General features: G+C 46.8%; 1 protein-coding gene and 1 non-coding gene across 2 annotated transcripts; both read left to right on the top strand.

Moving 5' to 3' along the window:
- Positions 1 to 21,867: 21,867 nt before the first annotated feature.
- On the top strand, positions 21,868 to 48,192 carry LOC140898216 (uncharacterized). Its single transcript, XR_013634614.1, has 5 exons — positions 21,868 to 22,282; positions 23,346 to 23,518; positions 35,265 to 35,465; positions 43,052 to 43,168; positions 43,491 to 48,192. It is a non-coding gene; the product is annotated as an uncharacterized LOC140898216 (transcript).
- On the top strand, positions 30,844 to 34,941 carry LOC144929420 (uncharacterized). Its single transcript, XM_078848834.1, has one exon. The coding sequence runs from the start codon at positions 31,109 to 31,111 to the stop codon at positions 32,111 to 32,113; it is 1,005 nt and encodes a 334-aa protein (XP_078704960.1). The 5' UTR covers positions 30,844 to 31,108; the 3' UTR covers positions 32,114 to 34,941.
- Positions 48,193 to 63,751: the final 15,559 nt, after the last annotated feature.

Raw genomic sequence — 63,751 nt, 5'->3', positions numbered from 1 at the left:
TTTATCCCAAGGCCAGAATCTCTGGGTCTTCATCTCCAAACTCACCAGTACAGTGTGCCACTTCCTCACCAACCTCTCCCTCCTGGACGTCCTGCTCACCAGCATGGTCATCCCCATGGTGAGCAATCAGGAGACGAGTTCCTTCCCTAGCTACCATGCCCAGGCCTACTTCCACTTCCTGATGGACTGCATGGAGTTCTTCCTCTTTCATATCATGTCCTTCGACTTCCAAATGGCCATCTCATACCTGCTGCAATACCTCACTATCGTGCAATCGGATCTGCCTCTGGCTGGTGGCTGCCTCATGGCGACGGGTAACATTTGCAAAAGCACTTCTGTTCCATTTCCAAAAATGCCTTAGTCACTCAGGCCAGATTTTTAAAGGTATTTAGGTGCGTTGTGAGATTTTCAAAAACATCACTTAACACCCATTGATTTCTATAGGTATTAAGCATGTAGGTTCTTTAGGTAATCCTCCATAGGCACCTAAATACCTTTAAAAATATGGCCGTATTATATGTAGAAGTGCCAAAGTCACTTTTGAAAATAAGACTTAGGTACCTAAATAACTTGGTGGGGGATGATAATTTTACCCAATGGCAGTAAATGGAGGAGAATCTGTGTGCGTGGAAGTGTGTGTGTGTTTATATGAGAAGAAGAGGGAGAATGTCTAGCGAGACAATGTCTAGCCAGGTCTACACTGGAAAAGTTTTGCTGATATAGCAATACAAACAAGCTCTCCTGCTGTAAATGGACTAGTAGTTTTGCTGGTATTGCTTACACTGGTTCTCTGAGAGAAACAAGCCACACCGCAGAAGCATTTGTAAGCTGGCTTAACCATGTTTACATGAGGGGTTTTACCGGTATAGAAATGTTGCCCAAAAAATCACACTTCCAAGCTGACATTGCTCTGATGGTGAAAGTTTCTAGTGTCAATCTGGCTTATGTGTTTCTTTTTGTGAGATTACATTCTAAGTGCAATGTACTGAGACACTGCTTTCAGTGTGTTTTTGCTAGTCAAGTACACTGCTCACATGTGTGTTGTTGTCAGTGTACATTATTGTGAGTGTATACCTGAGTTGAAATCAATGTGCATGTGAGTTTTCTATTCCTGTGTGTGTCCTTGAGAATGTACAATATCATGTGTTTATTACGAAAATATTGTGTCACTTTTGTGTGTGTTGTCAGTGCTTCTTCTGGCATGCAAGTGTGCGTTATTGTTGTGTTTGTGAACACACAGTATTGTGTGTTTATTCGTGAAAAATATTGTGTGTCTACTGTGACAAAGCTCTGTCCTTGCCTCCGTGGGTCCCGCATTTCCTGGCAGATTTCGCTAGCCTCTGAGGCTCACTGTGACCCTCCACGTAACCCTTCTCTCTCTAGAGACAAGGGTTACAGTCTACTGAGCCATTTTCATCATAAGCCAGCGAGGGAGGTGAGGAGAAGTTATCCTTCCTTGCACAATCTCTGTTGTCTCCCAGTCTCAGTGATTAATCAGCGGGCAAAGGGGGCGGGGGAGGGGAAGCCCGGGCCCACCCTCTGCTCCGGGCTCCAGCCCAGGGACCCTAATAGTATCAGCTATGGTAGCTGACCTTTTGAAACATGACATGTACAATTCCCTGGGCTACTTCCCCCACAGCAGCCCTCAATTCCTCAAGCTCCACTTCACCTTTACCTCAGGGCCTCCTTCCTTGTGCCTGATATGGTGTGTACTGCTCAGTCTCTCCAACAGCACAACTTCCTCCCGCAGCTCCTGACATGCACACCCACCTGACTGACTGGGAGGCTTTTAACTAGTTTCAGCCAGCCCCTGATTGGCTTCAGGTGTCCCAATCAACCTAGCCTTCTTCCTGCCTTCTGGAAAGTTCTTAATTGACCCCAGATGTCTTAATTGACCTGGAACAACTGCCATTTCACTTATCCTGGTACCAGGGATTTGTTTAGCCTGGAGCTAATATATCTATCTCCTACTACTTTTCTATAGCCATCTGGCCTTGCCCCATCACACTACATATGTGTTGTGAATGTGGATTATTGTGTGTGTGTTTCTACGTGTACATAATTGTGTGTTTCTGGGCAAATATTATTTTGTGCATGTGTATGTTTGGAAGTGAACATTAATACGGACTTACCACTGAGCCTGGGATAAAAATCTAAAGCTGCAGCTCCTCAGACAGTGAGATTTTAGTCCATTCAAAGGTGATGTCTACAATGCATCATTTCTCACATGCCAAGTCCAGCTCATTTCAGGAGTCCTTCAACGTTTGTATTTGCTGTCTTGTTAATTTTAAAACAAAATTTGCAAGAATTATTTTGAGCCAAAATAATTATTTTCTATAGCCATCTGGCCTTGCCCCATCACACTACATATGTGTTGTGAATATGGATTATTGCGTGTGTGTTTCTATGTGTACATAATTGTGTGTTTCTGGGCAAATATTATTTTGTGCATGTGTATGTTTGGAAGTGAACATTAATATGGACTTACCACTGAGCCTGGGATAAAAATCTAAAGCTGCAGCTCCTCAGACAGTGAGATTTTAGTCCATTCAAAGGTGATGCCTACAATGCATCATTTCTCACATGCCAAGTCCAGCTCATTTCAGGAGTCCTTCAACGTTTGTATTTGCTGTCTTGTTAATTTTAAAACAAAATTTGCAAGAATTATTTTGAGCCAAAATATTATTTTCAAATGTCACTTTTATTCTGCATCCTGAAAGGACTCCAGAATGGTGCAAAAAATTCCATATTTGGGTTTTATTTTCAAGGGAGTCTAAGGAAGTTCCTGCAGTCAATAGGAATTCAGAACTTGTTCCAGACCCAGATCCTCCAAGGTATTATGCACCCAGCTCTCATGGGACTTGGTTTTTGGTTTTGCCACTGATATACTTGGTGGCTCTGGGCAATAGCCAATATGTGGTGCTTCACAGCAGGTGAAAAATAAACTCATCCAGTGCTGAACATGGAATGCAACTTATTCTTTATGCCTGGAGGCCAGCTCAGAAGAACTCAGTTCACACTCAGGTATCAGCCTCATGATAGCCTCAAATGAAAGGAACTGTCATAACTCAACTCTCTAGATAGTCAGGAAAAAAAGTTCCATAATTCACTGCTCTGTCTATCTAAAGTGTCTATATGGCTGCCTTGACCACATTCCATCACAATGTTTTCTAATGTATAAATTGCAGGATTCACCAAACAAAATTTTCACAGAAAGTCTTCTGCAATGCGTGTAAGTGTGAGTGTGTGTGAATCAAGATGGCCCATTTAGACAGTTGACAAGAAGGTGTGAGGATACTTAACATAGGGAAATAGATTTGATATGTGTAATGACCCAGCCACTCCCAGTCTCTATTCAAAACCAAGTTAATGAACTGGAAGTAAAGAGACTGGGAGTGGCTGGGTCATTACACATATCGAATCTATTTCCCTATGTTAAGTATCCTCACACCTTCTTGTCAACTGTCTAAATGGGCCATCTTGATTATCACTACAAAAGTTTTTTTTCTTCTGCTGATAATAGCTCATCTTAATTAATTAGCCTCTTACAGTTTGTATGGCAACATCCACCTTCTCTGTTTGTATGTATCTTCTTACTATATGGTCCATTCTTTGCATGCGATGAAGTGAACTGTAGCCCACGAAAGCTTATGCTCTAATACATTTGTTAGTTTCTAAGGTGCCACAAGTACTCCTGTTTTTTTTTGAGTAATGTTTTAGTAAGGTTATTTCATGTATATAGTTATGAAGCTGAAAATGTATCCTCATGGCTTAAAGCAAGCCCAAGGAAAAACTCTCCAGGAACATAGAGGCAGTTCACACCTCATCACGGCATGGATGGGACAAACCAAGCCCACCTCACAGGAACAATGGATACTGGCTTTGGCAGCAACAAAAGAATCTGTTTAGAACGGGGCAGGCAAACTTTTTGGCCTAAGGGCCACATTGGGTTTTGGAAATTGTATGGAGGGCCGGTTAGGGGATGAGCCCCCACCCCCTATCTGCCCCCCTGCTTTTTGCCCCCTGATGGCCCCCCCGGACTCCTGCCCCATCCAACCCCCCATTTCCTTACAGCCTCCCCGGGACCCCTGCCCAATCCAACCACCCCTTCTCTCTGTCCCCTGCCCATCCATGGAAACCCTGCCCCTGACTGTCTCCCTGCCACCCCATCCAACCCCTCTGGGACTCCTGCCCCATCCAACCACCCCTTCCCCAGTCCCCTGACTGCCCCCCGCCACCCCTCCACCCAACCCCCCCGTCCTTCCTTCCTGCCCCCCTGGGACCCCTTCCCTCATTCAACCCCCCTGTTCCCTGACCCCTATCCACCTTCCCACACCCTGACCACCTCCCCGAACTCCCCTGCCCTCTATCCAACCCACCCTGCTCCCTGATCTTGCTGCCTGGAGGGAACGTCACACCATATAGAATTAAATTTTTAGTAGTAATACCTATAGTTTTAACAGGTATTTCACTGTAATTATTCATGATTCTTTTGCTTAATACATGTGTGGGTGTGTATGTGTTATTGGAAATCTAAAAAAGAGTTCATCTGTACTATTATTTTCTTTTTACTCTGATACTAATTTTGCATATGTAACCCTTCTGCCAGGCCAAGTTGATAGCAGCAAGGGCCGGGTTCAATACACAGGGGTTCCCTCTCATTAAAGCAAATGCAAAACTGGCTCGAGCCCCCACCCAGTGACCTGGGAAAATCTTACACACCCCCTGGGCGCCTCAAGGAGGCAATACTTCCCCTCTCGCAAGCACAGAGTCTTGGTGTAGTAGAGAATCTTTAATAACATGAGGCAAACAACATCAGCATTAAATTGGGGAAACACCACAACTAGTGTTCATTAACCAAACCATGAACACTGACCCACCCCAGAAAATTTGGGCCACATCCTTTCCCTCAGGCTCTTGAGTCCCAGAACCCAAACGTCTCTTGAGTCCAGCAATCCACTAATCGCCCAAAGTCCAAAAAAAGTCCAGCCCCGGAGTTCAAAAGTTCACCTGCAGAGTGTTACTCCCCAATCTGGCTAAAATGTGCCTGGGTGTGGGGGAAAGAGGTAAGGGGCACCTTACGTGTCCTGAAGCTGACTGCCCCACAGGGCTCTGCTCCGCTCCACCACGACCGGCTCCGCTCTGCACAGCTCACCGTCTCACGACCGGCTCCGCTCAGCTCGCCGTCTCACGAACACACCGCTGTCTCACGACCGGCTCCAGACAGCTCGCCGTCTCACGAACACACCGCTGTCTCACGACCGGCTCCGCTCAGCTCGCCGTCTCACGAACACACCGCTGTCTCACGACCGGCTCCGCTCAGCTCGCCGTCTCACAAACACACTGCTGTCTCACGACCGGCTCCGCTCAGCTCGCCGTCTCACGAACACACTGCTGTCTCACGACCGGCTCCACTGCACACTAGAACTTCCGGCTCCCCCCTACTTGACACAGTGCTCAGTGATTTCAGCTCTCAGTGATTTCAGCTCATAGTAGTGGGAGCCTTAGTGCTGGTGCACTATAAGGCTGAAGTGAATTCAGCACAATACCTGTAACAAAACTCTTAATAGACCCAAAATTAGCTCTGACATTCCACAGTGGAGAGAGACAGAGGTGCAATTGGTGCTTCAGGCCCTCACAAAAGGGGCCTACACCACCAGGCACTAATACCTGTCTCAAGTCTCTCTCAATTCACAGAGTTTTGGAACCCATGTCCCTTGCCTAGTGAGTGCTACTCAGTTGATGGTGAGTCCTCCATCATAACAAAAAGGCCAAGTACAGTTCCAAGCACAGTTCCCATAATCAGGGTACTAACAATTTATTCTTCCCGCCCCAATAACAGAGACACTGGGGATCCCACAGCAGCCAAAGTGACGATTTGAGCAGTTATGGCCTCATTCTAGGCAGGGTGGGTGTGCCTATGCAAATGAGATCAGCCCCTGAAGTTCTTTTCCACAACTTGCCACACCTCACCACCAGATGTCAGGGTGGAGCCCACCCTGTCTCTGCTTACACATAAGTCACAAAAGGCTTGAAAGTTTTGAATGTGTAAAGAGAGCTTGGCTGTGAGGCAGTGGCAGGGGTCGAGCATGCTTCGCAGATGGGGGGGCAGATCATTTGGCCTCTGTCCCCAGCAGCAGAGCCCGGGCAGGGAGTGGGCCACTGCTGTCTCCCAGCCAGGCTCTCTCAGGCAGAAGCAGCTCTGTCACACTCTGCACCCGGCTGCCATGGAGAGCGACCGAACATAAGAACAGCCATACTGGGTCAGACCAAAGGTTCATCTAGCCCAGTGTCCTGTCTTCCAGTAGTGTTCAATGCCAGGTGCACAGAGGGAATGAACAGAACAGGTAATCATCAAGTGATCCATCCCCTGTCGCCCATTTCCAGCTTCTGGCAAACACAGGTTAGGAACACCATCCCTGCCCATCCTGGCTAATAGCCATCAATGGACCTATCCTCCATGAATTTATCTAGTTCTTTTTTGAACCCTGTTATAGTTGGCTTTCACAACATCCTCCGGCAAGGAATTCCACAGGTTGACTGTGTGTTAGGTGAAAAAATACTTCCTTTTGTTTGTTTTAAATCTGCTGCCTATTAATTTCATTTGGTGACCTCTAGTTCTTGTGGTATGAGAAATAACACTTCCTTATGTACTTTCTCCACACTAGTCCTGATTGTATAGACCTCTATCGTATCCCCTCCTTAGTCATCTCTTTTCCAAGCTGAAAAGTCCCAGTCTTATTAATCTCTCCTCTTACAGAAGCCGTTCCATACCCCTAATCATGTTTATTGCCATTTTCTGAACCTTTTCCAATTCCAATATATCTTTTTTGAGATGGGGTGAACACATCTGCACACAGTATTCAATATGTGGATGTACCATGGATTAATATAGAGGCAACATATTTTCTGTCCTATTATCTATCCCTTTCTTAATAATTCCCAGCATTCTGTTCACTTTTTTGACTGCCGCTGCACATTCAGTGGATGTTTTCAGAGAACTATCCCCAATGACTCCAAGATCTCTTTCTTGAGCTGTAACAGCTAATTTAGACCCCATCATTTTATAGGTATAGTTAGGATTATGTTTTCCAGTGTGCATTACTTTGCATTTATCAACACTGAATTTCATCTGCTATTTTGTTGCCCAATCACCCAATTTTGAGAGATCCTTTTGTAGCTCTTCGCAGTCTGCCTGGGACTTAACTATCTTAAGTAGTTTTACATCACCTGCAAATTTTGCCACCTCACTGTTTACCCCTTTTTCCAGATCAGTTATGAATATGTTAAATAGGACTGGGCCCAGTACAGACCCCTGGGGGACACCATTATTTACCTCTCTCCATTCTGAAAACTGACCATTTATTCCTACTCTTTGTTTTCTATCTTTTAATCAGTTACCAATCCATAAGAGTACCTTCCCTCTTATCCCATGACTGCTTACTTTCCTTAAGAGCCTTTGGTGAGAGACTTTGCCCTGGTCTACACTAGGAGTTGAGGTCGAATTTAGCAGCGTTAAATCGATTTAACCCTGCACCCGTCCACACGATGAAGCCCTTTTTTTGACTTAAAGGGCTCTTAAAATCAATTTCCTTACTCCACCCCCAACAAGGAGATTAGCGCTTAAATCGGCCTTGCTGGGTCGAATTTGGGGTACTGTGGACGCAATTAGACGGTATTGGCCTCCGGGAGCTATCCCAGAGTGCTCTATTGTGACCGCTCTGGACAGCACTCTCAACTCAGATGCATTGGCCAGGTAGACAGGAAAAGGCCCGCGAACTTTTGAATTTCCATTTCTTGTTTGCATGGTCACCTGCAGCTTGCCACGCTGGCCAGAGCTCATTAGCAGAGGTGACCATGATGGAGTCCCAGAATCGCAAAAGAGCTCCAGCATGGACCGAACGGGAGGTGCAGGATCTGATCGCTGTATGGGGAGAGGAATCCATGCTATCGGAACTCTGTTCCAGTTTTTGAAATGCCAAAACATTTGTCAAAATCTCCCAGGGCATGAAGGACAGGGGCCATAACAGGGACCCGAAGCAGTGCTGCGTGAAACTTAAGGAGCTGAGACAAGCCTACCAGAAAACCAGAGAGGCAAACAGCCGCTCCGGGTCAGAGCCCTAAACATGCCGCTTCTATGATGAGCTGCATGCCATTTTAGGGGGTTCAGCCACCATTACCCCAGCCGTGTTGTTTGACTCCTTCAATGGAGATGGAGGCAACACAGAACCAGGTTTTGGGGACGAGGAAGATGATGTTGATGAAGTTGTAGATAGCTCACAGCAAGCAAGCAGAGAAACCAGTTTTCCCAACAGCCAGGAACTGTTTCTCACCCTGGACCTGGAGCCAGTACCCCCCGAAACCACCCAAGGCTGCCTCCCAGACCTGCCAGGCAGAGAAGGGACCTCTGGTGAGTGTACCTTTTAAAATACTATACATGGTTTAAAAACAAGCATGTTTAATGATTAATTTGCCCTGGAAGTTGCAGCTCTCCTGGATGTACTCCCAAAGCCTTTGCAAAAGGTTTCTGGGGAGGGCAGCCTTATTCCATCCACCATGGTAGGACATTTTACCACTCCAGGCCAGTAGCACTTACTCGGGAATCATTGTAGAACAAAGCATTGCAGTGTAAGTTTGCTGGCATTCAAACAACATCCGTTCTTTATCTCTCTGTGTTATCCTCAGGAGAGTGATATCATTCATGGTCACCTGGTTAAAATAGGGTGCTTTTCTGAAGGAGACATTCAGAGGTGCCCGTTCCTGCTGGGCTGTTTGCCTGTGGCTGAACAGAAATGTTCCCCACTGTTAACCACTGGGAGGGGTAAGGGGTGAGGGGCTAGCCATGTGGTGGTGGGAGGCAAAATGCGACCTTGGAACGAAAGCACGTGCTGTGTATGTAATGTTAACAGCGAGGTTTACCGTGAAAGAGTGTACCCATTGTTCTATAAAATGTGTCTTTTTAAATACCACTGTTCTTTTTCTTTTCTCTACCAGCTGCATGTGTTTCAAGGATCACAGGATCTTCTCCTTCCCAGAGGGTAGCAAAGATTAGAAGGTGAAAAAAACACACTCGTGATGAAATGTTCTGTGAGCTCATGCTGTCCTCCCACACTGACAGAGCACAGACGAATGCGTGGAGGCAGACAATGTCAGAGTGCAGGAAAGCACAAAATGACCAGGAGGAGAGGTGGCGGGCTGAAGAGAGTAAGTGGAGGGTGAAGAGAGGGCTGAAGCTGAAAGGTGGCGACAGCATGATGAGAGGAGGCAGGATTCAATGCTGAGGCTGCTGGAGGATCAAACTAATGCGCTCCAGCGCACAGTTGAGCTGCAGAAAAGGCAGCAGGAGCACAGACCGCCACTACAGCCCCTGTGTAACCAACCACCCTCCTCCCCAAGTTCCATAGCATCCTCACCCAGATGCCCAAGAACGTGGTGGGGGGGGCCTCCGGCCACCCAGCAACTCCACCCCAGAGGATTGCCCAAGCAACAAAAGGCTGGCATTCAATAAGTTTTAAAGTTTTAAACTTTTAAAGTGCTGTGTGGCCTTGTCCTTCCCTCCTCCACCAGCCCTCCCGGTGCTTCTCTCCTCCACCACCCCTCCCAGGCTACCTTGGCAGTTATCCCCCTATTTGTGTGATGAATTAATAAAGAATGCATGAATGTGAAGCAACAATGACTTTATTGCCTCTGCAAGTGGTGATGGAAGGGAGGAGGGAAGGGTGCTTAGCTTACAGGGAAGTAGAGTGAACCAAGGGGCGGGAGGGTTCATCAAGGAGAAACAAACAGAACTTTCACACCATAGCCTAGCCAGTCATGAAACTGGTTTTCAAAGCTTCTCTGATGCGCACCGAGCCTTCCTGTGCTCTTCTAACCGCCCTGGTGCCAGTCTGCACGTAACCAGCAGCCAGGCGATTTGCCTCAAGCTCCCACCCCGCCATAAATGTCTCCCCCTTACTCTCACAGAAAATGTGGAGCGCACAGCAAACAGTAATAACAGTGGGAATATTGGTTTTGCTGAGGTCTAAGCGAGTCAGTAAACTGCGCCAGCGCGCCTTCAAACGTCCAAATGCACATTCTACCACCATTCTGCACTTGCTCAGTCTGTAGCTGAACAGCTCCTGACTACTGTCCAGGCTGCCTGTGTACGGCTTCATGAGCCATGGCATTAAGGGGTAGGCTGGGTCCCCAAGGATAACTATAGGCATTTCAACATCCCCAACAGTTATTTTCTGGTCTGGGAATAAAGTCCCTTCTTGCGGCTTTTGAAACAGACCAGAGTTCCTGAAGATGCGAGTGTCATGTACCTTTCCCGGCCATCCCACGTTGATGTTGATGAAACGTCCCTTGTGATCCACCAGTGCTTGCAGCATTATTGAAAAGTACCCCTTGCGGTTTATGTACTCGGCGGCTTGGTGCTCCGGTGCCAAGATAGGGATATGGGTTCCGTCTATAGCCCCACCACAGTTAGGGAATCCCATTGCAGCAAAGCCATCCACTATGACCTGCACATTTTCCAGGGTCACTACCCTTGATATCAGCAGATCTTTGATTGCGTTGGCTACTTGCATCACAGCAGCCCCCACAGTAGATTTGCCCACTCCAAATTGATTCCTGACTGACCGGTAGCTGTCTGTCGTTGCAAGCTTCCACAGGGCTATTGCCACTCACTTCTCAACTGTGAGGGCTGCTCTCATCTTGGTATTCATGCGCTTCAGGGCAGGGGAAAGCAAGTCACAAAGTTCCATGAAAGTGCCCTTATGCATGCAAAAGTTTCGCAGCCACTGGGAATCGTCCCAGACCTGCAACACCATGCGGTCCCACCAGTCTGTGCTTGTTTCCCAGGCCCAGAATCGGCATTCCACGGCATGAACCTGCCCCATTAGTACCATGATGCCTGCATTGCCAGGGCCCATGCTTTGAGAGAAGTCTGTGTCCATGTCCTCATCACTCTCATCACCATGCTGACGTCGCCTACTTGCCCAGTTTTGCTTTGCCAGGTTCTGGTGCTGCATATACTGCTGGATAATGCATGTGATGTTTAATGTGCTCCTGTCATAAATATAAAAGGAAGGGTAAACACCTTTAAAATCCCTCCTGGCTAGAGGAAAAACCCTTTCACCTATAAAGGGCTAAGAAGCTAGGATAACTTCGCTGGCACCTGACCAAAATGACCAATGAGGAGACAAGCTTTTTTCAAAGCTGGGGGGAGAAACAAAGGTTCTCTCTGTCTGTGTGATGCTTTTGCCGGGGACAGAACAGGCATGGAGTCTTAGAACTTAGTAAGTAATCTAGCTAGATATGCGTTAGATTCTGTTTTCTTTAAATGGCTGATAAAATAAGCTGTGCTGAATGGAATGTATATTCCTGTTTTTCTGTCTTTTTGTAACTTAAGGTTTTGCCTAGAGGGATTCTCTATGTTTTGAATCTGATTGCTCTGTAAGGTATTTACCATCCTGATTTTACAGCGGTGATTCTTTTACTTTTTCTTCCATTAAAATTCTTCCTGTAAGAACCTGATTGTTTTTTGTTCTTAAGATCCAAGGGTTTGGGTCTGTGTTCACCTATGCAAATTGGTGAGGATTTTTATCAAGCCTTCCCCAGGAAAGGGGGTGTAGGGTTTGGGGAGGATTTTGGGGGGAAAGACATTTCCAAGCAGGCTCTTTCCCGATTATATATTTGTTAGATGCTTGGTGGATGCAGCAAAAAAAGTCTAAGGGCAAAAGGTAAAATAGTTTGTACCTTGGGGAAGTTTTAACCTAAGCTGGTAAAAATAAGCTTAGGGGTTTTCATGCAGGTCCCCACATCTGTATCCTTGAGTTCAGAGTGGGGAAGGAACCTTGACAGTTCCTAATTGCCAAAGTGATCTGAGCGGGCTCCGGGCTTGCTGTGGTATGGCGTCTGCACAGAAAAAAGGCGAGGAACGATTGTCTGCCATTGCTCTGATGGAGGGAGGGGCGACTGACGACATGGCTTACAGGGTTGGCTTACAGGGAATTAAAATCAACAAAGGGGGTGGCTTTACATCAAGGAAAAACAAAAACAACTGTCACACAGAATGGCCCCCTCAAGGATTGAACTCAAAACCCTGGGTTTAGCAGGCCAATGCTCAACCCACTAAACTATCCCTCCCTCTGGTATTTCATGCAGGACTGAATCTCCATTAAAGTTTTCAAGGTCCCCCTGACAGACCTCACCAAAACGATTGTCGGCTGTTGATTTCACGGAGGAAGGGAGGAGCAAATGAATACATAACAAATCTGGTCTATTTCTTGTTTTGATCCACTCCATCTATCTTTTACATCTTTGGCTAGCAGCAGACGGTGCAGTAGGACTGCAAGCCATCCACATCTCCTGGCTGCTGGGCAGAAGATGGTGCAATAGGACTGCTAGCCATCTTCATCTCCTGCCTGCTCACCATAACATGGTACAATAGGACTGCCTGCAGGACTAAAGAGAATGACTTGGTTGAGTCACTCCTAATTTAGTCCCTGCGCCCATATCTGCCCAGGCGCTCCTGACCAACCTTACCGAGGTGGCCAGGAGCACCTCGGACATGATGAGGATGGTTTTCAGGCCTATTGCACCGTCTGCTGCCACAAGGCAATGGGTTGCTGCTGCTGTGTAGCAATGCAGTACCGTGTCTGCCAGCACCCAGGAGACATATGGTGACAGTGAGCTGAGCGGGCTCCATGCTTGCCGTGGTATGGCATCTGCACAGGTAACTCAGGAAAAAAGGTGTGAAACGATTGTTTGCTGTTGCTTTCACAGAGGGAGGGAGGGAGGGCCTGATGACATGTACCCAGAACCACCAGCGACAATGTTTTTTGCCCCATCAGATGTTGGGATCTCAACCCAGAATTCCAATGGGCGGCGGAGACTGCGGGAACTGTGAGATAGCTACCCACAGTGCAACACCCCAGAAGTCGACGCTAGCCTCGGTACTGTGGAAGCACTCCGCCGAGTTAATGCACTTAGAGCATTTTGTGTGGGGACACACACAATCGACTATATAAAAACGATTTCTAAAAAACTGACTTCTATACATTCGACCTAATTTCGTAGTGTAGACATACCCTAAGTGCCTTATTCCACTTTATGTCAGTGGGAGTTGGGTGCCTCAATACCTTTGAGGACCTAGGCCCTATTGGCTAAAGATCTCTCTATCAGAACCATTTAACTTCCAGACAGAGGTTTAGAAAAAAGGAAGTGTGATGCTTCCTCCCCTAAGCACTTAGCACAGGATGTTACTGGACACGACAGTGCAACCTGATGCAAGTTTTATTCCAAAACTGTTTATTGTGTCAAAACTGGCCCCGGTGTCCAGGTAGCAAGGAGCTGTAGTATAATGTGCTGGGAAGGCAGTTGCTATTCTTTATTGTCTCTGCTTACTAATTTGGTAATGCATAAGGATGGTTCTACTTACTTACAAAGCAGCATGACAGCAATCAACTGTTCAAGCTTGAGCAGTGCATAATTTACATGCTATGAAGCATTTATAAGCCAAATTGATTTCTCATGAGTATTACACAGAGGTATGTGTCTATGCATTTGGTTGCATTATAAGATGTGTTTTGATTGTGCCTAGTTTGACAAGCGAATCAGATCATGTCACATCTGTGATCTGTTCTCATCATTATTTACCACCCCACTATCATCTGCAAACTTTGTCGGTAATTATTTTATACTTTCTTCCAAGTCACTGAATATTGAAAAATATTGACTAGCATTGGGCCAAGAACCAATCCCTGCAGGATTCCATTGGAAACACCCTCACTCATTGATGACTCTTTGTTAGATCTATCTGCGCACACATACACACTCTCTCTCTCTCTCTCTCTCTCTCTCACACTGCACAGGAAGATGCCCCCTCCCTACAAGGCCTCTGGAGGGACACAGTTCAGTGGGGAATTAGCACTGGGGCCTCTGCCACTTGGCAGGGTAGAACAGTCAGTAACCTCAGAGCCCAGTCCCTCAGGCAGGGTGGGGCACCAAACAGTCAGGAGGCTCTGGCCTCTAGTCAGGATCAATGTTCCCTCGAATTTTTTTCTATCCATGTGCAGAATGAATTTTTTTATGTGCACTAAGGTATGTGTGGATGTGCTCCACCAGTAGAAACAAAAAACCTAGATATAAAATATATTTTTAAAAAGTTACCATTGGGATAATTATTCCAGCCAGGACAGGTTAGGTATTTTAGAACTCACTAGTCAAAGAATTAAATTTAAGCGTAAGAGAGAAATAAAAATTATGAAATGCATAGACTGACCCAGAAACTAAAATAATAGCACTTTGAAAGAATGAAATTACAGAGAATAGATGTGCATTGCAGTAATTATCAAGAAGTAACAATAACAACAATACAAGTATGTGTTAGGAGATGAGTGTGAGAGAGACACACACACAGTGTGTGTATGAGAGAGACACATACAATGGTGTGTATGTGTGAGAGAGAGCAAGAGAGAAAGAGAGAGAGACACACAGAGAGTGGTGTGTTTATGTGTGTGAAAGAGAGAGACAGTGTGTGTGTGTAAGAGAGAAAGACACACACACACTGCCCCTTTAAGTGTGCTGCCCTGCTTGTTCAGATACAGTAGCAGCCCCCCCCCCCCGCAATCTCCCTCCCTCTCTCCCACTCCTGAGCCCTGTCGTGTCCCCCCACCCTCGCTGTGTGGAGATGGGGTATATGGGTGGGGGACGGCAGGAGGGGGACACCTTGACATCAGCTTTCTCCCCTCCCCCCCGCCCCACACACACACAATGCACAGCAAGCAGGAGGCTCCCAGGAGCATCTGGCCAGGGGCTCCAACCCAAGGTAGAGGGCAGGAGCAGCATGGCAGTTGGGGGGAAGGGCATCTGAAGTGCACAGCACTTGATAGACTGATAGGTGGTGGCCATGCAGTTTAGAGGGCATTTAGGTCAGGACAGAGCAGCAAAGTCTATAAGCCCAGATCTTCAGGCAGGGTGGGGCACCAAACATGCGGTTCTGGCCTGTGGTCAGGACAGAGTAGCAAAGTCTATAAGCCCAGACCCTCAGGCAGGGCAGGGCAGGGCAGAGCAGCAGTCAGGGGTCCTGGCTCTGGTGGACCACCAAAAAACACAGGCCCAACTCCACCAGGTCCCAGCCCAGGACCCTAACAGTGGTGGAGTGGTCCACCACTGGGTCAGCGGGGAATCCAGCCGCAACACGCTGGCCGACTGTCAGTCAGCAACACAGCTGAACTATATTTGGCTTCACTGGGCCACTTCCAGCACCCCATGCAGCCACCCACCTGAGAAGGCAGCATTGCTGCCAGCAGCTGCGCCAAAGGAAGGGTGACAATACCATACCATGTCACACTGCCTGCCGGGCTGCTGCTGGCAGCATTGCTTATTTCCAAGCTGGGTGCCTGTCCAGCGGCTTCCGCTCTCTGGCCATCCAGCTTGGAAGGCAGAGTCGCTGCCAGCAGCAGCACAGAAGGAAGGGTGGCAATAGCATGCTATGCCATCCTTCCTTCTGCACTACTACTGGCAGTGATGCAGCCTTACAAGATGGGTTCCCGGCCAGTGGCTGCTGCTCTCCTGCTGCCAGCTTTGAAGGCAAGGAAAAACGACAGACATTTTTTCATATTGCCAAAATCTGCCTGGAGGGAGATCGAAGGACCAAAAAGAGAGAAACCCAGATGTATGGTAACCCTACTTGCAACCCCCCTATACTAGCCTTGCAACCCATTTTTGGTTGGGACCCCCAATTAAAGAAAGTCTGCACTAGGGGATTCCCCAATGACCCTGGGGTTCAACACAGCCAGTAGTGTTTGGCAGACAATTTCCCACAACTTCCACCACAGCGGTTGTAGATTCTCAGGGACCTTTTTCCTTGGCTTTGTGTCCACATGACGGTAGGCTAGATGGGTTTGTTCTGGCAATGCTAAGAACACCAAGGGAAGGTCTTTGATTAGCCATTGTTTTTGTTGTTTCTGTTTGGGCCAGAATAATGGATTAAGGGTGCTTGTGGGCCAAGCTCAGGTTCCGGTGGAAAAAGGTGTTATGAATTATATACACTTTGTGCAGCTGTACCATTTCTTCTAATCGGATAGGCTTTCCTCATTGGTTCCCTCTGGAAAGGAAGGCACATGTGCCCATCTCTTACAAGAGTCACACTAGACCTTTGATAAGTAATAGATGAAAAAATGAAAATCACAGAACTAATAATGCTAAATATAATTTCAATTAACTCATAAAATTTATAAAATAATATTCCTTGAACATATAATCATTAGTCAAGATATGACTAGCAGCAGCAGTGGAAATATTTATTAAAGTGGAATTATTACAAGAATCCTAATCCTTGGACAGATTATTCCATACAGTCTATATGCAACTGGCTAGATCTTGGGTCATGACTTTTGTTCTTGTACTATAAACCATCATATTCTGCTTACTTGTCTGCTCCAACACATGGTATATATTTCTAATACAATTTTGTGTTTCTTATTATCATGCAATCTTCATTTTCTTTTTCACAAGTGACAAGGTTGCAGTACATGCAGTACTCCTCTATGCTCTCTGAAAAATCAATATAATTTACTCAAATGATGATTACATTATGACCAAAACTCTAAACCGATATATTGATTTAGTCATTAATGTCATTTATATCAATTAAGTTACTGGTTTGCAAATATTTATGTCTTTTGGGGGGGTCATATTTTAAATTATGTTTGGTACCCCAGTGTATGTTTCTCAAACTTTTTGTTTACTACTGGTGGATATAACAATATCTAATCAGATTTCATTGATCTATCAATATCAACCGTTCACCCTTTCCACATTTTTCACTACTTAAAGAAATTATTCATACAGAGTCACCATTATAGAACCAAACTTGATATACCCCACTGTAGGTGTATTAAGATAATTGCTTGTGATGTGATTATTCCACTCTTCCAGATTATTCCACTCTTCCTGTTATCTTCCCCATATATGATTGGCACACTAGGTATATGTAACAAAGTTATTACCTGACTCTTTTATTAAAAGCATTGCTATTTTTCTTCTATAAGTAGATAGAGCCTTTTGTGTGGTTTCTAAAGTACCGATATCTTTATGCTGTAAATTGATTTCTGCAAACTAATAACACATCTAATTAGAAACACATCATAATTACACATCATTAATAAATAATCAGGAAAATTTGGTATTGAATACCTTTAGGATGAGTGGCCCACAGTTGTGCCTATTTATTTGTCTCTTGTGTTTCAGTTTTTGTTTTCCAGAGTCCCATTGTGGATTTTCCAGTTTCTCAGTAGATGAAGGATCTGAAATTTGTAGGGAGTACACTAGCTGACTGTATAAGTGGGTTTCGCTTTTTCTTATAGTTACTGCAGATGTTTAGTAATCCTTTCTTTTTCTATTTAATGCAACAACTTAATGTTTATATACACACACACACTTGGTTTAATATTATTGTATCAGAGTTGTACACTATATATCACTTGATTTGCTATGGCCTGTTTTGCTAACAGCATTTAGCAAGAGAGAGAAGATGTTAGTGGTTTAGGCCCATGTTCAATGATGAAGTTAGCCATGCTCAAATTGCACAAGTTCACTCAATGTCCATTATTAAGTATGGTGAGTACAAGTACGTGCTATTTTGCACCCCCCTACCCCAGCAGGAGCAGGAGTTTGGATGTGGCAGGGGGCTAAGGACTGGGGGTAGGGGCACGGGAGCAGTGTTCCCTTTAATTTTTTACATCCATGTGCAGAATGAATTTTGTTATGTGCATCAATATGGAAGTGATGTGTGACAGGGGTGGGGCTGAGAGGTTTGGAGTGTGAAAGGGGCTCAGGGCTGGGGCAGAAGGTTGGGGTGTGTGGGGGTGAGGGCTCCAGCTGGAGGTGCAGGCTCTGGGGTGGGGCCAGGGATGAGGGATGAGGAGTGCAGGAGAGAGCTCAAGGCTGGGGTAGAGGGTTGGGGTGTGAGGGCTCCGGCTGGGGGTGTGGGTTCTGGGGTGGCACCGGGGATGAAGGGTTTGGGGTGCAGGCTACCCCAGGACTGCTGCAGGGAGAGAGTACTCCCTGCAGCCCTCTCTCTCCACAGCAGCTCGGGGTTGGGCCAGGGAAGAGGCACCTTTCAACAGCTGCGGCAGCTCTGGTGGAGTGTGGGTGGGCTCAGCTGCGGGAGAGGTGCTTCTCCCCGCCTCCACAGCCTTTGATAGCCAGCTGTGCGGCTGCGCAGCTTAGAGGAAACTTAGCACAGGAGGGGGTGAGGGCTCTGGGTGGCACTTACCTCAGGGGGCTTCATGGAAGCGTCATATGCCTCCCTCAGTTCCTAGGCAGAGGCGCAGTCAGATGGCTCTGTGCACGGCTCTGCCCGCAGGCACTGACCCCGCAGCTCCCATTGGCCATAGTTCCCAGCCAATGGGAGCTGTGGAGCTGGTGCTCGGGGCAGAGGTAGCGTGCAGAGCTGCCTGGCCACACCTCCACCTAGGAGCTGAGGGAGGGACATGTCAGTGCTTCCAGGGAGCCTCATGGAGCCAAGTAGGGAGCCTGTCAGCCCCCCTCCCTGCACTAGCAGGGGTTCCAGGCCGCCCACCCGCCCCTCCCACAGTACCAGCGGGTGTCCCGGGCTACTCCCCCCAGAGCACCCATGGTGCCCCCCAGGCTATTCCCCCCAGAGCACCCCCGGGCTGTCCCCCCACTCCCCCGATTTAGTGAGGGTATAAAGTACAAGTCATGGACAGGCCACGGGCCGTGAATTTTTGTTTACTGCCTGTGACCTACCTGTGACTAAAATGTAGCCTTATGTATAACTCATGATTTTGAACGCTTGTGGTTGTCAAGGTATCTTGGGGTTGTAGAGGTGTGTTCATTATGTTGTGAAGGCCAAAACTATAACTGGGTTCAAAAAAGAACTAGATACATTTCTCAGGATAGGTCCATCAATGGCTATTAGCCAATATAATCAGGGATGAAACCCCATGCTCCTGATGTCCCTAAACCTCTGACTGCCAGATACTGGGAGTGGATGACAGGGGATAGATCACTCCATGATTGCCTTTTGTGTTCATTCTCTCTGAAGCATCTGATATTGGCCATTGTCGGAAGACAGGATACTGGGCTAGATGGACCATTGTCTGTCCCAATATGGCCATTCTTATTTCAGCAAAAATTACAGTAGGTTTTTGCCTTTCAGAAGGATTTAATATGAGATCATATGCTGCTCTTATTGACTATTTGAGAATCAAGTTCTACACTTAAGTAATGACATGTGAAAAAGCTCTAAGGGTTGGACTGAGAGGCAAAATAACAGCTGGCAATCCTCACTGGTGGATTAAATGAAAAGAAAGTTTTGACACCAGGCCAGGTAATCAGTCTGACTGGAAGTTACACGATCCAACAGAATAAACTTGTGCTATACAAATAAGAGGAAAAACTTAGAGTTAAAAATTCCAAATGAAAAACCACAGTAAAAAACATAGCAAGTGCTATACTAGAAACAAAGATGTCATTGCTAAAACTACTAGCAATTATTTACTTATAAATATTTTCAATGAGTATTTGCTATTAAAAGATAAGTTAAATAGCACAATGACCTGCATCTGCACAATTATAACAAAGATAAATGATGAAGTGCTAAGAGTAATAAGAGTGACAAAAATAACATTTGAAAAACAAAACATATTTAAAATGGATTGCAAGGAAGCAAAGCAATTCAGGGAATCACAACAGCAGATAAGACCAATTTGCGAACTGCTAGGAGACTTTATGTAGACATACAAATTGATAAAGGATTCTTTTAAATACTCAAAATGTGTGACACAGAGTTTTTGGGGGTGTAGGTAAAATATTTCACTGAATCAAGTCTTCTATGGCACATCAGTAGGTTATATCTGAATCTGAAGCCCGAGCTCCACCCTGGGCTGTGGGGCTTGGGCTGCAGCCCCCTTTTCTCCCACTTGGGGTGGCAGCGCTTGGGCTCCGACCCCTCCCAGGGGTCATGTAGCATCTTTATTGTCAGAAGGGAGATCGCAGTGCAATGAAGTTTGAGAACACTTGCATGAGCTGCTATGTCTAGGTACTGGGAGTTATGTTCCTTTAAGAATCCAGCCCTGCGAAGCCCGTGCTGAGACATTCCGTCCTGGGAGAGGAGAAATAAAAAAACCCCTCTGCCCTCCACCCTATTTTTGCAAACACAGCAGGTGGCTTAACCCATTGAGGTAACTGTTACTCCCTCTGCAGCTCCCTGTTCCAGGGTTTTGCCCTCTGCCACCCTCTGGCAGCGCCTCACCCCTGAGCAGTACTGGATTTACAATGGCACCAGTGGCACCTTGGCGTTGGGTCCACACTCAAAAGGGGCCCCGACCTGGCCCGCTCACTTGCGCTGCGCCCAGAGCAGCTGGCTCCTCTACACCCCCTGGCTCCTCCCGGCCACTGTTCGCCCCACTCGGCTGCCGGGCCCAGGGCTTCTCTCCACCCCCTGGCCCTGCCCGCTGACTCCTCCCCACCCCATGACCCCTTCCTCCTGTCCACTGCTTGCTCCTCTCAGCTGGCAGCTGGCTGAGGGCTCCTCTCTGCCCCCATCATTGGCAGGCAGCCACCAGCGGAGACGAGGGTGGAGAGGAACCCTCAGCCAATGCCACTCCAGCCTGGTGACCATCCGCTTCGGGTTCCCTGGGATGGGGCCTGCCACTCCCTGCCGCTCTGCAGAAGTGATGGCCTGGGGAAGTTGGTGCCTGTCACCCCACTCCGCCGATGCAAGGAAACGTCTCATCCGCCACGTGCAGCACCAATGCCAGGCGGGTAGGGCTGGGTGGGGCCCCGGTGGACAGGACCGCTTTGTGCTCCCGAGCTTCAGCTGTTCTGCCCCCTAGCACTGTGCTGGGAGGGGGATCCCTGCTCTGCAGTGGCTCAGCAGGGTCTGGGGGCAGGGCTTGGGGAAATGGGTCGTGAAGGGGATGCTGGGATGTGAAGGGGTGGGAGGTGCTGGGGAGTGGGGAAGGTTTGTGTGATTTGGGATGCTTGGCAGTGAGGGTCTGTTGGGGGGCACTGTGTAGTTGTGGTGCTGAGGCTGTGGGGAAGAACACTGGGCAGTGGAGATAGAGGAGATGTGTGAGTGTTGGAGCGCTAAGAAGTGGGGCGTCTGTGTGTATTGCTGGGCAGCTGTGGTTGGGCTGAGGGTGGGGGTGCGCTGGGCGGGGTGATGGTGTGGAGGGCGCTGTGCATTTATGTGGGGGGGAGGCCTCTGGGCATAGGGAGTTGGGGAGCGTTTGGGGTTGTGTGGCACAGCATGGGTCCACCCCCATGGTTCAGGGGGCACGCTGGCAGCACAGGGCCGGGTCAACTGCCGGTCTGTGAACAGTGTCCTCACACTGGGCGGAGCAGGGCTAACTCTGCCATGCCCCATTGCCGCTGGCCAGCCTCTCACTCCGGGGACTCACTCAGCAGGACAGTGGGGTGGGAGCAGGTATTGGTTCATATTCTCTGTGTATATATAAAGTCTGCTGCAGTTTCCACGATATGCATCTGAGGAAGTGAGCTGTAGCTCACGAAAGCTTATGCTCTAATAAATTGGTTAGTCTCTAAGGTGCCACAAGTCCTCCTTTTCTTTTTGCAAATACAGACTAACACGGCTGTCACTCTGAAACTCGGGGGACTGACTTCCCCTTGCCATGCTCTATTGCCTCCATGGGGGCCCACAAATATGTTTGGCGGGGGGCGCACAAAAGATTAATCTGGCCCTGCCCCTGGCTCCTCCCCCAATTTTGCCCTTCAGCCCCTATCCTAAACCTGCCTCTAGCTGCTTGACCCCCCCGGCTAGTCAATTTCCACCCCTTCTCAGACCCTGCCCATCCATCCCCCCCTGGATTTGACGCCTTTGCGCCGTTTTGATCCCTGGGCTGCAGCGAGCAGGCAGCAGAATCAGACGGGAGCGAGGGCGGCGCAGGGCTGCCGGAGGGGCTCTGGTTCCCGCCCGCCCCTGTGGGGCAGCTGGCTCAGCCGCTCCTGTGTCGGCACGGTCGCTACGGCAGGGGGCTCGTTAGCTGCAGTCGCCGCCGGGCTCTGCCTACAGCTAAGGGAGGGAGGCGGCTGCTCCGTCTCTGCCCTGCGGGCTCGGGGTTGAACTTCCTGGGTCAGAAGCTGCTGCCGCTGCCGCCGCCTCCATCTATTGCGATCCTGGAACCGGACTTATCAGTTGCTGCCCAGCGGGGTGTGTGCGGGGAGAGCCCTGCCCCAGCGCCCCTCGGGGCCCAGCCGGGGGACTTTCTCCGGGGGCTGGAACCAGCCCCTGAGCCGGAGCCTGCAGGTGAGGGGAGAGACCCGGGGGAAGGGCTGGGGCCGGGCAGGAAAGTGACTCTGCACCAGCGGCCCCCCCTCGCCCCAGCTCTGCTCCCGGGGGGCGGGGGTCTGCGAGTCCCAGAGCTGCTGCCCTCCCTGGCCCTCCCTAGTCTCTGCCCCCCTGAGCGCCTGCAGGAGCCGAGCCGAGCCAGCGCCGGGAGAGCGAAGGCCCCGGACCAGGGACCGAGTCTCCCAGCCCGAGAGGAGGGGAGGGGGGCAAGAGGGAGATGGGGAACAGACTGGCAGGGGCAGCAGGAGCAATCAGTGGGGAGGGAGGTCTCAGCCCTGCCCAGCCCCATTCCCTGCAGCACCCCGGGCAGATTGACTTTCCTGGGGGAAGGTGAGGAGCAGGGAGAGGAAAAGCCAGTTCCTGCCTCTGCCTGGTCCCCGCGCTGCTGGGGGACTGTGCTCCCCTGGGCCTGGGGACAGTGTCACGGGGATCCTTCAAAGCGGCTCCTTGGATTCTGCTCTTTCATGACAGCTGGAGCTCACAGTGACGCTGTTGGGTGCACAACTTTAATCTAAAAGGCCTTTTTCAGATGCTTATAACATGTTCAGTTACTAGATGAACCTCGCTTCTACCCACTCTGGCAGTTCCTATGTTGATCTTTGCAGTGGACAGTCTCTCTCTGAGGTGAATTTATTTCTGAAAGTTGGATGAAGAACCAGCTTCTGGGCTGTCTCCCTTCACTTTGCCCACAATTTACCAGGTCTCATTATTGTCAAGCCTAAATTTAGGTCCTCAAACCTCTGTTCTAATTACATTTTAGCACCTTTCTCTTGAACATAAGCACACATCACTTTCATAAGCTACAGTTTGCTGGCTCAGCAATTTGAATCCCAGAGAACTGGACAGGGATTTGGGATTTAACGTCAGGGTTTTTTTTAAAATATCTTGGCTCAAGTATTTTCCCAGAATGGCGGAGTCTGGAATGTCTGTCAGCAGGGAAAGGACTGGGGGGAACTGAAACCTTCCCCATCACCCTCCTCATGCTGACAGGCTGCAGAATAACACCCACATTTTGCTCCAGGTTGTCCCATGCCCTCCAGAGACAGGGAAGGGAAATGACTGCAGCGGAGCTGGTGACCTTCGAGGAAGTGGCTGTGTATTTCTCTGAGGAGGAATGGGCTCTGCTGGACCTGGGTCAGAGAGCCCTCTACAGGGACGTCATGCAGGAGAATTATGAGACTGTGACCTTGCTGGGTAAGGATGCATAGCCCCTTGGGAAGTAGAAGCTGCAGCTGTCTCTAAAGCACTGGGGCTGGTTTCTGTGCAGGATTCTTCATTGGTCCCCCAGATATCAGGAGGATCAGTCCCTAGCTCCTGTGTGTGAAAGACTGTGCCTTTCACATCCCCTCTCACAGAACAGAAGTTTCAGGGACATAGTGATGGTGCTACTCTTCCTATAACCAAGGTTTTCAAGTGAGACAAATTCACTGTCTACTCCCCCTTCCCAAGGCAAATTCCAACTTCTGGGGTCTCTGAGCTCTCTGCCATCTCACCTTAGGACTGCCTCAGTCCCCAGTGGCCAGATTTTCAAATACACTTACAGCAGGTCTACGCTATTGCTTAAATCAATATAACTTACATCACTCAGGGTGTGTGAAAAAGACAGCCCCTGAGTGTTAGGATATAGATATTCAGGCCTGTCTGTAAAGGCCTATACTCTAAGAATTTAGGTGTATTCTTATCACTTGGCTAGTGATAGAGGTATAAAAGAAAGAATCAAAATCACTGTCTGCCGGTGTAAGGGCCTTCTCTTACTGTGACAGTCTGAGGCCCTGTTCTTAGGCTAAGGCCTTTGGCTAAGCAGCAGAGGCAGCCATAAGCTGGGAAGCGAAGGGTCACATCCTCACATTCCAAACTAGTCACATTGAAATAAGGTGCTATTGGGCTGTTAGGCACTATCAGGACAGGATTGTATTCCTATCACCTCCAGAGAAAGGGAAGTGCCTAGAAAATGTAAAAGGAAACTTAGTTTGATAGCATCCTGTCTGGCAAGAACTCACTTATCAATAGCTGGGATGTGAAATCCTCACTTCTGTATTGTTTTGTCATTATAGTTCCCACTTTGCTGTTGTTTGTCTGTATAATCTGTCTGGTTCTGTGATTGTTCCTGTCTGCTGTATAATTAATTTTGCTGGGTGTAAACTAATTGAGGTGGTGGGATATAATTGGTTACATAATCATGTTACAATATGTTAGGATTGGTTAGTTAAATTTCAGGAAAATGATTGGTTAAGGTATAGCTAAGCAGAACTCAAGTTTTACTATATAAACTGTAGTCAATGAGGAAGTGACGGGGTGGGGGTGGGGGTGGGCATGTGGGTGTGTGAGATGGGAACAGGGAATGGGGGTAAGAAAATTGGAATCATGTTTTGCTAAAGGGGGAGATGGGAACAGGGAATGGGGGTAAGAAAATTGGAATCATGTTTTGCTAAAGGGGGAGATGGGAACAGGGAATGGGGGTAAGAAAATTGGAATCATGTTTTGCTAAAGGGGGAGATGGGAACAGGGAATGGGGGTAAGAAAATTGGAATCATGTTTTGCTAAAGGGGGAAATGGGAACAGGGAATGGGAGTAAGGAAGTTGGAATCATGTTTGGCTAAGGGTAGGAATGGGAACAGGGACACAGGTGTAAGGCTCTGTGGTGTCAGAGCTGGGAAGGAGGATACTAGGGAAGGAAACTGGAATCATGCTTGCTGGAAGTTCACCCCAATAAACATCGAATTGTTTGCACCTTTGGACTTCGGGTATTGTTGCTCTCTGTTCATGTGAGAAGGACCAGGGAAGTAAGTGGGTGAAGGAATAAGCCCCCTAACACTGAGCAACGCAAGTTACGCTGACCTAAGTGCTATCCACACCGGTGCTATGTCGGTGGGAGATGCTCTTACGCCAACATAGCTTCTGCCTCTATTGGAGGTGGAGTAATTATGCCACTGGGAAAGCGCTCTCCCATCGGCATAGTGTGTCTTCACTAGACACACTACAACTGCATATATAGTGTTTCTAGTGCAGCCATAGCCTCTTGGTAATAACAAAATGTTTTTTAAGTACATCAGAAGCAGGAAGCCTGCTAAACAACCAGTGAGGCCCCTGGACGATTGAGATACAAAAGGAGCACTTAAAGATGACAAAGTCATTGCGGAGAAACTAAATGAATTCTTTGCTTCAGTCTTCACGGCTGAGGATGTTAGGGAGATTCCCAAACCTGGGCTGTCTTTTGAAGGTGACAAATTTGAGGAATTGTCACAGATTGAAGTGTCACTAGAGGAGGTTTTGGAATTAATTGATAAACTTAACTGTAACAAGTCACCGGGACCAAATGGCATTCACCCAAGAGTTCTGAAAGAACTCAAATGTGAAATTACGGAACTATTAACTATGGTTTGTAACCTGTCCTTTAAATCAGCTACTGTACCCAATGACTGGAAGATAGCTAATGTAATGCCAATATTTTAAAAGGGCTCTAGAGGTGATCCTGGCAATTACAGACCAGTAAGTCTAATGTCAGTACCAGGCAAATTAATTGAAACAATAGTAAAGAATAAAATTGTCAGACATGTAGAAGAACATAAATTGTTGCACAAAAGTCAACATGGTTTCTGTAAAGGGAAATCATGTCTTACTAATCTATTAGAGTTGTTTGAATGGGTCAACAAACATGTGGACAAGGGGGATCCAGTGGACATAGTGTACTTAGATTTCCAGAAAGCCTTTGACAAGGTTCCTCACCAAAGGCTCTTAAGTGAATTATGTTGTCATGGGCTAAGATGGAAGATCCTTTCATGGATTGAGAACTGGTTAAAAGACAGGGAACAAAAGGTAGGAATAAACGGTAAATTTTCAGAGTGGAGAGGGGTAACTGGTGGTGTGCCCCAAGAGTCAGTTGTAGGACCAGTCCTATTCAACTTATTCATAAATGATCTGGAGAAAGGGGTAAACAGTGAGGTGGCAAAGTTTGCAGATGATACTGAACTGCTCAAGATAGTTAAGACCAAAGCAGACTGTGAAGAACCTCAAAAAGATCTCACAAAACTAAGTGATTGGGCAACAAAACGGGAAATTAAATTTAATGTGGATAAACGTAAAGTAATGCACATTGGAAAAAATAACCCCAACTATACATACAATATGATGAGGGCTAATTTAGCTACAACTAATCAGGAAAGAGATCTTGGAGTCATTGTGGATAGTTCTCTGAAGATGTCCACGCAGTGTGCAGCGGCAGTCAAAAAAGCACACAGGATGTTAGGAATCATTAAAAAGGGATAGAGAATAAGGTGGAGAATATCTTGTTGCCCTTATATAAGTCCATGGTACGCCCATATCTTGAATACTGCGTACAGATGTGGTCTCCTCATCTCAAAAAAGATATACTGGCATTCGAAAAGGTTCAGAAAAGGGCAACTAAAATGATTAGGGGTTTGGAACGGGTCCCATATGAGGAGAGATTAAAGAGGCTAGGACTTTTCTGCTTGGAAGAGGACACTAAGGGGGGATATGATAGAGGTATATAAAATCATGAGTGGTGTGGAGAAAGTGAATAAGGAAAAGTTAGTTACTTGTTCCCATAATATAAGAACTAGCAGCCACCAAATGAAATTAATGGGCAACAAGTTTAAAACAAATAAAAGGAAGTTCTTCTTTACACAGCGCACAGTCAACCTGTGGAACTCCTTGCCTGAGGAGGTTGTGAAGGCTAGGACTATAACAGGGTTTAAAAGAGAACTGGATAAATTCATGGAGGTTAAGTCCATTAATGGCCATTAGCCAGGATGGGTAAGGAATGGTGTCCCTAGCCTCTGTTTGTCAGAGGGTGGAGATGGATGGCAGGAGAGATATCACTTGATCATTGCCTGTTAGGTTCATTCCCTCTGGGGCACCTGGCCTTGGCCGCTGTCGGCAGACAGGATACTGGGCTGGATGGACCTTTGCTCTGACCCAGTCTGGCCCTTCTTATGTTCTTATGGTGGTGATTGGGAGGGTGAAGCAAAGCAGTGCTGCCACTCCCCCCGGCCCCAGTTACCTCTCTGGAGACACAAACGCTGGAGGAGCAGGCAGCCAGTGACTTCCCCACCTTCCCATAGGCACTGGGGTCAGACTTAAGTCCTGGGGCTTCAGATGTCAACCCCTGGACTCACCCCCCACCCCGCTGCCCCTGGCATCTCCCTACCCACTTCCTCATCCAGGACTTAATTTGTCCCTGGGCTTGCCAGGGCTGAGTAAATCTGCTGTGAAAAGGGATATTTCTATTTGTTTTTTAATATCACTTTTCACAGCAGAGTTAGTAGTTAGCTGGGAGGCCCTGAAAAGTGATGTTAACATACAATTATCATTTTTCACAGCAGCAGACTTACTAGCTAATAAGTCTTTTAAAAAAGCAACCAAAAGAAACAACAACAAAAAAGACAAGAACATGAAAAGCACCTTATTTGTGTTTCTGTTCTGGTCCAGTAAAGAATAGAGAACTGTATATTTTTATTATTGTCTGCAAAAAAACCTCTTATATAAATAAATTACAATGATTTGGACATGTGCCTGTGCATATATGTTTGTTTTTCCTAAAGTTAATTAAGCATTTTAGGAAAAATTGTGAGTGCGGCCACCAGCAAGAGTGGGTGGTCACACTCTGAGGCTACCAAAAATTTATTGAGAACCCCTGGTCCAGTGTCATGGGTCTGGGTCTGGGTCTGGCTGTTGTTAGTGCCTTCACTAAGGGCTCCCTCTTGTGCCAATGTGCCAAACTCCTGGAAGGAGGGTGTTGTTCCTGGGGTCTCTTCCTGGCTGTGGTTGTTCTCTGTGAAGTGATGGTTCCTGGTAGTGAGAGGGGCTGGGTTCTGGGGCTCAGTGAGGGTTAATGACATAATTTATGGTCTGGAAGTATTGTGTGGGGTAGGTCACTTTAGTAGAAAAAAGCGAGGAGGGCTCTTGTGTTCCAGGCTCTGCTCTGTGACTCAGGGGCCTGGATTCAATTCCAGGCTCTTCCACAGCCTCCCTGTCTGACCTCTTGTAAATCACAGTCTGCGGTTTTCAAAGGGGCCCTAGAGAATTAGATATCCAATCTTTTTCCTTCGGTGTCTGGGACCCTTTAGAAGTCCCAGCTTTATTTTTCTAGTCCTTCTTTTCCTCTCTGTGAAATGGAGAAAAAAATCCACTCCCTGTCTGTTTTGTCTTTTTAGATTGACAGCTGTTTTGGGTAGGGCCTGTCTCTCACTACGTGGATGTCTGATGCCTATTTTGAGAGCGAGGATGGGCCAGTGGTTAGGGCTCTGACAGCAAACTCCAAAGACCTGGGTTTAATTTCTTGCTCTGATTACCACAGACTTTCTGTGTGGCTTGTGTATGTCACTTGAACTGTCTGCCACAGTTGCCTATCTGTACAATATTTATTATAGCTCATCCCTGTGTCACAGAGGTCTGAGGATAATTACTTTAAATACTGTGGGGTGCTCAGTTACTGTGGTATGAGGGGCCACATAAGTACACTGATAACACAGTGGACCGTGATTTCAATCTGAGTTTCACTGTGCTTCTGTCACTAATAATCTCGTCCTCCTGCAGCAGTAGCATCAGTGGTGTAAGGGGTACAAAAATTCTTTGTTCTGAAGTCTCTTTTTGCTCGTCTGTAACCCAGCACCAGCTTTCTCCACCCTGCTGTAGCTAATACATCTTTGTGCTCCTTGGCCTCTTGCTTGGGTAGAGTTTTCATGAGTTTCTGGGGATGGAGCATGATGGTAACTGCTGCTTCATAGATTAGCAGGACGGTGTGTCTGCGTTTGAGACCAGATGGGAATAGAGCATCTCCTCTGCCTCTCTGGGTCTGTGGTTCACGGGGTAACTGAAGTGAAGTGAGGCTCAGCAATCCTTCCTAAAGGGACAGTTCTGGTTTGTGCCTGAAGTAGGGAGCAGCCTGACAGGGCTGGGGATGAGGGGGGTTTGGTTTTTCTGATGCCTGTGTCCAGTCCAGGAGGTGACTGACTGTGTGTGGGAATAGACATTGCCTGAGAGAAACTCAGGATATATCTTCAGTGCAGATTTAACTTGGGTGATCAACATAGAGAGACCAGACAGCAAATGTGAAAAATCAGGACGGGGTGGGGTGTAATAGGAGCCTATGTAAGAAAAAGACCCAAAAATCGGGACTGTCCCTATAAAATCAGGACATCTGGTTACCCTAGATCGACACCTGGGTCTAAGCACTGGAGTTAGCCTAGCTGGGCTGTGAGCAGCCACCCTGCAAGCCCTGTGCAAGTTACAGTGTCCTCACTGGTGCTGCACTCAACTTGTGTATGTCTCTATAATTTCTGGGGGCTCATCCCATGGTTCTTAGCACGGCAGGGAGCTGCGATGCCCTGTGATTCTTTTTCACTGAATCGGGGGAGGACTCTCTGTCCTTATGAGCACAGGGAGACGTGGGAAGGATTTGAAGGACTATTAGCACTTGAGTGACATAGCCTTCACCCTCACTTCAAAGTGTATGATTTACCAGCCTGAGTGAAAGAAGCCTGGCCTTTAGCCTTTATCCCCGATGAGCCAGCCAACCTGGCTTTACTTCTGTTTCAGGCATTAGGAAACTATTAGTGGACAGTGTATCCAGTTCTGGTGTCCACACTTCAAGAAGAATGTTGACAAATTGGAAAGGGGCTTACAAAAGTGCCACAAGAATGATTCGAGGTCTGGAAAAATCTGCCTTAGAGTGAGCGACTAAAGGAGCTCTGCCTATTCAGTTTATCCATGTCATAAATATAAAGGGAAGGGTAAACACCTTTAAAATCCCTCTTGGCCAGAGGAAAAAGGGTTAAGAAGCTAGGATAACTTGCTGGCACCTGACCAAAATGACCAATGAGGGGACAAGATACTTTCAAAAGCTGGGGGGAGGGAGAAACAAAGCCTCTCTCTATCTGTGTGTGTGATGCTTTTGCCAGGGACAGAACAGGAATGGAGTCTGAGAACTTAGTAAGTAATCTAGCTAGATATGCGTTAGATTCTGATTTCTTTAAATGGCTGAGAAAATAAGCTGTGCTGAATGGAATAGATATTCCTGTTTTTGTGTCTTTTTGTAACTTAAGGTTTTGCCTACAGGGATTCTCTATGTTTTGAATCTAATTACCCTGTAAGATATTTACCATCCTGATTTTACAGAGGTGATTCTTTCTACTTTTAAAAGAAGAATTTTAATAGGAGTCTGATTGCTTTTTCATTGTTCTTAAGATCCAAGGGTTTTGGTCTGTGGTCACCTAGCGTTCAGAGTGGGGAAGGAACCTTGACATGGTGGCAGAGTGGTGGGATTAACTTGAAATCATTTTGAGATCAAGTTCAGAATTTTTGAACCAGAAGCACAGATTTGAAAAGGAAATATTTTTTTTTCCTTTGGGCTGCTGGAGAGCAGGTTTTAAACTGAAAGCAGTTAGAGGTTTTTTTTCTCTGCTTTGGGGCCAGAGCAGAGACAAAAGGGAATTTTTTGTCTTTTGTGAGCTGCAGTTTTCTCTACCTAAAGGCAGGGTAGTTAACCTCCTGCAGGGAAATTCACCTGTCTTCACAGACCTGAAGAAGTTTTTGTTTTGTTTTTTTTTACCTAAGAGCAACTAGAGGGGTTTTCTGCCTATTTGCCTGGAGACAAAAGTGTTAGGGGTTTTTTTTAAGGATTTCTCTGTAGGCTGACAATCGCTATCCGAGAACATAGGTATCTGGACAGCACAGCAAAATTTTACAAGTCAAGTTTTTTGTTTGTTTGTTTTGTTTTCTTTCTAACTCCCGGGTGTAAAGTTAGTTAAAAACAGAGCGGTTAGGATGACAGACTCCACGGTTCAACAAAAGCTGGAATTAGCTAGATTAGAGGCTGAGGAAAAACAAAAGGAACATGAAAGACAGATAGAACTCATGCAGATGGGAATGGAGGCAAGGGCCAAAGAAATGGAGGAGAAGGAAAAAGAGAGGAAGCATGTGGAGGAGGAGAAGGAAAAAGAGAGGAAGCATGCACTGGAGATAGAGAAGGCAAAGGCTCAGCAGAATATACCAATAAACCCTAGCAATCCTTCTCCAGGTACCCCTTCCCATCCCAGAAAGTTCCCCACCTACAAGGCAGGCGATGATACTGAGGCCTTCTTAGAAAACTTCGAAAGGGCCTGCCTTGGGTACAGCATCTCTACAGACCAATACATGGTAGAGCTCAGGCCGCAGCTCAGTGGACCCTTAGCTGAGGTGGCGGCTGAAATGCCTAAGGAACACGTGAACCAGTATGAACTGTTTAAAACCAAGGCGAGAGTCAGAATGGGGCTAACACCCGAGCATTCCTGTCAGCGGTTCAGAGCCCTAAGGTGGAAACCAGACGTGTCATTTACTCGACATGCCTACCACATTGTGAAACATTGGGATGCCTGGATATCGGGAGCAAGTGTTAAATCTCCAGAAGATTTGCCCTTCCTAATGCAAATGGAGCAGTTCTTAGAGGGTGTTCCTGAGGAAATAGAAAGATACATCCTAGATGGGAAGCCCAAAACTGTAATCGAGGCGGGGGAGATTGGAGCCAAATGGGTGGAGGTGGCAGAGAAGAAAAAAACTGGTCACAGCTGGAGCGGATACCAGAAGGGACAACCTCAGACCACACCCTACTACCTGGGGCAGCCCAAGGTCCCACCTACCCCCCAAGGAACCCTCCAGCCACCTTATCGTCCTGCCACACCGTTCTCCAGCAACCCCCCTCACCCCAGTGACCCATCAGCTGGACGATGTTTTAAATGTAACGAGCCAGGGCATGTAAAGGCCATCTGCCCCAAGAACCCCAACAGATTATAGTTCATTGCACCGGAATCACACCAGAGGTCCGCAGGCCCAGATACCTCCCAGATACCCTCGGAGCGGAGGGAAACTGTGAGTGTGGGCGGGAAGAAGGTCACCGCGTAGAGGGACACCGGAGCACAAGTGTCGGCTATCCATGCTTCCTTAGTGGAACCCAATTTAATCAACCCAGAGATCCAAGTGACCATTCAACCCTTCAAGTCAAACTCTTTCAATTTGCCTACAGCCAAGTTGCCTGTCCAGTACAAGGGCTGGTCAGAAATGTGGACTTTTGCAGTCTATGATGATTATCCCATCCCCATGCTGTTGGGGGAAGACTTGGCCAATCATGTGAAGCAAGCCAAGAGGGTGGGAATGGTCACCCGCAGCCAGGCTAAACAAATCGTGAGGCCTAGCTCTGTTCCGGAAACTTCTACCAGGACCCAGTCAGAGATGATGGACCCGGACACCAGGCCAATGTCTGCAACAGCAGTAGTGGATCCAGTCCCAGAGACCCAGACAGAGCCAGAACCGGAACCAGCGGAACAACTAGCACCAGACCCCTTGCCAGCACTGAATCCAGTACTTGCAACCCCAACACCAGAGGGCCCCACCGAACCTGAACTGGCAGCAGCCGATAACCCTACACAAGAGGCTCAGCCGGAGCCTGAATCCCAACATAGTGCACCAGCGGAGAGGGGTTCACAGTCAACGGAAACAGCTCCATCCCCTACATTGCTTCCAGAGGGACCAAGCCTGGGTCCACAATCCAGTGAGGAACTGATGTCTCCAGCATCAAGGGAACAGTTCCAGACCAAACAGAAAGTAGAGGAAAGCCTCCAGAGAGCTTGGACGGCGGCACAGAACAACCCACCACCTCTCAGCTCTTCTGACTGATCCAGGTTTGTTGCAGAAAGAGGACTTTTATACAAGGAAACTCTTTCTGGTGGACACCAGGAAGACTGGCATCCTCAGAGACAGTTGGTAATTCCAACTAAGTACCAGGTCAAGCTCTTGAGCTTGGCCCACGATCATCTTAGTGGCCATGCTGGGGTGAACAGGACCAAAGGCCGTTTGGGGAGGTCATTCCACTGGGAGGGAATTGGCAAGGATGTTTCTACCTATGTCCGGTCTTGTGAGGTATGCCAAAAAGTGGGAAAACCCCAAGACCAGGTGAAAGCCCCCCTCCAGCCACTCCCCATCATTGAAGTTCCATTTCAGCGAGTAGCTGTGGATATTCTGGGTCCTTTTCCGAAAAAGACACCCAGAGGAAAGCAGTACATACTGACTTTTATGGATTTTGCCACCCGATGGCTGGAAGCAGTAGCTCTAAACAACACCAGGGCTAAAAGCGTGTGCCAGGGACTAGCAGACATTTTTGCCAGGGTAGGTTGGCCCTCCAACATCCTCACAGATGCAGGGACTAATTTCCTGGTAGGAACTATGGAAAGCCTTTGGGAAGCTCATGGGGTAAATCACTTGGTTGCCACTCCTTACCACCATCAAACAAATGGCATGGTGGAGAAGTTTAATGGATCTTTAGGGGCCATGATACGTAAATTCGTAAATGAGCACTCCAATGATTGGGACCTAGTGTTGCAGCAGTTGGTCTTTGCCTATAGAGCTGTACCACATCCCAGTTTAGGGTTTTCACCATTTGAACTTGTATATGGCCGCGAGGTTAAGGGGCCGTTACAGTTGGTGAAGCAGCAATGGGAGGGATTTACACCTTCTCCAGGAACTAACATTCTGGACTTTGTAACCAACCTACAAAACACCCTCCGAACCTCTCTAGCCCTTGCTAAAGAAAACCTACAGGATGCTCAAAAAGAGCAAAAAGCCTGGTATGATTAACATGCCAGAGAGCGTTCCTTCGAAGTAGGGGACCAGGTCATGGTCTTAAAGACACTCCAGGCCCATAAAATGGAAGCCTCGTGGGAAGAGCCATTCATAGAATATCAGGGTTGGAAGGGACCAAGAGGTCATCCAGTCCAACCCCCTGCTCAAAGCAGGACCCATCCCCGAGTAAGTCATCCCAGCCAGGGCTTTGTCAAGCCTGACCTTCTGGGGAAGGAGATTCCACCACCTCCCTAGGTAACGCATTCCAGTGTTTCACCACCCTCCTAGTGAAAAAGTTTTTCCTAATATCCAACCTAAACCTCCCCCACTGCAACTTGAGACCATTACTCCTTGTTCTGTCATCTGCTACCACTGAGAACAGTCTAGATCCATCCTCTTTGGAACACCCTTTCAGGTAGTTGAAAGCAGCTATCAAATCCCCCCTCATTCTTCTCTTCTGAAGACTAAACATCCCCAGTTCCCTCAGCTTCTCCTCATAAGTCATGTGTTCTAGTCCCCTAATCATTTTTGTTGCCCTCTGCTGGACTCTCTCCAATTTTTCCACATCCTTCTTGTAGTGTGGGGCCCAAAACTGGACACAGTACTCCAGATGAGGCCTTACCAATGTCGAATAGAGGGGAACGATCACGTCCCTCGATCTGCTGGCAATGCCCCTACTTATACACCCCAAAATGCCATTGCCCATCTTGGCAACAAGGGCACACTGTTGACTCATCCAACTTGCCATCCACTGTAACCCCTAGGTCCTTTTCTGCAGAACTGCTGCCTAGCCATTCGGTCCCTAGTCTGTAGCGGTGCATTGGATTCTTCCGTCCTAAGTGCAGGACTCGGCACTTGTCCTTGTTGAACCTCATCAGATTTCTTTTGGCCCAATCCTCCAATTTGTCTAGGTCCCTCTGTATCCTATCCCTCCCCTCCAGCGTATCTACCACTCCTCCCAGTTTAGTGTCGTCTGCAAACTTGCTGAGGGTGTAATCCACACCATCCTCCAGATCATTTATGAAGATATTGAACAAAACCGGCCCCAGGACCGACCCCTGGGGCACTCCACTTGATACCGGATGCCAACTAGACATGGAGCCATTAATCGCTACCCGTTGAGCTCGACAATCTAGCCAGCTTTCTATCCACCTTATAGTCCATTCATCCAGTCCATACTTCTTTAACTTCTTTAACATGGTCCAGGAGCACCTGGGAGCTGTTAATTATCTCATAGCATTCCCCACCTCCAACCGAAAGCCTACAGTATACCATATTAATTCTCTAAAGCCCTTTTATTCCAGAGAATTAAAGGTTTGTCAGTTTACAGCCCAGGGAGGAGATGACGCTGAGTGGCCTGAAGGTGTCTACTACGAAGGGAAAAGTGCTGGTGGCATGGAAGAGGTGAACCTCTCCATGACTCTTGGGCGTATGCAGCGACAGCAGATCCAGGAGCTGTGCACTATCTATGTTCCAACGTTCTCAGCCACCCCAGGACTGACTGAACAGGCATACCACTCCATTGACACAGGTAATGCTCACCCAGTTAAAGCCCAGCCTTACCGGTGTGACGAAGTGAGACTGTTCTTAATGTTTCCTCTGAATAGTGTGGGGGTGCCTCAGTTTCCCCTAGGCAGTTCTTAAGTATCTAGGGGGTGGGGTAAGGGTGTATGATCATTGCAGAGCCCTAGAGGGCAGGTGTGTGCAGGGGTCTGGACACAGAGAATGGTCGACACCCTGTTTCCTGGCAACTAATGGCCTGGGCCCTTCCCCCCTGCAAGGTGAGAGCTAAAGGGTTGGAGAACAAAGGAATCAGGTGACCTCCTGGCCCGGGAAAGGAACAAAGCCCAGGGGAGGAGGGGCTGGAGGGAGTTTCAGTTTGGGGCTGGCTAGGACATGGAGTGAAGGGCAGACGTGGTTGTCTGGCTCACTGCCCCCCAAAATGGACCCAGCTGAGGGGTCCTGTTCTCTGCACCTACAAGCTCTGTTTTAGACCATGTTCCTGTCGTTTAATAAACCTCTGTTTTACTGGCTGGCTGAGAGTCACGTCTGTCTGCGAAGTTGGGGTACAGGACCCTCTGGCTTCCCCAGGAGCCCCGCCTGAGCGGACTCGCTGTGGGAAGCGCACGGAGGGGCAGAGGATGCTGAATGCTCCAAGGTCAGACCCAGGAAAGTGGAAGCCGGGTGAGCTGTGTGTCTGCAGACAGGCTGCTCACAGAAAGGCGACTGCCCCAGAGTCCTGACTGGCTTCATGGGGAGCAGTTCCAGAGTATCGCCCAGGGACTCCGTGACACCAACGTTACTGGGTGTCTCCTCTAGCTAAAACTGCTATAGAACGGGAGATCCAGGATACGTTACAGATGGGTGTAATCCACCTCTCTGGCAGTGCATGGGCATCTCCAGTGGTTCTAGTTCCCAAACCAGATGGGGAGATACGTTTTTGCATGGACTACCGTAAGCTAAATGCTGTAACTCGCCCCAACAACTATCCAATGCCACGCACGGATGAACTATTAGAGAAACTGGGATGGGCCCAGTTCATCTCTACCTTGGACTTAACCAAGGGGTACTGGCAGGTACCGCTAGATGAATCCGCCAAGGAAAGGTCAGCCTTCACCACACATCTCGGGCTGTATGAATTTAATGTACTCCCTTTCGGGCTGCGGAATGCACCCGCCACCTTCCAAAGACTTGTAGATGGTCTCGTAGCGGGATTAGGAGAATATGCAGTCGCCTACCTTGACGATGTGGCCATATTTTTGGATTCCTGGGCAGAACACCTGGAACATTTTAAAAAATTGTCTTCGAGTGCATAAGGGAGGCAGGACTAACTGTTAAGGCTAAGAAGTGTCAAATAGGCCTAAACAGAGTGACTTATCTTGGACACCAGGTGGGTCAAGGAACTATTAACCCCCTACAGGCCAAAGTGGATGCTATCCAAAAGTGGCCTGTCCCAAAAATCAAAGAAACAGGTTCAATCCTTCTTAGGCTTGGCCGGTTATTACAGACGATTTGTACTGCAATACAGCCAAATCGTCACCCCACTGACAGACCTAACCAAAAAGGTCAGTGGACCGAAGAGTGTCAGAAGGCCTTTAACCAGCTTAAAGCGACACTGATGTTTGACCTTGTACTAAGGGCCCCAGACTTTGACAAACCATTCCTAATAACCACAGATGTGTCCGAGCGTGGTGTGGGAGAAGTTTTAATTCAGGAAGGACCGGATCAAGAATTCCACCCTATAGTGTTTCTCAGCAAGAAGCTGTCTGAGAGGGAAAGCAACTGGTCAGTCAGCGATAAAGAATGTTACGCCATTGTCTACGGTCTGGAAAGCTACGCCCATATGTTTGGGGACGGCATTTCCACCTGCAAACCGACCATGCTGCGCTACGGTGGCTTCATACCGCCACGGGAAATAACAAAAACCTTATTGGGTGGAGTTTAGGTCTCCAAGATTTTGATTTCTATTAAAAAGTCTTCTTGTAAGAAAACTGAATGCTTTTTCATTGTTCTTAAGATCCAAGGGTTTGGGTCTGTCACCTATGCAAATTGGTGGGGATTTTTATTAAACCTTCCGCAGAAGGGGAGGGTAACTTTTGGGAGGATTTTGGGGGGGAAAGACGTTTCCAAACTGACTCTTTCCTAATAATATACCGGTTAGACGTTTGGTGGTGGCAGGGATAAAGTCCAAGGGCAAAAGGTAAAATAGTTTGTACCTTGGGGAAGTTTTAACCTAAGCTGGTAAAAGTAAGCTTAGGAGGTTTTCATGCAGGTTTCTAGGTTTCTGTACCCTAGAGTTCAGAGTGGGGAAGGAACCTTGACAATCCAGGAGAAGGTTAAGAGGTGTATTGAACAGAGCCCAAAGATACCTACATGGGGAGAAAATGTGTGACAGCAGAGGGCTTTTTAATCTAGCAGACAAAGTCAGAATGAAATCCAGTGGCTGGAACCTGGAGCTTGACAAATTCAGGCCAGTCAGAAGGTGCAAATGTTGAAGTGAGTGAAGTATTGGAGAAGTTACCTAGAGTTTTGGTGTACTGTGCATCACTTGGAGTCTTTAAATCAAGCCAGGGATGTCTCGCTCTAAGACAACAAGATATGGGCTTGATTCGGAATCTCTGGGTGAGGTTCTCTAGTCCAGTGTTTCTCAAATGTGGCCACCAGTCACTTTTCATGCAGCCATGACAGTTTCCTGGGTGGTGATGGAGGGGAGGGGGTCAAAGCAGCGGCACCTATCCCTCCCTCCCTCCCTCCCTGTTGTTCCTGGATGTGACACCCTGCACCACCTCTGCAGACAGGTGGGGCACAACACTGGAGGAGCAAGTGAAGGCGGTGGAGCTTGGCCTTTAGCCCTGGGGTGGTTGGGCAGCACGTTCCAGTGGCAGCTCCAGCCGCATGGCTTTGGGTGCTGACCCCTGGCTCCGGCCATGTGGTGGTGGGTGCCACACCCAGCTCCGGCAGTGCAGCTCCTGGCTCCAGCCCCAGGCTCCAGCCCCAGTGCTTTGAGTGCTGACCCGCGATTCTGGCCATGTAGCAGCAGGTGCTGACTTGGATCCAGCTGCGCAACCCCCAGGCTCCAACTCTGGCTATGGCTCTGGTCATGGGGCTTTGGGCGCTGACCCCCAGATCCAGCCATTCAGAGGTGTGGCTCAACACCCTTCCCCATTGCACTTGGCCCGCGCAGTCTCCCCCAGCCTCTCATCCATCCCTGCATTGCCCCTGGCCCCTGCTTCCTTCCCCCCACACCCTCATCTAGGGCTTAATTTTCCCTGAAAAAAAATGAAATTAACAAACATGCAAGTATCACTTTTCACAGCAGACTTAACTAGCTAGCTGGGAGGCTATACGTGTATATTTGTTAATATCACTTTTCACAGCTTCCCCTCTAGCGAGTAATGTGCTGTGAAAAGTGATATTAAACATAAAAATATCACTTTTCACAGCATTATTTTATATTAGTCTGCAAAAAACCCCTACATACATAAATTACAATTATTTGGATTTATATATGTGCATATTTATTTGTTTTTTCTAAAGTTAATTAGGTAGTTTAGGAAAAAGCGTCAGTGCGGCCACCAGCAAGAGTTGGTGGCTGCACCCTGAGGTCACCAAAAAATTGTTGTGAGAACCCCTGCTGTCGTCTATATTTTATACAGGAGATCAAACTTGATCATAATACTCGCTTCTGGCTTCAACATCTTTGAATCTGTTTGCAAGTCTATATGATAGTTGGGAAACCGGTTAGCCTTGTCTGGGGACTCAAGCCCCATTTAAACAAACCATCCCTATTCACCAAGAACATAAGAACACCTTTAACTTAATGTAAATAGGATTCAAGCACTGAGTTTAAGTGGTGTGCTCAACTGACCACCTGGGAGATTATGGGTGGGATTTGTTTGGCTAGAGCATCTAAATTTCTGCATCTAAGTAAAGGCAGGAGTGCAGAGACTGCTGATAGCGAGCAGGGCAGAGTGAGGGCAGCAGCTTCAGTAAATATTACTGAGCATGCTTAGTCCATGTGAGCATGCTCAGTCCAAGCCAAGCCTCAAATCTGTGACTTCAGAAAAGCAGACTTTAACAAACTTAGAGAAGTAGTAGGTATGGTCCCAGAGGAAGAATATCTAAGGGGAAGAAGGAGTTAAGAAGAGCTGGTAGTATCTGAGAGAGAATATTTAAGGCACAACAAGGAAGACCCCCAATGCACATGAAAGATAGGAAGAACAGTAAGAGGCCAATATGGCTGAATCTGCAGCTTTTTTACTGACCTGAAAATCAAAAAGCAATCCAACAAAAAGTGGAAAAATGGATAAATCACTAAGGATGATTATGAAAGAACAGGAGAAGCACATTGAGGAAAAAATGAGAGAGGCTGTGGCACAAAATTAGTTGCACATAGCAACAGACATGAAAGGAAATAAGAAGAGGTTCTATAACCACGTTAGGAACAAGAAAAAGATGAAGGAAAGTGTAGGCCCACTAGTTAGCAGGGAAGGAGAGCTAACAATGAATACCATCAAGGCTGAGCTTTTTAATGCCTATTTTGCTTCAGTTTTCAGTAAAGATAATTATGATCAGATGCTTAACATTACTAGTATTAACAAGAAGGAGGAAGAAACACAATTTAGAATAGGGAAAGAATAAGCTGAAGAATGTTTAGTAAAGTTAGAGGTATTCAAGTTGGCAGGGCCTGACCATATTTACCCTAGGACACTTAAGGAACTAGCTAAGGCAATCTCAGAAAACATTAGCAATTATTTTTGAGAACTCATGGAGAACAGGTTAGGTCCCAGTGGACTGGAGAAAGTGAAACTGACGTCCTATTTTTAAAAGGGGAACAAAGAGGACCCACAGAATTATTGACAAGGCAGCTGAACTTTGATACCTGGATAGATACCGGAGGAAGCAGGGTTATAAGGAGGAGCTAGCATAGATCTGTCCAGTACAAATCAAGCTAAAACAAACTAATTTATTTCTTTGACAAGGTTACTCTCCTAGTGCATAGGGAAGTAGCACTAGACACGATTTAGCTTGATTTCAGTAAAGATTTGACACAATCCCACATGATATTATCATATGCAATTTAGGGAATATAGTCTAGCTCAGTGGTCTCCAACCTTTTTACACACAAGATCACTTTTTGAATTTAAGTGCGACACAGGATCTACCCCACGCCTTCCCCGAGGCCCTGCCCCTTCTCTAAAGCCCCGCCACACTCACTCCATCCTGCACTCACTCCATCCTCCCCTCCCTCCGTCGCTCACTCTTCCCCACCCTCACTCACTTTCACTGGTCTGGGAAAGGGGTTTGGGAGGGGGTGTGGGCTCTGGGCTGAGGTCGAGGGTTTCTGAGGGTGGGAGGGGGCTCTGGGCTGAGCTTGAGGCAGGGGGTTGGGATGCAGGAGGGGTTGAAGGGTGCAAGCTGTGGGAGGGAGTTTGGGTACAGGATAGAGCTCAAGGCTGGGGCAGAGTATTGGGGTGTGGGAGGGGCTATGGGTGTCAGCTCCAGATGGGGGGGTTAGGGTGTGGGAGGGGGTTCAGGTGAAGGAGGGGATATGGGGTGCTGGTTCTGGGAGGGGGCTCAGGGCTGGGGTGCGGGCTTCTGCCAGGTGGCACTTAGCTCAGGCATCTCCCGGTTGGTGGTAGGGTCCCTGCCTGCGCCGGCCCCACGCCGCTTGCAGAAGCAGCCAGCACAATCCTGCGGCCCCGCGGGGACGGGGGGGAAAGCACGTGGCTCCATGCGCTGCTCCTGCCTACTTGCGAAACAGGTTAATATAATTCTGGTGTGTCTAAACAGAGATGATGTGTGTAAGACACAGGAGGTAGTTATCTTTTGTCTACTTGGCACTGCTGTGGCCTCAGATGGCACACTGTGTCCAGGTTTAAACACTACACTTTAAGAAAGATGTGGACAAATAGGACAGAGTGCGGAGGAGAGTGACAAAAGTGATAAAAGATTTAGAAAACATGAGCTATGAGAAAAGGTTACAATAAGTGGGGATGTTAGTTGTGAGAAAAAAGGACTGAAGGGAGACCTTATAACAGTCTTCAAACATGTTACAGGGTGTTGTAAAAAGGATGGAGATCAGTTGTTCTCTGTGTGCACTGAAGATAGCAGAAGAAGCAATCGGCTTAATGTGCAGCAAACAAGATTTAGGTTGGATATTAGGAAAAACTCTCTAACTGTAAGGATATTTAAGCACTAGAACAGTTATCAAGGCAGGTTCATAGAATCATAGAATATCAGGGTTGGAAGGGACCTCAGGAGGTCATCTAGTCCAACCTCCTGCTCAAAGCAGGACCTAATCCCCAACTAAATCATCCCAGCCAGGGCTTTGTCAAGCCTGACCTTAAAACCTCTGAGGAAGGAGATTCCACCACCTCCCTAGGTAACCCATTCCAGTGCTTCACCACCCTCCTAGTGAAAAAGTTTTTCCTAATATCCAACCTAAACCTCCCCCACTGCAACTTGAGACCATTACTCCTTGTTCTGTCATCTGCTACCACTGAGAACAGGTTCTAGAATCCCTGTCACTGAACGTTTTTAAGAACAGGGTGGACAAACACCTGTTAGAGATGGAGTAGGTTTTATTTGATCCTGCCTCAGCACAGGGGATTGGACTAGTCAGGGACCACTGCCCCATTATGCAAGGTACTGCATGGGGACACCTAGTAAAGTGCAGTCTCCAGATGAAAGAGCTCCCAGTCTAACGAATATAGAATCATAGATATTTAGGGCTGCAAGGGACCTCAAGAAGTGAGTCAGGACCAAGTAAACCTAAATTATCCCTGACATGTTTATCCAACCATTTTTTAAAAGCCTCCAGCAATGGGGATTGCACAACCTCCCTTGGAAGCCTATTCCAGAGCTAAACTACCCTTCTAGTTAGAAAGTTTTTTCCCTAATATCTGACCTAAATCTCCCTTGCTGTAAGTTAAATCTATTACTTCTTGTCTTACCTCAGTTCATCACCATCCTCTTTTTATCAGCCCTTAATAAATTTGAAGAATGTCAGTCTTTTTGCTCAAGACTAAACATGTACATGTTTTTTAACCTTTCCTTATAACTCATATTTTCTAAATCTTTTATCATTTTTGTTGCTCTCCTCTGGACTCTCTCCAGTTTGTCCACATCTTTTCTAGAGTGTGGTGCTCAGAATCGGACACAGTACTCATACTGAGCCCTCCTCAGTGCTGAGTAGAACAGGCCATTTATGTCCTCTGTCTTACATACAACGCTCCTGTTAATACACCCCAGAATATTAGCCCTCCTCATGAGGTTGGCGAGTTGGTGCACCAACATCTTTGTGTTCTGTCTTGTATTGGGGAGGGGTAGCTGTGACAGGAGAGTAGTTGTCAGTGATGGGAGAGAGGTTGTATCTCAGATAGGTAGAGAGGGTAGCAACTCTGCTAGGCTCCCCAGGGGAATAAGTTAGGGCAGTTTCCTAGGCAGAGGTGGTGAACCCTTGCTCCAGATCAGATCTTGTATGGTTTATAGCCCAGACCCTGGAGGGGAGGGGAAAGGATAGCAGAGAGCCTCTCTGCACTTTCCTGCTTAGATTCTGGATCTGGGAGGAGTAACAGAACTGACCTTAATGAACAAGTTTCTTTGCCCCACAAGCAGGATTTCTGATTTTCAAACCTGACGTCATCTCCTGGCTAGAGCAAGGAGAGGAGCTGTGGCTCCCTGGTCTCCATGGATACAAGGAAAGAGAGATCCCAAGAAACACCCACACAGGTGAGGATTGTGCAAAACCGATTCAGAAATCAAGTTTTCTATCCTCCTGGCAAACATCAATCATGAATTTTTAATTAAGTGTGTCTGACCCTTTAGCCCTGCCTTCATCTATATTCAGAGGATGTGGAGGAAGGATGGGTCCCCTCCTCTCTCTTCTTGGAGGGAGAGTAGATAGGATTCAGCCCCTGATTTTTTTTTAATCTCCTCAACAGTTACTTTGGTTTGTTCCCTCCTTTTCTGTTCCCCTTTCTGAGGTTCCCATCCCCCCCACCCTCCCCCTGGCCCGGGGCTGACTCCTGTCTGGGTTCTCTCTCCGTCCCAGCAGGTGATGGGACGGTGAGTGAGACTGAGGAGGAGAATCCTGAGCAGCAAGGTCATGGGCAAGTGGAACCACAGGGGATGGTATTGGAAGGAGCCGAAGGGGATGTTTCCCAGAGTCATGAGGAGGAAGAAGCCCATGAGGGTCAGAGCAGGCCAGAGACAGAGCAAGGAAACAACTCAGAGGAGAGACAGGGTAAATCTAGAGGAATCAGGAAAATCAAAGAAACTGTTCAACAGAGAATCCCCACTGGAGAGAGATCCTACACGTGTGGTGACTGTAGGAGAAGCTTCCAATACAGATCAGCCCTTATTAGACACCAGAGAATCCACACAGGGGAGAGACCCTACAAGTGTCTCGATTGTGGGAAAAGCTTCAGACAAACCTCAGCCCTTAGTAAACATCATACAGTCCACACGGGAGAGAGACCCTATGAGTGTCTAGAGTGTGGGAAAAGCTTTCGGCAGAGGTTCCATCTTGTTAAACATCAGAGAATCCACACGGGAGAGCGACCCTATGAATGCTTCATATGTGAGAAAAGCTTCAGTGAGAATTCACAGCTTCTGTCACATCAGAGAACCCACACAGGAGAGAGACCCTATAACTGCCCCGATTGCGGGAAAAGCTTCCGTCATAGATCAGTCCTTATTGAACATCAGAGAATCCACACGGGAGAGAAACCCTACAAATGCAATGAGTGCGGGAAAAGCTTCAGTCGGTTCTCTCACCTTCTTTCACATCAGAGAACCCACACAGGAGAGAAACCCTATAACTGCCCCGACTGTGGGAAAAGCTTCAGTGAAAGCTCAACCCTTATTCAACATCAGAGAATCCACACGGGAGAGAAACCCTACAAATGCAAAGAGTGTGGGAAAAGCTTCAGTCACATCTCACATTTCCTAACACATCAGCGAATTCACACAGGAGAGAAACCCTATAACTGCCCTGACTGTGGGAAAAGCTTCAGTCACAACTCGACTCTTACTCAACATCAGAGTATCCACACGGGAGAGAAACCCTACAAGTGCAATGAGTGTGGGAAAAGCTTCAGTCGGATCTCACGCCTCCTATCACATCAGAGAATCCACACAGGAGAGAAACCCTATAACTGCTCTGACTGCGGGAAAAGCTTCCGTCAGAGGTCAGTCCTTGTTACTCACCAGAGAGTCCACACAGGGGAGAAACCCTTTCAATGCCCAGAATGTGGGAAAAGCTTCACTGTGAGCTCAACCCTTACTAAACATAGGAGAATCCACAGTTGAGAAAGTCCCTATGAGTATACTGACTGTGGGAAAAGCTTCAGTCAGAATTCACAGCTTCTATCACATCAGAGAACCCACACAGGAGAGTGACCCTATAACTGCCCCAATTGCGGAAAAAGCTTCCATCACAGCTTAGTCCGTATTGAACATCAGAGAATCCACATGGGAGAAAAACCCTACAAATGTGCTGAGTGTGGGAAAAGCTTCAGTTGGCTCTCAGGCCTCCTATTGCATCAGAGAATCCACACTGGAGAGAAACCCGGTAACTGCCCTGACTGCAGGAAAAACTTCTGTCAGAGGTCAGTCCTTGTTGCTCACCAGAGACTCCACACAGGGGAGAAACCCTTTTAATGCCCAGAATATGGAAAAGCTTCACTGTGAGCTCAGTCCTTATTAAACATAAGAGAATCCACAGTGGAGAAAGACCCTACGAGTTTATTGACTGGGAACGGCTTCAGTCATATCTCACACTTTCAATCACATCAGAGAACCTCCATTGCAGAGTCACCTTATAAATGCCCTGACTGTGGGAAAGGCTTTCGGCACAGCTCAGACCTCATGACACATAAGAGAATCCAGAGATCACAAAACCAAGAATTGTCCTGGCTGGGGAAGGGCCAAGTGAATAACACCTTTGCCAATTCCCACAAATCTCAGAGGGTCAGGCCAGGCCTGGCCTGGCAGGAGTGGCCACGTAATGAGGACATGGTGTAGTTATAAAGCAGAAAATGAAATAACCTTCCTGGAGCAAAGCTGTGGAAAACGAGAATCTGAGATGAGACTTTCACGTTGTGATGGTATTTTATTATAATTTTCCAGATGCTTCCATTCAGGTTATCTATTGAAATTTGGTCTTATGTACCTAGACTCATCCCTATCTTATATGCTGTGACTTTGCATTAACTCTTGATAGTATTTTAGGTTGGTATCCACCGAGGGACTTAGGCGCTGTGACACTCAGTATTGCAGAAACTAAATTTTTTGGCACCTAGCAAATCACGGAAACAACACCAGGATCAACAAAGCCTGAGTTAGGAGCACCAGCTCCCACTCTACAATAAATGAGAGATAGGTGCCGTAGAATGAGATTCACAAAAGCCAGCATGCTACGTAGGGCACTGCCTAAGCTAGCCAATGGGCGATGATGACCAGAGGGATGTGTGCTAAACCTCACCCCTCCCAGGGGCATAGGAACCTATCTCTGTTTGTGGTTGACAAACCAGGGAAGGTAGATGCGGTGGGGCCTGGTCCAGTAAGTGTGTTCAGAAGCCGCCTGAGTCCACCCAAAACAGTGAGGAAAATCCTCCTAAGAACATCACCGGATGAAGTTCTAGCATTTGAATGTGACAACTTTTTAACTGAAACTGATGTGGTGCTGATTTAAACTGCCTGCTTGCACCTGTAACCGCCAGTTACTGTTCACACCTTGTCTATGTAGTGCTGAGCTGACTTTAATTGTCTTATTAATTATCTGCCTTACTGCCTAAAAGAGCTACCCTTCAAAGCTTTGGTTTGGCAAGGACATAACTAAATCTCCGCTGTGCTTACTGTGTTATCCCAGCTTTGTGGAAATCCATTGCTTGATGGTTAATTTTCTTTTGTTGTCTTGTTTCAACTCAATTCCTAACTTCAAGTGCTACTGAGATCTAGCAACTTTGTTAATCACTGTTCTGCTCTTGCCTGTATCTTGGGTTATGGCTACACTATGATTCTTTTAGCGACACGGCTGTGCTGCTACTGCCAGGCCGCTAAGAGGCATGCAGCGTAGCGCTGTTCACACCGGTGCTTTTTGTCAGTAAAACTTTTGTCATTTGGGGGGGGGGTGTTATTCTAACACCCCTGAACAACAGAAGTTTTGCTGACCAAGTGCCAATGTAAACAAACCCTTACACTCATGCCCTCCAGCTGGGCTGCCTTTGCACGTGTGAGTGAGAATTACCTGCCAGTGAAAGAAATCTCCTCAGATCTGTCTCCCTTGGGATATTACAGTGTGTGTGTGTGTGTGTGACCAAAGCTATCTTCTAACTTCAGATTCATACTTTAATCTTTACTTGTGTGGCTTTAGAATACTCTTACTTCTAAAATAATTTTAACTATGTTGTGTGTGTTTTTAACTACAGAGTTGTCTCACTTGTTCCTATTTTACACTCCAGACTAGCTTCATTCCAGTCTTGGGGTGGGAACTTCATTAGTTCCTATTTTACCTTTGCCCATTTTAAATAACAAAAGCAGGGTACTTTGTGATAGTTCTTTTTCTATATTTGAACAATACAGTGTCACCCATAGATGTATGGTATTACCTTTAATAAAAAATAAAAGATGTAATAATAGCTTTGCTAGCTTTTATGAAGTTGACACTCCTTTCAATTGTATTGCCTGATCAACCTATCTAGTTTCATCCAAATTTATTTTTAGGTTAAAAGTTTTAATATCAAGTTGAATTGTTTATTTTGGGACATCCCTTATGCACAGGAAAAAGAAGCCTGGGTAAATTTTTATGTGGTTACTTCCTGAATGCATTAATAACGATGATCAATAATTCCATGTTTTCTTTGCTTTTCCTGAACCAGCCCGCTGAGGAGCAATTAATTAACAATTCCATCTATTTATTGTTTCTCCTAATGTAGCCAGACAGCCAGCCCACCCCCTTCAGACCAGCATTGCTGGAAACACAGGAGGAAGCCGGAACAGGGCACTTAACATATATTCCAGCACAGCCTTTGAAGCTGTGAAAGCACAGGTGTGCTGCTACAATGTGCCTCTGGGAACATATACAACGATTAAGCTCACAGCAGGCAGAGGCCCTGTGACAGACATGGTTCTTAGCCCCTACTAAATAGCGTGATGCACACACACCAACATCCTAGGTGGGAAAATATTTACCCTGATAAAAGAAATGTCCAGTAGTCGAAACTTATTGTTTCTCTCCCTTGCAAGTGTAAACTACTCTTGCAAAAGCTGGCATCATCCCGACAGACCAGCCTCAATTTGGCATAAGAAAGGAGAAAGAGAATAAAGGAGTACAGAGGTATAAGTAGGGGACCTACAGCACCATGATTTTTGAGTGCTTTTCACTATCTATCTGCTGGTCAGATAAGTGACAGCCTCCCAAGGCTTCTGCAGCTAAGAGGGTCCCTACGCCTTGTCCCTTATTCGTCTTTCCGCGGAATTGAGTGACCGATCCTGGCTTGGCACCGCTGGAATCGAGAGATGCAAGGAGGGTAAGAAGCACCCACACCTGATCTCCTATCTTTAGTGTACACATATTTTGAAATAGAGCTCTATACTTTGTTTTCTTTCTTTGGGATTGTGGCTTCAGTTTTGTAACTTGTTTGTATGTGTAACATCTCTACATTTAAATAAGTAGGCACTAGCAATTTTGTAACCACATGATTAGAATCTAGCTTAATAAATTTTGGTAACCATTTATGCATAAGCCTGACTTGTTTTCTCTGGTTTACTGTAAAGCAGCCAACACAATTAAAGAACCTCAGCCGTTTTGGCTCTAAAGCCTGGCCATTAGGTGAGAGTACTAAGAGCCTAGCGTTGAGTTGTGCCGCCTCCACGGGGCAAACTCTTGGGGCACCTGTCAGTCAATCCTGGCTGCCCACTGCGAAGGAGCTCTGAGCTCTAGCAGTTAAAGTCACGGGTGTGGAGAGGCTCTTAGTGCTGCCATTGGGGCACCTGTCAGTCAGTATTGACTGCCCGCTGCGAAGGAGCTCTGAGCTCTAGCAGTTAAAGTCACGGGTGGTTAGGACCTTGGGGCATCCGTCAGCCTAGCCCGGGCTGCCCGCCGCGAAGGGACAGTGCGTCCTAGCGGTTAAAGTCACGGATGGTATAAACGGGCATAGCTGGCACCTCACCAAACATCCTTGGCCGTCAGCTAACACCTAATTATCAGTTTTGATAATTGTTTCATTATTTTAGTAATTTTACTTTGAATATTACCTGGCAACCAACCCTTTTTTGCCTCACGCTCCTTTCATTCTGGGGAAGCATCTGAATCCCTGGTTTATAAATCATTGCCCTGGGCACTTGGACAGGTTAAAGGAGCTGTTTAACCACAGTCTGATTAGCTGCAGTGAAATAGGGGTCTGGTAGACTGAAGGGAAGGAGGAGGAACCTCCTAACAAGGTTGGAGGCCACTGAGCAGTATCTACCTCTTGTCATAGGTGATTGCTGAGTTTTGCTGAACATCTGTGAAAGCCAGGGGGAGATCCTCACTGATGGCTGGGAAGCAGAGGGGGAGAGAATTTCCCTGTTCTGAACAGCCAGAGAGGGGACCTGTGCCAGGTGCCTCAAGTAGTCCAGGACATGGAGTCAGATATTTTGTGCTCCAAGAATGTCAGACTGTAGTTGTAGAAAATGAATGTTCTGTAAGAAGAAATGAATGTAGTGTGTTTGTGTAAAGATTAATAATTAATGTTATGTGGGAGAAGGGGAAATGTACCGCAGCAATTTTTTTTAAGCTGAATTGAACGTGATGAAACCTCTGTTGAGTTAACATAATGCAGTGGAAACTTCAGACCAATGGACCTGTGGAGAAACATGCCCAGACTCCTGAGCGCACACATGGCTGTGCTGATGAGCTCACAAAAACGTGTAGGTGGAAACTGTTCTCCTTTTCTTGGAGGATAGAATTTGTGGGAGGAAAAGGGGATTCCCAGTGTCCTGTGTTCCACAGGCTGCAGGATGGCTTGGTTGAGGTGCTGGATGTGAACATAGCTCCACAGTGTTTTCCAGCAGAGGTGGTTGCTTCTGCATGATGTCCAGGATCCTTTCCTGCATCTCCTTTCCTTTGTCCACAAGCTCCCTTGAGTGCAGGGGTAGGCGTATTCTGTAGGTAAGGCATAGGTATAAGTTAAGGCAATAATGCATGGAGCCTGTGATTGGGTGGGGGGTACCCCATCCAGTGTGTGGTGAGTGCACCCCATCCCATGAATAAGACCTCAGGACTGCTCTTGACTTGGGGCCATGACACCTAATGGTCAGAGTCTGTAGACTTGCCCTCATTCTCAGGGCCATAAGGCCCAATGGCCAGAGTCAATAGGGTTGCCCTTGCTCTCAGGGCTGCTAGGCCTAGCGTCGAGAGTCGATAAACTGACCCTTACTCTGAGGGCTGTAAGGATGCCCCAAAAGCTTTAGCAAAAGTAGTTAATCAGGAGTAACCCTCAAACATAATATAGCACAAGACAGATTGCTGTAATGCCCAAACTGCTGACAGGAAACACAAAATACTGGTTTATACAAGTCTGGGATATTTTAAGTTAGGAACATAAGCAAATGTCTGACCACGAGAATGTTATGGTAACTAATGGATGTGTATGCTAATGAATTTTAGGTAACAGGATTAGTTTCCTATGGGAGAAGGACACCTCTACATTAGTAAGGTGAAGAAATACAGATAAGGAAAATGGGCTAAAATCCCTACTGAATATGCATTAGGCATTATTAAAAATTGTATCCTGGTCTTTGTGCTTTGAGAGATGTAGGTCTTGGAAGATGCCAGGATGATGACCACTGATGATGGTGACAAGGAAAATGATTATGATGATTGATTGGATGATGCTGAGAAAAATAATGACAGATCTTTGGGGTTGTTCTAAAAGGGATGGTATGACTATGTGCATTCTGGATTATCCCTATCTACCTTGATTGGCTGGAGTGTTTGTAACTTTGCTAACTCTATTAATAAAACTATTGCAAATTCCAAAGGCTTTTCCTAAGTGGTGAGTTGCAACTAAATAATTTTAATAATACTGGGTTTGATCTCAAGACTAGAACCTACCAAACCTCAGTGTGTTAACTGGGAATTTCTTAAGTAATCAATACAATTAATATATAATCTATAGATCAGGCAACACAGGACATTGCACCTCCAATGATTCTAAGTGAGGAACCAGAAATCAGTGAACCAAAAGTGGTTTGTTGGAAATTAGGCTTAAGTGGTGGACAAAATAGTGTCCTCATCACTCCCTTTTGGGGCCCTTAAAAAGAGACTTTGGGGAAGGACAAATTTAAAGCTTTTTACCATCACTGCAGTGGTGACAGAAGAATTGCTTTGGTTTATCAGTCTTTGATACTCCAGTGAGGACCCTTGAATATCACTGCACCAGTGTGATCCCCAACCTGATACTTGTGATATCCTGCTCTGTCTTCCCCTCCTTTTTGTGCTACTTTCTTTCCTCTGTCTTCCCATGCCCTCCTCCCCCTCTGGTTTCTCTCTCAGCTTTTTACTGGACCCTGAAACCATCTGTACTGTATGCAGGCGTCCAATTTTTTTTTGGGGGGGGGGTGGAGGAGGGCCCCAGAGAGTTTCGTAGGGGAGGTCTATTCTCCCTAGCCCCAGATGGAGCTCTGCAGCAGCTCCAGTGGGATATGGAATGAATTCCGAAGCTGGGAGCAGCACAGCCTTTGGGGCAGGGCCTTTGTTTATAAACAGAGGCAGGGTGATTAAGATAGCAAAAGGCTTATAATTAAAGTAAATTAAGGATCATTAGATGATCCTGAAAGCACTGCCGGGCACTTCAGTTAAAAGATAGGAAACAAAGGGTAGGAATAAAAGGTGAGAGAGGTCAATAGTTGTGTCCCCCAGGGATCTGTACTGGGACCAGTCCTATTCAACATATTCATAAGTGATCTGGAAAAAGGGGTAAACAGTGAGGTGATAAAAATTTTCAGATGATACAAAATCACTCAAGATAGTTAACTCCAAAGCAGACTGCAAAGAGTTACAAAGGGATCTGACAAAACTGGATGGCTGGGCAACACAACGACAGAAGAAATTCAGTGTTGATAAATGCAAAGTAATGCAGTTGGCAACATATAAACCCAACTTTTCATACAAAATGATGGGGTCTAAATTACCTGAACCCGTCAATAAAGTGATCTTGGTGTCATTGTGGATAGTTCTCTGAAAACATCCACTCATTGTGCAGTGGAAATCAAAAAAGTTTAAAGAATATTGGGAATAATTAGGGAAGGGATAGCTAATAAAAGAAAAATATCATATTGCCTCTATATAAATCCACGGTACGCCAGCATATTGAATAGTGTGTGCAGATTTGGTCACCCCATCTCAAAAAAGATATACTGGATTTGGAAAAGATACAGAGAAGGGCAACAAATTATTAGGGGTATAGAATACCTTCTCTATGAGGAGAGATTAAAAAGACTGGCAATTTTCAGTTTGGAAAAGAGATGACTAAGGAATGGTATGATAGAGGTCTATAAAATCATGAATGGTGTGGGAAAATTGAATAAGGAAATGTTATTTACTCATTCACATAAGAACTAGAGGTCACCAAATGAAATTAATAGGCAGCAGATTTAAAACAAAACAAAAGAAGTATTTCTTCACAGTCAACCGGAGGACCTCTTTGCCAGGGGATGTCATAAAGGCCAAAACTAGAACAGGGTTCCAATAAGAACTAGATACATTCATGGAGGATAGGTCCAGCAATGGCTATTAGCCAGGGTGGGCAGGGATCCAACACCATGTCCGGCATGTCCCTCGCCTCTGTTTGCCAGAAGCTGGGAATGGGCAACAGGTCAACTTGATAATTGCCTGTTCTGTTCATTCCCTCTGAAGCACCTGGCATTGACCAGTGTCAGAATACTGGATACGGGCTAGGTGGACCATTGCTCTTACCCAGTATGGCCATTCTGATGTTCTTATATGTATCTGCTCCCTTTTGTAACCCGCTAGACCCTGCTTTCCTCCCAGAGCTGGGATAGAACGCAGGAGTCCTGATGGGGACTCTCTCCACATAGTTAGTAACAAAGTTAGAATATACATTAAAATGTTAAGCCTAACCAGTGTCCCTTAAGTGACTTGCCACAAGATGCCAGAACATGTTGTTGTTAGAGCTGAGTGGGTCTAATATTTAATTTTCTTTCTTTTATAAAGGAATTAGATACAGGGCTCCTGTCAGCTAATTGCTAAGTTATCTGCCAAAAAACTAGAGTTTTCAAGTGCCTAAATAGCCCCAGGAGTCACTGTTAAAGTTGCCCCCCCCCTTACAAAAATCTGAAATGGCGCCCCTGACTGCATGTTGAAATGAGACAATTCATCCAGCTCTGAGCAGCCTGAGAAAGACAACTGAAGGAGAAGGACCCATCCAGAAGAACCAGATGATATCCCTGACTGTGGAGGTGAGCCAGTGTCCAGAGCAACAGCTGTTGTGGCTGACCTGCCAGCCCAAAACATCTGTCCATTACCTACCAGCAACCCTGCATGCTGAGAACATCAACTGAGTCTATATTCCCCCCATCATTACCATCATCTCCTCTCTCTCTCTCTGTCTGCTTTATCTAAGGAAGGAAATAGTCTATCATTCCCACTTTAAAATTGAAAAAAAAACCAAAAAACAGAACTAACCCTTTCTTCCCCCCAAGAAGGACTGCTTAACTATATAAGAGACCTTAAGCACTATTCACTGAAGAAAGGGCATTGATACATTTGGATTAGGTTTGTCTTGCATAAACAATCAATTCCAGTTCTAATGCTGTTTACCTCACTTGGATTCTTTGTTCCTTTTGTGTGTTTCAGTGTATGTGACTCTTTATCCTGGTGCTTGCAGCACCCATCTGCAAGGTGCATGACTCTGGATCCTGTCCCTTTGTTCCAGCCTAAAATAGGGATTTGTGTTTTCCAGGCTAGATTTTTTTTAAGAATTCTTTTTTAAAGTTTGCACTGTTTTCTTGGCCATTCCATTTGACTATGGGATCAACAGACAATGTTTGGTGAATAAAGTCCAATTGTTTTGCAAAAGTTTAAAAGTAACTGGAGCAAAAATTGGTTCATTGTCACTAATGAGTTTCTCAGTATGTTATATCTTGCAAATAGACTTTCTCTGTCTTACGAGAGACATGTTTGTGGTGTCCTGAAGCAAGCAGGCTTCTAAGTATTTGGAATAATAATCAACCAGAATAAAAATAATCTGTTCCTTGAAACTCAAACAGGTCCATGCCAAATTTCTGCCAAGCTCTATTTAGGACCTTATACAATAGCACTAATTCCTCTTGACTTTTGTTTCTGAAGGTTTGACATGTGTTACAAGACTGAAGCATGTCTTCAGTTTGACTATGCATGCCTGGCTAATAGACAACATCTCAAACTCTCTGCTTCCAGATGATTTTTAAGACTAATAGCCAAGATCCCTTTTCTGAAACTTCTGGTAGTATGATGGTCACTTTTAAAGATGTCAATTTTGCACATTTACTTCCTCTCTGTATAACCAATAAGCACATATCTCTTGTCCAGTTATCCTTGCAAAATAGTTGGTCTTCAGATTTGCAGGACAGCATCATTTTCAGTAGCTGATTGAAAAATTCCTTTGATTTCTGTTCTGAAATAGGCTAATAAGACATGGTGAGATGTATTGCAACATCAGCTTCCTCTAACTTACTCTTTCATCATGAAATATGTATGTACTGGGTAAGGCATCAATGATTGTTAGCTCTTTCCCAATAACGTATGCAACTTCCAGTTGATATTTCTGGAGCATAATCAACCACTTTAAATCTTTGGAGGAGCACTGTATGAAGGGGTGGACAGTAACTCTGTTTATAGCAATGTCATTTGGTGGGAATAGTGTCCCAGCCTTTCCATGAATGAAGACTTCTGATTCTCAAAGCTTTCCCAGTGGAGCTCACATTGACATTCATAAATTGTGCTGTGTGGTCGAAGAGGGCCTGCATCACAATGGAGTAGGTACCCTTTGTGGTTTAATTACTCATGTGCTATTTGAGGAGTGCAAACTATGGACATGAGTCCAATCAATGGCCCCTGTGCATTTTGAAAACCCCATTCTTTCAAAGCCAGCAGTTACTTCACACACCTTATTGTCTTAGAAACCTCCACCACCATTTTCCTCATAGCTGACTTTCCAACACCAAACTGGTAGGCAACACCAGTCCAGAGTAGATAACTTCCAGACAGTTACAGAAACTCTTCTAAACCACCAAGGGGGCTGCCATGCATGTATCTTTACACTGGAGGGTTGGGGCACCCTGTGCACAAAGCTCCAGAAATGTAGCTTTCTTCATGCAAAATTTTTCTAGACCCATTGCTGGTCATCCTAGGTCTGCATCAAGATATGGTCCCACTCGTCTGTGCTTGTGGCCCTGCTCCAGAAACACCACTCTATGTAAGGGGCATCATGGCTATTCCGAGTGTCATAAGTATAATAGAGAGAGAGCGCTTGGAGCATGGGGCCTGGTGCAAGGCCTGAGGCCTGAACAAAAGTCAGCAAAAGTCATGCACTGTCATAAAGGCTTCTGCCCATTGGAATTGGCAGCAACAGGGGCCGGGTTCAGTAGGAGTTCCTCTTGAACAATACAACACAAAACCGGCTCAAACCCCACTCAGTAACCTGGGACAATTACATACCACCCCTTGGGCCCCTCTAAGAGGCAATACTTCCCCTCTCACAAGCACAGAGTCTGAGTGTAGAAAAAAAAAATTTAATAAAAGGAGGGAAGTAATCCGGCATTAATTTGGGAAAACGCCACAAACAGGATTCATAAACATAAAACCATGAGCAAAAGCCCCACCCCAGAGTATGTTGGGCAGTGTCCTTTTGCCTCAGGTTCTTAAGTCTAGCAACCAAAAGTCCATTTAACGTGCCTGTCCCTTTTCCGCACCCCACTCACAGTTGTTGTCTTGGGTCAGTGCAGGCCCAGAGTTCAGAGGTGTGTCTGCAGAGTTCACTTCCCACCCTGGGTGGAGTAAGAAAGCACCTTACTCATGCCTCTGTCCAGGCATTCGCTCGCTGCTCCTCTCCACAGCCACCCTATTGGCCAATCAGTGCTTAGCTCCTTTCTGCCAGCCACCCTGCTGGCTGCTCCATTCCTCCACCCAATCACCACACTTCTTTGCCAGCTGCCCACCACACCTCTTTACCAGCCACCCTGCCAGCTGATTGCCAATCCACTGGGATGTCTTCAGGTCCCACCACTTAACACAGCACTCAGCAATTTCAGCTGTTCATGGAGAAACCTCACTGCTGGTGCACACAGGGCAGTCTCTTGCATCCCAAAACAGATTTAATGCATAAACCTGGGAATTGGTGATTTTAGCTCTGTGGTATATAATAAGACTCTCAATTGAATCTCAATCAGTTCTGTTATTCATAGGAAGGGCCAAATGGTGTCCAGGGCCCACACCACCAGGTGGTTGTACAACCCACATCCCTTGCCTAGCGAGTGCCATTTAGTTGAGGGTGAGTCCCTCAATCAGGGTAAGCCAAGTACAGTTCTGCTGTCCTTGATTCACACAACAAAGATAACAATGCTTTATTACTCCTGCCCCTATAACAAGGAGACAGGGGATTCAACACCAGCCAAAAGTGATCATTTGGGCAAACAATCCCATTATGCTGATGTCATAAATATAAAGGGAAGGGTAAACCCCTTTGAAATCCCTCCTGGCCAGGGGAAAGCTCCTCTCACCTATAAAGGGTTAAGAAGCTAAAGGTAACCTCGCTGGCACCTGACCAAAATGACCAATAAGGAGACAAGATACTTTCAAAAGTTGGGAGGAGGGAGAGAAACAAAGAGTCTGTGTGTCTGTCTATAGTCTGTCTTTGTTGGGGATAGACCAGGAATGGAGTCTTAGAACTTTTAGTAAGTAATCTAGCTAGGTACATGTTAGATTATGATTTCTTTAAATGGCTGAGAAAAGAACTGTGCTGAATAGAATAACTATTTCTGTCTGTGTATCTTTTTTGTAACTTAAGGTTTTGCCTAGAGGGGTTCTCTATGTTTTTGAATCTAATTACCCTGTAAGGGATCTACCATCCTGATTTTACAGGGGGGATTTCTTTATTTCTATTTACTTCTATTTTTTATTAAAAGTCTTCTTGTAAGAAAACTGAATGCTTTTTTCATTGTTCTCAGATCCAAGGGTCTGGATCTGTAGTCACCTAGGCAAATTGGTGAGGCTTTTTACCAAACCTTGTCCAGGAAGTGGGGTGCAAGGTTTTTGGGAAGTATTTTGGGGGGAAAGACGCGTCCAAACAGCTCTTCCCCAGTAACCAGTATTAGTTTGGTGGTGGTAGCGGCCAATCCAAGGACAAAGGGTGGAATATTTTGTACCTTGGGGAAGTTTTGACCTAAGCTGGTAAAGATAAGCTTAGGAGGTTTTTCATGCAGGTCCCCACATCTGTACTCTAGAGTTCAGAGTAGGGGAGGAACCTTGACAGCTGAGCACCTAGGCAGGGTGGGTGTGCCTAAGCAAACAAGATCAGCTCCTGAAGTCCTTTTTCACAGCTCATTACTAGATGTCAGGGGAGAGCTCATTCAGACCCTGCTTACAGGTACATGAACTTGGCAAAGCTTTGGCTAGCATTGCTAAAACTCCTAAAAAGTACTAGGTACTGGGTATTCATGTAAATGCATTCCTGGGAGATGGTACAGGAATACACCGACCCCAATTATGATGAGGACCAGGTGACAGGATAACGGAGGGGGATGTTTTGTTTGAACCAACAGGTACAAGGTGTAGGGGTGGTAACTAGCCATGTCAGGATTGCAATATGTTTGTATCAGTGTATAAAAGAGAACCTCATAGAAGAGGCACCTCTGTGCAGCTGAGGGGGCAGCAGAGACTCCCACTGCTCACTGAGCTAGTCCACTATCAGAGGCATACATGTTAGCGTACGTGTAGTTCCTATGAGAGCTCCAGGACTGTACTTTGTTGACAATAAACCTGGCCGAGCATCTTCACCACTGAACTGAATCTGTGGCCTTTCTTTATGAGTAATATTGAGATGTTCTGAATTAGCAGTCGACACTGTCTGATAGTGCTGACAACACTGGCTCAGCTCTAAACTCAAAAGGTCTGAGCAGCCGTAACAGCCTGCCAACAGTAACAACATTCTTTAGCAACATTCTTAACAACACTAGTGACCCCAAAAGATCATGACCTAAAATGACAGAAAACTCTGAGTTAGGGAATCCTCTGATCCCCTCCCTAGATATCCCCACAGAAATGTGGAATGGGATCTGTAAAGCTAGGGCAGAAAAATAATAATAAAAATAAGAAATGTAGAATATTGCAAACTCTGGCCAAGGCTGTTAAGTGAGAAGACAAAAGGCAAAAAAATTGGCCTGGCAAGTAACAGAAACACAGAAAAAGTTAGAAAAAAAACTGAGGCAACAAAAGCACTGGAAAGAATAGAAATTGGAAATATCTGAACATTAGAAAATCTGTGAAAAAGAGAAGAGTAGTTCCCCCATTATAAATCTTGGTGGGCAACAACAGACTTTAGATACTAAAGAATGGGGACAGAAATAGAAAAAGGTGTCCCAAGCAAAATTAAAAGGTGGAACATGTTGTGATTGGAATGACCAAGTCCAAGAGCCACCAAACAGTCCATGGGGAGGAGCCACCACACTGCAACCATCACCATATGATGAAAGCCAGGTTCCAGTAAAACCTAAACCAAGACCTAGACTGGTGCCTATTAGAATGGGAGAAGTAAGTGCACAGGAGGGAGAAGTAGCAAACAATTTCACTGGATTGGTAAATCAGATGAAGGAAAAAATGGAACCATTCACAGAACACATTAGGAGACAGGAGTGGCAACTTGATCACAGGGGAGTGGATCAAAAAAGAATTTCAAAGTGAAAAACCGAAAGCGAGCAGGTTAACACCTGGAGCATTTACGCATGGAGTTGCCCAGAAATGGTTAACCGCAGCAGGGAAGGGCACTTCTGCAATCCATTTGGCATGCAGACAAAAGCAACAAACACTAGGCGAACAAATTCAGATTTGCAAGAGCAGATAACAAACCCCACTCTTCTCTCAGAGCATGGATTGCGGATGAAGCTTTCCCTGGGGGAGGGTAGGTCCCTGTCCCACCTCTTCGTCCCGTGGCCCTATCCAGACTCCACCACCACCAGTGTTTTCTCCAGGAATTGAAATTAGAGGGTGGGGAGGGGTGTTCGACTTTACAGGGGGGAAAAGGGGAGTCAGAGCCGATGAGGGGTGAGACCGTGAGGGTGAAGGTGGGCTGTATGACACCATAGTAAAAACTGAAAAAATGTTTCATGACCATTTTATGAGATTTAACTCATGTTTTAAAATCATCACACAAATTAAAGTTGGCTACTCAAGCCTTCTATGAAGCACTACATTGACATCCTTCTTGGTTTCTTGTTATAATTTTGTACAACTTTGTTAATAAACCTCTTGAATGCAATGCGTTCATCTTTGGTGGCTTCTCCTGTGTACGGTACTTCCATTCCTTCAATTGATATGCTCATTAATTCATTCACATGATCAGGCAGAATGCGACTGCTTTCAGAACACAAAATTCTATTTGATGGTGAAAAAGAATGCTCAACTTTAGCTATTGTGACTGGAAGTAGCAAGAGATGAATTCCTACTTCTTTCATCCCAGGAAACATAGCATAAAGATCGGGACAAGCCACTAGTGATAATAAAAAATAAGTTGAAGTCAAATCTTCATTCATTCGTCATATGATATTCCACTCTGTGTTCAAATTCTCTATTCTGTCCTGAGCACAGGACAGCCCCATTGCTGGTAGTGCCTCACTCTACTCTCGGTGTTTTATAGGACAGGGATCTGTAAAAGCTACGTAGAGGTTGAGTAGAATCTAGAAGTCACTGTTGTAGATTTTTAAGAATCAACTCTGTGTACTTTTTCAGTTGTCTTAAACACTTCTTGTCCTCATCACTTAAGGATTCAATATAAATGCCTTCATTAGTCAACTTCTGGACTGAAGTATTTGCTTCTTCCAGTACTTTTTCAATGGATAGCTCTCTGATTGATCCAAATGTAGCCTCTATTGCGGGACAAAGATCTACTCCTGTTGTAGCAGATGCCTGGATGCCATTGTTTAATGGCCCAAGTGGTTTCAATAGTAGACTTACAAGAGAGAGAATGGCAATAGTCTTCTCTGAATGTAGTAGCAAAAGTAATCCACCAGCCTCACTACTTAGATCCATCCCACCTTGGTAGATACTTTCCAAAGCCAAAAAGAAAAGGAGACTAACCAATTTATTTGAGCATAACCTTTTGTGAGCTACAGCTCACTTCATCAGATGCATACTGTGGAAACTGCAGAAGATCTTTTTATACACACAAAGCATGAAAAAATACCTCCTCCCACCCCACTCTCCTGCTGGTAATAGCTTATCTAAAGTGATCACTCTCCTTACAATGTGTATGATAATCAAGCTGGGCCATTTCCAGCACAAATCCAGGTTTTCTCACCCCCATCCCCCCCACCCCCCACCCCACACACACACACACACAAACCCACTCTCCTGCTGGTCATAGCTTATCTAAAGTGACCAACCTGGATTTGTGCTGGAAATGGCCCACCTTGATTTTCATACACATTGTAAGAAGAGTGGTCACTTTGGATAAGCTATTACCAGCAGGAGAGTGGGGTGGGAGGAGGTATTGTTTCATGGTCTCTGTGTATATGTCTTCTGCAGTTTCCACAGTATGCATCCGATGAAGTGAGCTGTAGCTCACGAAAGCTTATGCTCAAATAAATTGGTTAGTCTCTAAGGTGCCTCAAGTACTCCTTTTCTTTTTGCGAATACAGACTAACACGGCTGTTACTCTGAAACCTCTCCTTACAATGTGTATGATAATCAAGGTGGGCCATTTCCAGCACAAATCCAGGGTTTAACAAGAACGTCGGGGGGGGGGGGGGGGAGGAAAAAACAAGGGGAAATTCATTATGCAAGGTAACCTATTTCCCCTTGTTTTTTCCTACCCCCCGCCCCCAGACGTTCTTGTTAAACCCTGGATTTGTGCTGGAAATGGCCCACCTTGATTATCATACACATTGTAAGGAGAGTGGTCACTTTAGATAAGCTATTACCAGCAGGAGAGTGGGTTTGTGGGGGGGGGGTGAGAAAACCTGGATTTGTGCTGGAAATGGCCCATACACATTGTAAGGAGAGTGATCACTTTAGATAAGCTATTACCAGCAGGAGAGTGGGGTGGGAGGAGGTATTTTTTCATGCTTTGTGTGTATAAAAATATCTTCTACACTTTCCACAGTATGCATCCGATGAAGTGAGCTGTAGCTCACAAAAGGTTATGCTCAAATAAATTGGTTAGTCTCTAAGGTGCCACAAGTACTCCTTTTCTTTTTGTGAATACAGACTAACACGGCTGTTACTCTGAAACCTTTCCAAAGCCATTAATAATGGCTGGAGGAATTTTAAGACAACAGCCAAGTATTGCTCGTGAGAAAGCCAGAGGGTTTTCCCAGGTTGGACTAATTTAAATTTCAGTCCCAGTGTCTCGTCTATATTTTCCAAGATATTCAGTCTTTTTGGACTCTTGCTGAAAAAAGAATATAATGAAGACATTAAATGTATAGCTTTTTTAATGTCTTTTGAAGAGTCTGCAGCTCGTACTAGCGCTAGTTGGAGTAGATGGCCTCTGCAGTGTGTCTAGGAGAGATTAGGGTTACACTTTTCTCTGAGCAAAGCTTGTGCTCCACCATGTCTTCCAGAGAAGTTTGCAGCTCCATCAAATGCACAAGCAGACATCTGTTTGGGGTCCAATTGACAGGCATTTAATTCTTCTAAGATGTGGGTTGTCACAGATGCAGCCAATCTGCCTTCTATAACTTGAAGATCTAGAAATGCATCTCCTGGCCTGCCACTGACATCAAGATAACATACCCAATGACTTAATACTTGATGCCCATTTGCATCGGTGCATTCATCAGCCTTGTATGCAAATTTCTTGAATGTGGCAAGAGAGTTCTTCACTTTTTCAACTGAGTCTTTCACTGTTGCACCACGTGTGTCTAGCCAGTCAGTTGAGTTTCTTGCAGAAAGATAGTGAGCATTTGCTGGTCTTGTTCAGAACCAGTGTTCAACTTCAGGATGAACAAGTGACAATGCACTTAACTTTGACCTCCAGTTTGTAGTGTGTGGTATCTCTTGCCAAAATAGAAAGTATGATGCCACAGCCATGTTTGTTCACATGAACTGTGTTGTGTCTCCAGCATTCTTAACAGCCTCATTAACACTCACTGGTGTTGTCCTTGGTCAGTGGAGACTCAGAGGTCAGAGATGTTTTCACATAAGTTTACCTCCCAGGTAGGGGGCAAGAAGGCACCTTGCTCGTTCCTCCAGCTGCTCACTGTTTGCTCTGGCCACTGTTTGATGTGCCACTGTTCACTCCATCGCTCTATTGCCAATGGCCCTGTGCAGTCAGCTTCTGCTGCCACCTGCCAGTGTGACCTCTGTGAGTTGGTCTCTTGAGGTTCCACCCAGCTCTCAGTGATTTCAGCTGAGCTCTCAGTGGGGGAACCTCACTGCTCGTGCAGACTGGGCCATCTCTTCCACAGAAAGAGGGGGCGGGAATTCAGGGGGCATGTAGGGAAATCCCTGATCCCCTGCCCTGCCTTCACTCAGCCCCCTCCCTGCTCGGCCCCCCTTCTGCCTAGTCCCTTGTCATCCCCCCACGCTGTGAGACACCCCCCCCACCTGCTGTTCGTCACATTCCTCCTCACTCTCCCACCCCAGACCTCCCCCCACGTGCCACAAGATCCCCTTGCCTGCTGCTGGCTCGCTGGGTCCCGCCTCACTCCCCCACTGGTTGCGAGACCCACATCCGCCACTCACCTCCTCACTCTCCCGCCAAAGCCACCCAACCTACTGCAAGACCCCGTTGCCTGCCGTTGGCTCGCTGGGTCCCCCTCCTCACTCCCCTACCGGCCATGAGACCCACATCCACTGCTCCCCTCCTCGCTCCCCTGCCGGTATGCTGCTTGCCTCCTCACTCCCCAGCCAGAGCCCCCTCCCATCCACTGTAAGACCCCCACTCGCCTCCTCACTCACCCACCAGACCTCTCCCACCCACCACAAGACCCCTTCACCTGCTGCTGGCTCACTGGGACCCTTCTCACTCACCCACCAGCCACGAGACCCCCACCCACTACTCGCCTCCTCACCCCCCCGTCTGCCTTCTGCTCCCCTCCTCACCACTTGCCAGACCTCCGCTGTATGCAGCTAGAGACCCTGCCAGCCCGCCACTCACCTCCTCACTCCCCTGCCCACCCATGCTCGCCTCCTCACCCCCACACCTGCCCACAGCTCGCCTCCTCGCTCCCCCGCCCACAGCAAGACCCCCGCACGCCTGCTGCTTACTTCCTCACCACTCGCCAGACCTCCCCCATATGCAGCTAGAGACCCCGCCAGCCCACCAGTCACCTCCTTGCTCCCCTGCCCACCCACACTCGCCTTCTTACCCCTACACCTGCCCACTGCTCGCCTCCTCATCATCCTGCCCACAGCAGGACCCCCGCTGCTCACCTCCTTGCTCCCCCAGTCCCACCTGCCCACACACCACTGGCCTCCTCACTCCCTCACCTGCCATTGGCTTCCTCACTCCTCTGCCCACCACTGGCTCACCGTGTCCCTCCTGACTCCCCAACCCCTGTGGGGAAGGGGAGTGAGGAGGGACACTGCGAGCAGCTGGGACCTTCAGAGAGGGGGAGATGGAGTGGAGGAGAGGAGGAATACTTACCAGGCAGGCAGCAGCAGCAGGTGGTGGGGGCTTTGGGGAAGGGGCATAGCAGGGAGGGGAAGAGGCAGGGCCACCACAACCCACGTGTCCGGTGGCGGATCAGCGGCAACTGCACCAGGGAAAGCTTAGCCTTCCCTGGCCTATTATATCCACCACCCATGGCTCAGAGCCAGGATAAAAACCATAGGCATGAGTTCCCAACCCACAGCTTTAACCCACAGAGCCCCACTCCTTTTCCCAAAGCTAATCATATAACCTTCTTTCTCAAATATTTTTACGTACCAGTTAAGTTTTCCTTTATATCCCCTCTCAGTTTGCTCACTGCTGCTGCCTGTACTTTAAGATAACTTGATAGAGTTAATTATTCTCTCTTGGCTCAGGTCTCCCTCCTTTCTAGGTTGCTTTTTCTGCCCCACCGCCCACTTCCCAACTTCTCTTCACTTCTGCCCTCTCTTTGTTTTAAAAG

Source organism: Lepidochelys kempii, chromosome 14 (genome assembly GCF_965140285.1).
Source record: "Lepidochelys kempii isolate rLepKem1 chromosome 14, rLepKem1.hap1, whole genome shotgun sequence".
Taxonomy (NCBI): Eukaryota; Metazoa; Chordata; order Testudines; family Cheloniidae; genus Lepidochelys; species Lepidochelys kempii.
This window is presented reverse-complemented; position numbering and strand designations above follow the sequence as displayed.

Excerpts from the sequence above, each read along its gene's own strand:
- LOC144929420 (XM_078848834.1), top strand. The coding sequence starts at position 31,109 with ATGACAGACTCCACGGTTCAACAAAAGCTGGAATTAGCTAGATTAGAG.